Source organism: Planococcus citri, chromosome 4, assembly GCF_950023065.1.
Source record: "Planococcus citri chromosome 4, ihPlaCitr1.1, whole genome shotgun sequence".
Classification (NCBI taxonomy): domain Eukaryota; kingdom Metazoa; phylum Arthropoda; class Insecta; order Hemiptera; family Pseudococcidae; genus Planococcus; species Planococcus citri.
Window position 1 is genome coordinate 5,280,526 of NC_088680.1, and position 72,089 is coordinate 5,352,614.

Consider the following 72,089-nt stretch of genomic DNA (forward strand, 5'->3'; position numbering starts at 1 on the left):
ACCTTTTGAACATTTTTTTGCAAAGAAGTGATACTTCGGAGTAATTTCTGGGTTTCGAGTAATTTTTGGAAAAAAAGTTGAGATTTTCAGCAATTTAACAACAACTAGAAACTGAGAAAGTGAAAGTTCGAGCCAAAAATTGAGAGTTTGAAAATTGTAACAAAAGGTACATAGAAACTTTTGGGAATTGAAAAAATAGAACGGTTTTTTTTGGCAATTTGTAAAAACAAACGAAATTTTTGGTCTTTTTGGGCAACTTCTGCTTCAAAATCATGACTTTTACAATTATAGCAGATACCCTAACAATAACAGGACTCCAGGAAGTCAAGACTTCCTTTATTGGCATTGGCAATAAATAACAATTATTATTGGCAAAAAAGTTATAATTTTTCCGCAAATTTCCATTTCATTTCGTCGAAAAATCATATCTTTTTCTCGATTTATTATCATAAATGAGACGAATAAGACTATTGGATAATTTTTTGCCTTTATAAAAAAAATTGAGACTTATTTATTTAGTTGTTTAGAATTTTATTTTTTTGCGAAAAACTGAAAAAGAAAAATTGATTTTTTTTGTCAATTTTAGCAAAAAGCTAGACTTTTTACAAATTTTAAACATGGACAAAAAATTCAAAAATATCATTTTTTTTGACAATTTTGAATTTGGCAAAAAAAAAAACTAAAAAGCTCGTCAATTGCAACGCTATCTACCATCGAGATATTGAACCAAGTCAGTGTCACTTCATCGAACTGTCCTATCTCAACATGAACAGTCTTTGATTTGTAAACATAACAAAAACAAATTATTTTCTAGACTAGACTAGATAAAATTCGACCGAAAATTTCGCAAGTGTAACTAATTCAGTTAAAATTACCAGTACTTCTTCAGTAAACCAAGGTTGTGCATGATAAACCCAAATCTGCGATCAAATTCATGATAAAAAATGGATCAAAATTGCCAATCTGGTAAGTGCCTACTTCTACACCTTAGTCAAATAAAAACCCACCCAAATCTCCTCTCTGCATTTCGTCCTCACTCAACGTTTCAATATGTTAATTTACTCGATAATTGGTTCATTTAAGATGCAAATAAACTGCACCATACACAGAGCTGCTCGATAACTATTTCTATTGTGAAACCCTAACGTTGAAATTTTCCTCCCATTGTACATATTGTATATTATGTACACACATATTACGCCAGTTTCTAGCATCACGAGCCCATATTTCACCAATAATTATAATCAACCGAGTAAACATCGTTATGAATACAAGATTATGCTTTCGTATTTACAGGTGTCAGTGATAAGAGACCTGTCGAACCGTCCGAAGCTAACGGCGAACAAAGTAAGTACTCGAATGTCGAATGACGACGTATATAATTCTACAACAACCTTGCGTAGAACTCCACGATGATGGGAACTTTTCATTCTTTTCACAGATGGTGGTAAAGACAAACAAGCTAATCTGGCCGTCTCTCCGGTACCGAAAAATATTTCAGCAGGTAAATCGTTTCGTTTCGTGTTACTTTAAGCAATGTTTCGTCGTATACCTTCTAATCGAATCATTTCAGATGGCGAGAAAGCTGACGAAGAGCCGGGTGAAATCCTCATCAACGATGTAGACGCCGAAGTACGTATAATATTGTGTAATAATTTCCAATAACTTACCCGAAGAACAAACTCTGAACTGACGAATGAATTCGCAGGAACTCAACTTCAATCACTGCAGGATTACGAAGCTGGAAAATCTGAACGAGCTGAAAAACATCCAAAGATTATATTTTCGATGGAATTTAATCAAGAAGATAGAAAATCTAGATAGTTTGACTAATTTAGTTGAACTAGAGTTGTACGATAATCAGATCACGTCCATTGAGAATCTAGATCAATTGGTTAACTTGGAGTAAGCATAATCACACTTTTTACTGATGGTTCATTATCGAACGATATTTTATTGATGATATTGTCGTTTTTAGGATACTCGATTTAGCTTTCAACCGAATAACAGAAATAAAAGGTCTGGATAAATTGGTCAATTTGAAGAAACTGTTCCTAAGCGCTAATAAAATATCCAAGATTGAGAACCTGAACGGTTTGAAGAATTTGGAATTGCTTGAATTGGGTGATAATAAAATAAGAGTAAGTCTTTTCTATCGTTTTAGACTTTCATTCTTCGTGTTACTCTTGCTCTAAATCGATCACCGTTTGTTTCACGAATAGAAAATAGAAAATGTCGAAATGCTGACCAATCTAACGAAGCTTTACTTCGGTAAAAATAAAATCACCAAGATCGAAAACCTAGATACGTTGACCAATCTTGTAGTACTCAGTGTCCAAGTACGTATCAAAATACCTCACTCGATGATCTCGAATTAAAATCCAAACACTACAACAATTTTTGTAACTACCATTCCAGGCCAATCGAATCACAAAGATCGAGAATCTGTCATGTCTAAGTAATCTGGATGAACTTTACCTATCCGAAAATGGCATCACTTTGATCGAAGGATTTGAAAAGAACGCGAAACTAACAACGATTGATCTGGCTTACAATAAAATTACAACCATTCCTAGCTTGAGTCACCTGCCAGAGCTGCAAGATTTATGGGTAAATTCATCATGAATTTTCTTACCTCTTTAGTTACGAATAAAACTTTATTAACGATCAATATTCAATTTACAGTTGAACAATAACGAGATAACTTCGTGGAAAGATATTGACAACTTGAGTTCGAACAAGAAGCTAGAAACGTTGTACTTGGAACATAATCCTTTGGCTAACACAGCCGATTATCGAAGAAAAGTAAAGCTAGCTTTACCTCAATTAACTCAACTGGATGCTACTTTATTGAGGTTGTTTTAAAATCACCTTTGCTTTCTTTACCTTTAGCCAATGGTATGTTAACGGTGTTTGTGTGTATTGCAGATGAATTCGTCGACTCTCGAGTACGCCGCCGGAGACTTTATCATTATCGTCAGTTTCATTTACTATGTAACTCATTATCTAAATTATCACCTAGTAGTATAAATTTTTTTGAGAACGAACTGTGTATATTAAGCATTTACTAAAATTATTACATAGGTACGTTTATATTTCGGTACGTTGAATCGCCGTTCGTGTTTGTTTGTGATGAATAATATCGAATCATGTTTTTTCCTTCTGATTCTATTCTATTTTGATTTAATAAACTATTTATACGAGATGAAAGTTGTACTCTATGTTTAGATTAAATTTAACATATTCCTAGTTCGGTTCGGTGACCGAAGGACCGAGCCAGATACGTACTTTTTCAGCGATGAACGTTCGTTGAACTCTGGTTCCTCCAAAACACAACTATTACACGATTAATTAGTGTTAACGAAACTAATTTTAATTAAATAATACATGGAAATATTCGCGAAAACCCTCGAACAGAAAATTCGGCGCGAAATTATAGGAAAGTGTTTGGACAATTTTCGGATTTAGTAATGGACGATTCGGTGTTATACAATGACAAAGTATGGCTACCTATCGCGAAAATTAACGAATAAATACTCAATACGATACTATTCGACTTCCAAAATTAAACTTTTACTCAAAAAGCACGCACTTTTAATTAATTTTCAAAGTTTCACCGAAGAAACGAAAAACTTCAGTCATTACCGGCGCCATAGACTGTACAAAAATAGACGCGCACATCCAAAGTTATGAGTCATGACGTCATGAGCATGAGTCCTGTTGAATACAGACGTCTCAGGACAGTGAGTTCAAAACGATCCCAACATGGCAGACTCCCATATATGACGTCACTATCACTGTTTATGATAAGGACTTGTAAATTTTACGCGATTCGCACGAGTATTGCACGTATTGGTATTGGAATAATGCAATAAATCTGAATGTTTAGCCGTTTTACCAGATTATTGGGTATGCTATGCACCTGTTGAAGTTGAACTACAATTATAATAACTTCTCAGTTTTCTCACCAACTAAACCACTACTCAATGTAGTTTTTTGGTGAAAGTATAAAAATTGAAATTGTCCATTGTTTGAAAATTATTATATGTACTCGTAGAAGTCAAGTCAACATTTCGCAACTGATGAACATTTCGAACTTTTTTTCTGAGTTTCTAAGCATCTCATCTAATTAATTTAAATTCATTATGAGTACCTTCTAGTTCAGTAGTTCTCCACTACATGAAAAATCTTCATAACAAATAAAAATTGAGTAAGATGATTGATATTCATGTATATTTTGTATTCATAAGTTGAGTTGATGCGATCATCTGTTTTGATCCCACTGTCATACTTGATCAATCAAAGGATAGAAAACTGCGCAAAAATGAATAAAGAAAATAGAAATACGTACTGAAGAATATGGTTACTTTAGAGATGGTGGTGAAATCGAAGTGACAAATGGGATATTACATTGAAGTTTGAGATGATAGATTTAAAAAGTATGGAGTGTAATTATAGACTTTTGAAGTCTGTTGTCTGTAGTAGTATCTATCTACAGCTTACAGTTTCATAAATTCTTCATGAAAATAAATTAAATTCATACGCAGAAATTGAAATGTGTCTTGAAAGTTAAATCTCGATTCTCAAAGCAAAGTTGAAATCAGATTCAGAATGCGAATCGCATAAATTTTCAAGTCCTTATCATAAACAGTGATAGTGACGTCATATATGTGAGCCAACCATGTTGGGATCGTTTTGAACTCACTGTCCTGAGACGTCTGTATGTGACAGGTGAATTTTAAAAAATCAGTGTTGCCATTTAACAAAAATTGAAACGTTTTTTCGATTAATTTTTTTTTTCGTGAAAAATATTTTTTTTTTAGCAAAAACCCGAAAATAATAATTAAGTCTTGATTAAGTTGAGGAATTGAATTATTGTTTTAACTTCAGCAGAAATTTTCAGTTTTTTCACATTTGTTAGTCGATTTGGAGAAAATTACACCAATAATAAATATAATACAACAGAATCATTATGAAAATGAAATAAAATTCGCGTTGCGCGAGTGCAATCGCAAAAGAAAAAATTTGAGTAGACCCTGCAATGAGCCAACCTCCTCCTGAAGGAACCGCCTTAATGATCACGGTTAACCCTCGCGCCAAGTAAGTATGAATTTTTGGACAAAGGTCAGAACTGTTGGAAAAAAAATCAGAATGTTTTTCAAACTTTGATAAAAATTATCCTAAAATAACCCTATTTTTTTGTTTAATTTTTAGGAAAGAAAAAAAAACAGGTCAATTTCAGAATCGATACTTTTTTTTGAATTTCTGTAAGCAAAACTATGTAGGAATTTTTAAAAATTTTTAGCAAACATTGAAACTGTTTGGAATTTTTAGGGAAAAAATCGAAGTTTTGAATAAATGTCAGAAATTTTGTGGGAAAAAAGTCGAAATTTTCTTTAAATATTGATAAAAATTAGTCTAGATCAAGCCTATTTTTGCAAACTTCTGAAAAAAAAATCACGTCGCCATTTCAGAATTGAGACTGTTTTTGAATTTCTGTAAAAAAAATAAGGATTTTCTTTCAATTATTGCTAAAAAAAATCCATACTTTTTAAATTTCTAACAAAAATCATTTCTTCTTTAAAATTTTGAAAAAGTTTAAAACTTTTTTGAATTTCCGAAAAAAAACCTGAATAAAATTGTTGGTAAACAGTTTGGAATTTTTGTAAAAAGGTCAGAACTTTTAGAAATGAATCAGAATTTTTGCAAAAAATCAGGATTTTCGAATGAATCAAAACTTTTGGAAATAAATCAGAATTTTTGGGAAAAAAGTAGGAATTTTTGAGAAAAAAATCAGAATTTTCAGGGAAAGGTCAGAATTTTCGGAAATGAATCAGAATTTTTAGGGAAAAAATCCGAATTTTTGGGGAAACAATCCAAATTTTTGGAAAAAAGTCAGAATTTCTGGAAATGAATCAAAACTTTTGAAAAAAGGTCAAAATTTTTAAAATAAATCAGAATTTAAAAAAAAAATCAGGATTTTTGGAAATGAATCAGAATTTTTGGAAATAAATCAAAATTTTTAATCAGGATTTTTGAAAAAAAGGTCAGAATTTTCAAAAACGAATCAGAAGATCAACATTTTTTGAAATGAATCAGAATTTTTTTTTAAAAAATCAGGATTTCTGGAAATGAATCAGAACTTTTGAAAAAAAATCAGGATTTCTGGAAATGAATCAAAATTTTTGGAAATGAATCAGAATTTTTAGAAATAAATCAGAATTTTTGGAAATAAATCAGAATTTTTGAGGAAAAGGTCAGCATTTTTGGAAATGAATCAGAGAAATCAATCTGGATTTTTGGAAATAAATCAGTATTTTTGAAAAAAAGTCATAATTTTTAGAAAAAAATCAGAATTGTTTGGAAAAAGTCATAATTTTTGGAAAAAAGTCAGAAATTTTGGAAATGAACCAGAACTTTTGGAAAAAAATCGTTTGAAACTTTGATAAAAATTAGTCTAGGTCGAGCCACTTTTTTAAACTTCTGAAAAAAATAACGTCATTTCAGAACAAATTGATACTTTTTCTGAATTTCTGCAAAAAAAAATGAGGACTTTTCTCCAATTCTGGCTAAAAAATTTTCAAATTTCGGACAAAAATCATGTTTTTTCAATTATTTAATCCTGAAAAAAATCAAAATTCGATTAAATTTTTGAAAAAAACTCGGAATTTTTTTTATTTTTGGCAAAAAGTCAAGACTTTTTAGAATCTCTTGCTTCAACAGCGAAATTTTCAATTGGGATTTTTAAACACTTTTTTCTCGGTTAGAATCAGGACTTTTCTCAATTTTTGGCAAAAAATCAAGACTTTTCAAAATCTTTGATGAGAAAATCGAGACTTTTTCGCATTTCTAGCTTAGCAAAAATCGGGGCTTTTTTCGAACTCTGGCTGAAAAACCGAAAGTTTTTCTTTCTGACCAAAATTACGACTCTTGAAATCCTGATGGAAAACAATCAGGACTTTCTGACTCTGGCAAAAAACCATGTCTCTGGCACAACATCTCGACTTTTTTAAAAAAATCTACTAGAATCAGGATTTTGAGATTTTTGAAAAATCAGTGATGCCATTTACAGAAATTGAGCAGTTTTTTTCGTTAAATTTTTTTCTCAATGCGAATATTCGTAAAAAATGTTATTTTTCTGGTAAAAAAAAACGAAAATGATTATAATTAACTGGGTTGAGTAATTATCGTTGAAACTTTAGCAGAAATGTTCAGCTTTTTTCACATTTGCTAGTCGATTTTGAGAAAATCAGTCTAATTAAAATACAACAGAGCTATTCTAGAAATGGAATTATCAACTTTGAACAGGGAGAAAAAACGAATTTGAAAATAGAAATAAATGAATTTTGGAGATGAAAGTTTTTAAAAATCGCAATTAGAACAATAAAACGATAAATTAATCTGACGACCTACGAATTAGCTTCCATAAAGAAAAACAAAAAATAAATTTCGATTACAATTACAATTCATCGAAAGATGCTGAATGACTGATCACAAAACAATATAAAATTCCTAATGTAACTACGTCTCCAATTTATAAATTTATATATTTGTAACTTACACGAATGATTAAACGACGTATTCTATACGTACTAGACACCTATTATAGATTACTAATCACAGTTTTTTAATACGAAGTCACAAGAGCACCGCGAAAAATTCGCGTTACGCGAGTGCAATCGCAAAAGAAAAAAATATTTGAGTAGACCCTAATGCAATTTTTTAACGTATACCTGCAGACTGTAACTTTTGAATGCGATTGATTTGCAATTAAATTCAAATATCACACGAAGATCTTTCAATCTTCTTTGTAATCTTCGCGACGGAGCAGTTCTCCTTCATCCATTGGATTAATAACAGTTCCTAATTTAGTAACTACAGGAGGAGCGATTAGTTTCTGATGAGCTGTCTCTGGTAACCATGTGCGGCCAATTGGCGCTCTGACTGTAGCTTCGTAATCCTTCACCGAATTGAAGGGGAATGGGAGATCACTCACCTGTAAAAAAATATCCAAAGGGAATGAGAGTTGAATTAGTAAATTTTTCATTACTAGTTTTTGTTTTCATTTTTAAATAGATCGAAGTTTACCATGTGCTCCTTGATTTTATCATTTTTCGTTTCATTTATCACGACGTGACCTTTATTAGCGTCTTTACGAGGTGGAGCTTTAGGAACTCTGAATAACAATCGTTTATTGATTCGTTTACGTTTAGGTCTTTTGGCTTCTTTTTCTTGAATAGTGCCACTGGTCCAGGAACCCCATCCAGGCAACGTTAAATCAACTTCTTTCGGTAAAGATTCGTCGATCGCTTGTTGCTTTTCTTCTCTGAAATAAAATACGTAAATTAGCACCTCATTTACATCGATACCTCGTTATTCAATACAAACACTAACTCAAATTCAGCTACTACGTCATCGTCAGCGAAAGCTTCACCGATGGTCATCCTGTGTTGGAAATCTTCCTCCTCGTCGTCAATGCCTTCATCTCCTCCGGTGATTATTTCTGGCAACTCGGTCATTAAACGTTTGGCATTAACTTTGAGGTATTTATTAGGATCGATGTTCTCATCGGTGTCAGATTTCTTCGCAGGCTCCACTTTCTCTTTATTACCTCGTAAATCTGCACCAAGTTGGACAAAATCTTGATCAGTGATCAAAGGACGAGCTGAATCAAGATTTTCAACGTGTTTTCGGTTTTTGCGTTTTTCAGCTGATTTATCGGTCTTATTTTGAGGCTTAGATGGTTCATCTGGTTCAGGTTCAGATAAATCATCGTGTTCGGGTTCAGATTCGTTTTCCGTTACAGTCCACGAACCACTACGGTTGACAATTTGGGCCACTGTTTTTACTTTTTTACTCGTTTGTTTATTTTTCGGCGATCCTTTTCGTTTCTTGGTATTTTTTTCTTGCTCGACGAATTCGACTTTTTTAGATTTCTCTTCGTTATCATTTTTCAGCGATGATTTCCGTTTTTTACTAGTCTTTTTCTCTTGCTCGACGGATTGCTCGAGAGTGGATTCAATACCCGAAGATTTATCTTCGGTATCATTATTCGTAAAATTATCTTCGAACGTGTCTTCTTCAGGCTTCGGCTCGGTAGACGATTTCTCTTCCCAAAATTTTTTATAATTCGTTACAAATTGCGCATATTCGTTGCTATTGTCAGCGATCCAAGGATTATTAGGGTCTTTTTTCGTAGCAGGGGTAGATTCATCTTCAGTATCGGATTCGGAAGCGCTTTCTTCGATGTGTTTTTTCTCAGTTAGCTCTCGATTCTTTTGTAGCTGTTCGGATAACGCTACACGACTCTGAAAAACATACTCGATACATTAAAAAAACTAATTCACAACGATTAATTGACTCTTGACGAACGAAAAAATACCTCTTTATTATAAGTGGCTTTAATTATCTGATTTTTAGCCCATTTTCCGGTATTTCTGTGTCTTAGGGTGGCTCTCTCTTCTGCTCTGCTCTTCTCCAGTAGTTCTAATTGCTTCATGGCTGCTTCAGGATCGGTTTTTTGCAACTCTTCGAAATCTTTCATTTGTTGTTTGGTTTTTTCACGTCGCAGGATTCGATGATACCTTGAAAATAAACGTGGCATTGTGAACGAATACAAATTAGGGATGCTAAGGTTGAAAAATCAATCGAGACTCACTTTTTACTCTTGATTTTATTCTGACGCCATGCTTTGGCAATTTTATACGATGCTTGGGCTCTAACTTTGGCGAACATTTTACGTTTCTCGATCATTTCTTTCAGCGTTAGACGGAATTTACTTTTTTGCAACTGAAAAGTAAAACCAAACGTTGACTTGGTTGCATTTCCTACTTAGAAAAATCAGTAAAACTTGGTTATTACTTTTTCTTCGTGTTGTTTCGCAATTTTACTAGAATTCAATACTTGAGCCAATTCTTTCTCTAATGGAGTTGGATTCTAAACAACAAACCATAATCATTAAATAATTCAACGATCCCAAAATACCCAATCACAATGAAAGAATTACCGGCAACGAAGAAAATAAATCCTCAGCACTGTGATCGTAAACTTGAACTTTATTCTGATTCAAAGGAAATACCAACTGATCAGCTAAACGATTAGTTTTCACTACATCATCCCATCTATTCAATTGTTTCCTGACGTTTTCAAATCCTATTTCTCGTTGAATCTGAAAAAACCACTCGATTAAATACAATTCGAACCTCCCTCAATTGACCAGTGAACATAACCACGGTTACTTTTTTCTCGTGAACGCTTTCTAAAGGCTTCGCTAAAGTTCGAGAACTCTTCGCAGATTCCAATTCACGGGCAACTTTACGATTCTTTTTCTTGATAGCTTGTACTAGATCTTTTTCGAGATGTCTCTGACTATCTCCGGCATCATCCTTTCTAGACGAGAATGCGAATTCTGATACTTCTGCAGCCGGTTCACTTCGAGTAGCTGGTACGATTCTACATCATATAATCTCACGTTAGTCGAGAATTAAACCCATAATTAGGTAAAGATAGGATTAAAATATTACTTCGGTTTGCCATGGACTTGTTTAATGCTTTCTAGAAGTTTGCCATGAGCTTGATCCGATATTTCTTCGTCTGAATTCTCATCTTCTTGCAGCATTTTCACTTTGTCTTCATTTTTTCCTTTGTTCGGCTTGTTTTTCTTGCGACCCATTTCGATTTTTCAAGAATACAGTAATGTCTGAGGATTTTTAATTACACGGATATCATTAACAACATAATTTAAATGCAAAATATTATGAAAAAAATATTAATTTCACGCTTTTTTTTATCATTTTTATTCTCCACTCAGCTGCAAAAGCAAGACCGCAAGGTGGAAAATTACAAGGTTTAAAAATTAAAAACGTATTAAGGTTGCAATAATTTAGTTCCGAAAAAATCCGTAACCGTATGGAGCGCTAGTATCGACCAACTTTTGTACTCAACCTTGTTTTATTTTTCAAACAACCTTGGTACGATTCTAGTTGACGAAATTTTTTCGTAAATTTTTCATTCAATTTCGTGCCGAATAATCGTGGAAAAATATCGTTATCGGCGTAAATATTGCATGTACTATTTACGGGTCAGTGTATCAACACGAACGTGGTTCTATCGTTGGACAAATACGTGAGAATTTGGAATTCGGATCAATCACATGCGAACGCTCAACATCGTAAGACTAACACTTTTTAACCGTATTTATCGAATTTCGCGTTAAATATCATCACCGATCGCGAAACTCCCGCAATGGATACCATTTGCACAGTTCTAATAGCCTTAATTGGTATGGTGCTATTCACCAATCTCGGTATTCATAAAATAGAAGAAGGACACGTCGGTGTTTACTATAGGGTAAGTGAACTTGAAAATTCCAGGAGTCTGTTTGTACTTTGTAGCAAACTGAATTAATTTTTTGTTCCAGGGAGGTGCCCTTTTATCGGAAATCAGCCTACCAGGATTCCATATGATGATACCTTTGATTACTACTTTCAAACCTGTACAGGTAAACAATCACATTTATTGAAATGTCACTCCTTGGGAGGCTCGATGTTACCGGCTTTTTCTTGTTTAGGTCACATTACAAACGGATGAAGTGAAAAATGTACCTTGTGGAACTAGCGGAGGTGTTATGATTTATTTCGATCGTATCGAAGTTGTAAATATTCTCAGTGCTGACAGTGGTAAGAGCATCACTACTAAACCAAACCATAAATAAATAAGGTAAAGGTAACTGGCATGAATTGTTAATCACACGTCGAACTTTGTGTTTCAGTTCACGATATTGTGCGTAATTACACCGCCGATTACGATAAAACTTTGATCTTCAACAAAGTCCATCACGAACTGAATCAATTTTGTAGCGTGCATAATTTACAAGAGGTAACGTAGTATAGGCTAAATACCGAACGTTTCGTCGTAATCGACGACTTGGAAGCTAATTTATTCACGATGGAGTGTTTTTCCAGGTCTATATCGATTTATTCGACCAAATCGACGAGAACCTGAAGAACGCTTTGCAAAGAGATCTCAACGAAATGGCTCCAGGTTTGAAAATCCAAGCTGTTCGAGTTACTAAACCCAAGATACCGGAAACTATTCGAAAAAATTACGAAACTATGTAAGTTCGAGCTTCTCAAATAACTTCTAGAAATCGTGGATCATTTTACATGGTTTCTAATTCATCTGTTCTTATACAGGGAAGGTGAAAAGACTAAATTACTGATTGCTACCCAAAGACAAAAGGTAGTCGAAAAAGATGCCGAAACCGAACGCAAACGAGCTATTATTGAGGCCGAAAAAGAAGCCCAAATTGCCAAAATTCAGTACGAACAGAAACAAAGAATGGCTCAAATCGAAGGTATATTCTACTCCTTAATCTTCATTTCCTGCCTAGACGACTACTTGTTTCTGATCCACGTGTTTTTTTTTGTTGTTCAGACTCCATTCACGTAGCTGCAGAAAAAAGCAAAGCCGACGCCGAATTCTATCACGTTCAAAAACAAGCCGAAGCCAACGATCTGCTGTTGACTTCCAAGTACATGGAGTTCAAGAAATACGAATCGTTGAGCAATAACGCCAAAATTTACTACGGTCCGGATGTACCGAAAATGTTCGCATATGGAGGCTGTAACGATCACGTAATTCACGACCAAACCATCGAGAATAAGCCTAAATAAAACACGTTCCTTATTTCTACCTAGTCTTATGGTTTTTAAATCCAACATGTGATTTTTTTATTATATGTAATACCCGCACTAGTTTTTTTTCCTTTTGTTTTATTTTCGATGTGATGTACAATTTTAAGTTAACGCGTGTACAGAAGTAATTTAAGTAGTTTCGTTAAATAGTATTTTGTAATATTTAGATGCATTTTTTTTTTTTACATTAAATAATATTTGAGAGTAATGTTGCGTTATCTTTCGTGTTACAGAATTGACCAAAAGTACCAATCGACAGGGAAGGAGCAAGAATAATACAATTTTTTCGAGAAATGATGCTTTTTTTACGTCTTCAGTTCTTATATTGTTTTGTTTTGAACTGAAAATTGCTGATTTTAACAAAAAAAGAGTATATTGTTCAAGAAACCATATAATGAAAATTTTATTTTAGATGCAGAAATTATTGTTTTGGAATTATATGACATTTTTTTTTTTTAATTTAAAAAAGTTGGTAAAGTTGGTAACATCAAAAAATTTAAACTCTTTCGTATTTTTTTTTTTTTTTTTTTAATAAAACAAGAGGACCTGAAATTTTTATTTTTTTTTTTCTATAAATTTAAAATTACTCAGGAAAAGCCCAAATGAATTTCAGCAGAATTCTGAATCCTGTAGTCTATTTTTATGTTCTAATGCTTACTACGAAATTCCAAACGTGTCAGCTCGAAGTGAAATTTAGAATTAATAATTCCTACTTGAACACAAAAAATTTAATTTTTTGAAAGTAAAAATCCAATCAACATTCTAACAATAGAAAAAAAATCATTAAAATTTTGGGAAACCATAAAATTATTATTATTTTTTTTAATTTGAGAGAAATAATTCAAAATCAAAGTGATGTTTTTTTTTCAATTTTAATTACCCACTATTTTCCCCAACAATTGTCGAAATGAAGCTCCATCGATATTAGATTCAGGCAAGATAAATGAAAACAAATTTTTATATTCCTCTCCATAAATACTCGTACTACGATCAGAAATACTTCTCCACGTACACAAATGCATTAGAAAGGTGGGGAAACCAGTTCCATAAGTTGATCATTCGTTAACGTATCTCCATTCGATTCACTTCACGCTTACGAGAGCCAATGAGAGTGAAAAATTACAAAAGTAGAAGTGGTGCACTCAGTAGCCAGTAATGATGCGGCTTTGTCGCAATGTTTTTTTTTTTACGTGCAAGTTGGAATTAATTACACCTGATTGAAAGTTGTGCACTCCCTAATGGCGTTTCGTAACGATGCTATGCGAATGAAATTCAAGGCGGAGCTCATTGTCTCTGCGTATGGGACCTGTTTTAAACTTTGATTGGAGGACTGGAAAGTGGGTGAAACAGGTCATCAAAACACTTTGGAATTTTATGGAAATTAGATACAGGTTTCGGGGACTGGACTGGGCATTATTTTCCATTCTTAGGATTTCCAAACACTGAATTTCCATTTGCAGAGTGAGGTGAATCGTGAATCATTGAAAATTGAGTTTCTTGCGATGGACAAGGTATCCGAATACGTATATCTGAAATTACTGATGAACAGGAAGAGTGCATCAATTCTGTAAAATTGCTTCGTCACAAGTGTGCAACTTGGATAAAATAGATTTATTAGTGTATAGGTATTTGAATTAAGAGGTCAGCTTGAATTTGGATCTTGAGCCGAAAATTCAGCCATAGTTTTTGGTGTTTTTGAAAAAGCTGGCTCGCGACCTATCAAAATAGCTTCAAATTTCTCCAGAAATTCAAAATTTTTAAAACTTTTGAAGAATTTTAAAATTTTAACAAAAAATCAAAAATTTTTACTCATGCTTTTTTGAGCACTAAATTTCGACAGAAGGGCTAAAATTTCTACCAAAACCTTTTTTGAGCCCTTTTGCGGAATTTTCACTCGTTTGGTTACAATTTTCGACATTTTCGAAAAAAGAGGAATACCACCGATATAAGTTGGTTAAAATTTTGAAAGAAAAATTTATAAATTATTATATAAGATTTTCTGACATTTTTCGAATACGATTTTCGCATTTCTCGAAACAAGTGTCGTATGACCTATAAAAATAGATGGATTAAAAAACCAAATTTAAGCTGCCCAAGTTCATTTTTCGATTTTTGGCGAATTTTTGAAAATTCAAAATTGACTGTTTTTGGCGATTTATGCTTTTTTTAAAAAAAAGTACGTACTTGATGAATAAAAATGGTCGAAATAAGTCCCAAAACTAATATTAAGTACCCAAATCAAAATTTTTCAATTTCCAGCCGTTCTGGAGCCTCCAGCGTGATTTTTCAATTTCTCCAGAATTTTGAATTTGCTCCAGAAGGCGTGAATATGAAGTTAAGCAGCTAAAAATCGAGTTGTGTATTATACTCGACCTGTTTAACGAGTTTATCTACATTTGAGCCGATTTTGGAAGTGACACCTCATAAGTGGTTTTTTGACCAGCTTTTTTCAAAATTAAAAAATTAAAAAAATCAAGTTTTCCGTTTGTGTGGAAAATTTTGAAATTCACGCAAATCGCTGTATTTTGTCCAAAACTTACCCCCAAATCCAAAATTCACAATTTCCAGCCATTCTGGAGCCTCCAGCGCGATTTTGCAATTTCTCCAGAATTTTGAATGTGCTCCAGAAGGCGTGAATATGAAGTTGGGCAGCTATAAATCGAGTTGTACAGTATATTACACTCGACCTGTTTGACGAGTTTATCCACATTAGAGTCGATTTTGAGAGTGACACCTCAAAAGTGGCTTTTTGACCAGCTGTTTTCAAAATTAAAAAATCCAAAAAATCAAAAGTTTCCTGTTTGTGTCAAAATTTTTCAAATTCATCGAATCGCTGTATTTTGTCCAAAACTAACCCCCCCAAATCCAAATTTCACCATTTCCAGCGATTCTGGAGCCTCCAGCGCGATTTTTCAATTTCTCCAGAATTTTGAATTTGCTCCAGAAGGCGTGAATATGAAGTTATAAGCAGCTAAAAATCGAGTTGTGTATTATACTCGACCTGTTTAACGAGTTTATCTACATTTGAGCCGATTTTGGAAGTGACACCTCAAAAGTGGCTTTTTGACCAGCTTTTTTCAAAATTAAAAAATCAAAAAAATCAAGTTTCCCGTTTGTGAGGAAATTTTTTAAATTTACGCGAATCGCAGTATTTTGTCCAAAAATAACCCCCCAAATCAAAATTTTTCAATTTCCAGCCGTTCTGGAGCCTCCAGCGCGATTTTTGAATTTCTCCAGAATTTTGAATTTGCTCCAGAAGCCGTGAATATGAAGTTGGGCAGCTAAAAATCGAGTTGTGTGTTATACTCGACCTGTTTAACGAGTTTATCCACATTTGAGTCGATTCTGAGAGTGACACCTCAAAAGTGGTTTTTTGACCAGCTTTTTTCAAAATTAAAAAATCCAAAAAATCAAAAGTCTCCCGTTTGTGTCAAAATTTTTGAAATTCATCGAATCGCTGTATTTTGTCCAAAACTATTCCCCCCAAATCCAAATTTCACCATTTCCAGCCATTCTGGAGCCTCCAGCGCGATTTTCAATTTCTCCAGAATTTTGAATTTGCTCCAGAAGCCGTGAATATGAAGTTGGGCAGCTATAAATCGAGTTGTACAGTATATTACACTCGACCTGTTTGACGAGTTTATCCACATTAGAGTCGATTTTGAGAGTGACACCTCAAAAGTGGCTTTTTGACCAGCTGTTTTCAAAATTAAAAAATCCAAAAAATCATGTAAAGGTATATAAAGCTTATGCACCCCTGATGAGATGTATTGACTTACCCCGGCTTGAGTAATTATATCACCTTTATATAAATAAGACGCGAACGCGTTGTAGTTTGAATTATTTATTCGTTACGTTACGAACACGAATGTAATATTACAATTAACACAGATTAATTATAAAACACAATAAACTCATTACACAGTACATAATATAAAACACATGAGAAAATATAGAAATAAACTCAATACACATGAGCGACACCACGACGCTCTAAACTCATTACACCAAATTATAATAAACTCACTACACTGACCATGCTCTACACAATAGTACGAACATAATGACGGCCGCAGCGCCGATCTCCGAACACGTAGGTCCGAGGATCGACGCCTGTCAGTGTTACCACCACAAGGGTAGTAACTTGTCCCTAATATCCCTTACAGGAACGGCATATATCCCTCTCACATATGCCCCTTCGTGTGTTTACCTGTGAGGGTAGTCACTGATGAACATACGGATCATCGAGAGAAAATATGTCGGACCTGATAAGGTACTTGATCCCATCTAGGATCAGTCCTCTGCCCCCCGTGTGTTCAACTGTGCGAACATAGGAGCAGAGTAAATACTTTGAACCCTTTTTCGAAATGAATGCACCCATCCAGTACCCTGAGTTTGGCTCACTGCACTGCCCATCAGCGATTTCGAAAAATCGAAGATGAACACAAGCAGTTCACACAAACCAGAAGTACCAGGTATGCACATTTCATTTACGAGACAAATCCAAAGGTAGACGTTTCCCTAATCTATGTTAATTTTTGTTTCAGCGCATTGGCTAATAATACCTTCCAAAGACAAGAAGACAAAAAAACCAAAAGCAGCGAACCGTCATTGGAATCACAGTGGATTCTGTCGAGGTCAGCGTCTCTACGCAGTGGTAGGTATCAGTAACGTCTGGTGTACAATAATTGAAACATAAAAATAAATTTTTTTTTTTTTTTTTTTTTCAAATTTCCTCGCGACCCCTGCCACATTGGGCATCCATCGTCGGCTTTGACTAAAATCACCAGGTCCGGCTGAGAGCGCCCATCGACGATTCCACCGCAGCTCAACTGTTCTGATTCCTCAGTTGATTCTCCTTGCTGGGAGGTCTGACGGCTTGAATCTCTTCAGCCTGCGTGTATCCATGTAAAAAAAAATGTCAAAAAACAGAATAAAAATTAGAAAACAAAATACTGGACTTTCTTTACTTGTATAGTCGATGCTTTTGAAAAATAAGAATTCTCTTTAAAAAATAAAAAACAAACCAAAATAGGGCACATCGATGGGAAAAAATTTAGAAAAAATAACATAAATCTTGTAAAAAAAAAAAAAAAAACTAAATATAATCAGTCCACGTATTTGAAAAAACAAATTGATAAAAAATAGAAAACATTAAAAAATAAAGAATGAAAAAATAAAAGCGGTAACGTAACTGCAAACTAATTGCTAAAAATACACAAACATGTACAGACAAGTGTGAAAACGTTTACATCAACAATAACATCTTATACTCGATAACATAGTCATACAAAAATGGCTATCAGGTACAGCGAACCATTTACATTTATTTAAAAATTAATCGAATACTGGAACCGTCGGCTGGAGAATAGGTGATAGATCGTGAAGATATGACGACGAGATGACACGTTATAATCGTTGAGGCGGAACAGTCCCTCGCCTTTATTACGCCGCTTCCTCTGGCGGAAAAATCCCTCGCCAGGCTCAACTATGATGACCGATGATAAGTACTAAGGTGACGAAAACCCATAGCAATTAGTACAAAAATTAAAATCAATGCGCCGATGTAGGCGTTGTATAAATTGACTCATTGAATTTTTTTGAAAATTTACGTTATTTCACTCGATTGAAATTGAAAATTTAAGGTTCGAAACAACGAAATTATTGGGCGACTTCGAGTGAAAGATGATTAATACTGGTGAAATTCTGTCCCTAGGTATGAAACCTTGTTTGAATTTTTCAGTACCTCCTTTTTGAATTTGGTAGGTACCTACAATTTTGACTTTTTATATTTTTTTAGAAATATGTAATTTCATGACAACGCCAAAATTTATTTTTTTGCAAGTCTGTTTTCCTGTGGAAAATTTTTCAAAAAATTAAAATTTCACCAGAGTTTTTAATAAATTAGATTTGTAATCTAGATTTCAACTTACGAGTTGATATTAGTCACTGTCATTTTCCATGTAGAAAAATTTTGACAAATGTCATCAGATTTTGAATTTAGATTGTAATTTAAATTTTACAAAAAAAAAATTTTTGAGATCAATTTCATTACTGGAATTACTGTTTTCCATTTCTGTAAATGATTATTTCAAATTTTATTCTGATTTTTTAAAACAGAATTAAAAAGCACTGAAGTACGTGATCAGTTTAGCATGATGTAATTACGTGAACATATTTCATCGCACAATTCGAGTGGATTAGGCGCGTTTTGCCGCGTTTAGAGCTCCGTTTGGTACACTCCCTTTCCTCCTCAGCTGATGTAAACCAGTAGCTGTATGTTGGCTGTGTTGCCAAGTAGTAGAGGTCAACCTGATGGCTAGGACTGCAATGAGTTGCCCCAGGAGTAGTATGTTTGTTCACTGTGTTGGTGAGAGAGAGATAGCTAGTATATTTTTCCTAGAATTTTACAGACAATGAAATCTTTTTGTTGCTTGCTGGTAACTACTCTTTGTTAGAGTTTTACACGAATGATTGTTAATTTCAAACTGTTGATCAGATAATTTATATCAAGTATACATGTCAAGCTGTTTTCAACGTGTTATTTGCTTTGTATTTTTCAGCTTGGCTACTATATTGTAGAATAGGAGTGATTTTCGTCTTTATAAGTATCTGGAATTTTTCAGGTAGAATTTGTATTCCTGTAGGGTGGGTGCTTTTGCCCCAATTGATAATTTTAGAAATTTATTCAGTGAAATTGCAAGTCAAATTTTTCTCAAAATATAAGCAGTTCGTGATGAACTTTTTCCTCAGTTTGTTTCTGAATTTTTCATAATAGGAACTACTTTGGTTCGCAAGAGAAAAACAAAATATTTGAACTTGATTTTTATTTGTATAGTTTGGGTACTTTTAGTCCTAGTTTGAAATTTTTGTGCTTAAGCTTCTTTTCAATATTGTTAGCTGATAGACTAGGCCTACTTGTTTTCTTGAGTTGTGTCAATTATTCAAGCTCCATTTGTTAATGGGGTGATTTAATGTTCTAATGGCCTAAGTTTTCCTAACTGGAAAAATTCTTTTTTCTCAGATTCATGTAAAAATATTTTTCTTGCCTTGTCATTGTAGACAAATCTGTTTTGGCTAATTTTTTCAATTTGAATATGGTATTAGATGTATAATTTTTATGAGACATGTTCTCATATTTTGAGTCAGGCTTTGATTGAGTTTGAAACCAAATGTGTCTCGATCATTGTTGATCTCATTTCTGATTAATTCAATGTAATTGTACCAATTTTCATGGATTGTGAAAGTGTAGGTTTCTTATTAACCTGTGTACGGAGTTTCCTCTCCATGTTGGAACTTTTAAATATCACATAAGTTTGGAAGTAAGTTTAGAACATGTTTCTCCAAAAAATTGATATCAAATATTGCAATTTGTGTTTGGAATTTTTTAATTTCCGATTCTAGAGCTATTCACATGTAGATAGGAATGGAATTTTAAATTCTGGCACAATTGTGCCCCTCGCGACGTGTAAGGGTTATTTATATAAATCTCATGGTCAGGTAACTAGTCAAAATTGATTTTCCAGTAGTATCACAAATCGAAAATGGCATGTGTGTCAAATTAGTGCCAATATAGGCACAAATTTCAACAGTGTAAGTGATTTTGCCTATCAATGAGTTATATACCATTTTTAATTTGACTGGGTATTTTCACATTACCATATTTGATCCATTGAGGACGTTCCCTTATGATAGAATTGATGAGTTGTTTCATCATTAAATTTGATTGCTCAAAAATTAGGTAGATTTGTACCTTGATCAATAAATTTTACCTCAACTTTTTCAAGGTCATGTAACAATTGAATTGTTTGTAAATTTTTAATCAATGATTGATTATTTTCTTCAGATTATTCTGAATGTTTTCAGAGATAATTACTCCTTTTTCAGTTTCTTTTGAATTTTTGATTTTAAATGATGACTTGTAGCCAAAATATTTGTAATCTCCTTTGTCTGGAGCATCCAGCTCTTCTTGCGCCTTAGATTTCAGTTTTATTTCAGGAGGCTTGTTGCCTTGTCTTTAGCAATTGTGTGTTTTTTTATCACCATTTTCTAGTATATGTTTATAACTAAGAAGCAAGTTGTAATTTGTAGAATTTTGGGATTTTTCCAGCTTCAACCAGTAGATCATAAGTAATTTTCTCGAATGAACCTTTGTGGCTATTAGGAATGTATTCCCTTCTCTTGTATGTATTTGCCAGTAGCTGAGCTACTCTCAATTTTTGTGCTAGTAAAGCAACCAGTGTTTGTTGAAAAGCATAGACATTATGGTATATAATTGGTCTTTTGTGTCTTCAAATTGTTCATTGAAAAAGTGTAATTCTGCTTGGCAAGCAGATAATACAATTGTAGCATTTTGTGGCAATTTTGAATTACATACATTTTTGATTAAATTGCCCTTGGATGCAAAGTGATAATTGGCGTGATTGTTTCACTTTATTGAGAACTGTAGTTCGTTTTTTATCACAGTTTTATTTATTTTTTGTACCCTAAAGGTTAGGTATTTGAGTGGAATTTCAAAATTTTCCAGCTTTAGCAGGTGTAATGTATGTATTTTTCATTTAAAAAAATTTAGAAGGTCCTTTGTATTGACCCTGAGGAGTGGGAGTTCTCAACTAGTCTCCAGTTGTAGGAATTTATTCAATTTTCAGGGCTAATGGAGCCACTAGGTTTCTTATTACATTTCAATTGAGGTAGGTAACCTCTAACCTCTGGAGCAATGGGATTTTGATCCCAATTTTCTGAATAAAAATTCATTAGTGGTCCTTTGTAAGGTAAATAATCACGTAATTTAAACGTTTTGAATTTTTTTATTTTTCAAGTTTAATAAAGGTTGGTACAGTAGGTCCAATATGATCGCATTTATGGCGAGTTCAGAATAGTATCTGTCAAAATCTGTATAATAGTCCAGTAATTGTGGTGATTTTCTCACTGTTCTCCTTCCTAGGAAATGTAAGAGTTATTTTTAACCGGAATGTAATGAACAAGTGTGATTTGGTAGATATTGTAACTTAATTTTCCCAACAGGGAGGGTGGGAGGGAATATTTCCCTATTTCGTGACGATTTTTGATCATCAGTATTGAAAATAGTTACCATCAAATTGTCTTTGATTACAATAAACAGATATTGTTCAATTGGCAATTTTTTTATTTGGATTAGGAAGATGTTTTCCTTGTTGAGAAAATTTTATCCATTTTACATGATTAATTTCGGAACTGTACCCTGTGGTATAAATATCACTTTTATTAACTAAATTTATATTCACGAAGAATAATTTTATTTAAATAAAATTAAAGAAGGATCGGAGAAAATATGTAGCTGGAGCAGCAGTGGCAACAACGTTCTTGTTTGAATAGAGCAGCGGCAGTGGCAGCGACATCTTCAAATGTTATGGCTCAGTGCATACGCAACTGTGTTTTCAACATATCTTTTTGAATTCTTTGCCATTTGATTGGCATTTATCATTTTTTCAACTAATTGTTGTTGAGTTTTAAAAATCAATTTGAAGTGATTTTCTTCAAATAACCAGGTCTGTTGTGAAGACCCAGTTTATAGTTGAAAACATTTCTTGGAGCAAGATTGTCCATGTTTTTGATCAGATATTGTGTGATCAAGTTTAATGCTGGTTTAATTGCTATCATTCTATTTCTAGTACTACCTAGGCATCTGCCTTGTAGTGCCGTTTTGTTGTGATTACTATGTAGTAACTTTCATGTATTTTTACAAATATTTTGAGACATGTACATCAGTAGATAATACTCTGTGGTATGAAAAATTATTTTAGTGGGTTAAAGTTGAAATGACCTCAATTCGTAATTGTATACAAAAAAAAATATTTCCCCTGAATCACACGTTCGTTTCACTATTTATCTAATTGATTTTGTTGTTTTTTATTCAATTTTTCATCGAAAAAAATTTCAAGCTAAATTTTAGGAAAAAACGCGCAAAACTGGAATAAAACTACATTGATTGTAGGAGAGGTGGCATTGTTGCACACGTATGGTAGAATCAGGAATCAGCAGCAGCAGCAGCTGCTGTTCTAGCTCGCACCAGCAGCAGCAACAGCAACTATACAACACAACACCACGTTGATCATATTTCCAATTGATATGGATTCGTTGGAGAATAGGATTCCTGTTAATTTCACTGAAGTAGTGAATTTTAAACTTTACAATTCCCTTTGGGAAGGTAGGCGGGGTTATTTTCCATGAAATGGATTATTCTGACCTGTGGCAGATATATCTAGGATTGAATCCCTTCAATCATTATTAGTCAAGGTTACTAACAAGAGGTACAATTTGACAATTTTATTGTATAAAATTGAAGTACACAGCAGTGTGTGTATTAAATAAAATACATCCGAGTATTTAAACACGAGGCGAGCGTCTTCAATAGCGCGCAAAATTCTACAGAAATCCGTTGATCGGAGTAGTGGAGGAGGCGGCAATGTTCTCGTTCATTGAAAACCGCAGCAGCAGCTGCAACGACATGCGCAGTGGCAGCAGCAGCAACCATACAACACCACGTATCACCGGACACCACGTTGAGTGAATTTTCAAGTAGAATGAGTTTGTTTGAAACTCTGTTAATTCCAGGTATTTTGTTGATTTTTTAATTTTCTGTTCTCCATGTAGGAAGCTGGGTGGGGCCTTATTATAAAGGTTATTAGGATCTGAACTATCCATGTTGGTAATTAATTCTTCAACGATCTGGTTGAAATTTGGTTGATTGATGTTTAATCAGTTCTTATTGCTATGGTGAGAAGTTTCACCCTGCCATGCTTATGTATTATAATTTACTCACAGAGTATTTTTTTACTTCAATATGTTCAGTGACATACGTAGATGAATAATATACAGTGTAGTATAAGTGAATGATTTTATTGAGTAAAATTATAATACATAGACGTAATGTTTCATCAAATACACTGAGGTATTATACACATGAGGCACAAAAGTGCGCAAACATCTACAAAAATACGTTGGCTCTAGCAACAGTAGACAATGTGCTCCTATGATGAAACGCAGCAACGTCAGCAACAACACACACACAGCAGCGGCTCGGCCGCGCTCACTGCAACGATAGTGACGTCAGCACAGAAGCACATTTTCATAATTTGGTGCTTTTCTTCGCCTCTTCTTGGCACTTTTTCGAAAAAATACCTAAGGATAGCAAGAAAAAAACGCCTACTACTTATATTTAACACAGAATAAAAGCAGAATTTTAAGGGAGGATCGGATCCTCAGTAAAAATTTAAGCAACGTGGGTGGTACACGTAGTTTTGTTTCTAGTGAAACAATAAGCACTAAGTTGCACTAGTTAGGCGCCAATGTAAAGGTATATAAAGCTTAAGCACCCCTGATGAGATGTATTGACTTACCCCGGCTTGAGTAATTATATCACCTTTATATAAATAAGACGCGAACGCGTTGTAGTTTGAATTATTTATTCGTTACGTTACGAACACGAATGTAATATTACAATTAACACAGATTAATTATAAAACACAATAAACTCATTACACAGTACATAATATAAAACACATGAGAAAATATAGAAATAAACTCAATACACATGAGCGACACCACGACGCTCTAAACTCATTACACCAAATTATAATAAACTCACTACACTGACCATGCTCTACACAATAGTACGAACATAATGACGGCCGCAGCGCCGATCTCCGAACACGTAGGTCCGAGGATCGACGCCTGTCAGTGTTACCACCACAAGGGTAGTAACTTGTCCCTAATATCCCTTACAGGAACGGCATATATCCCTCTCACAATCAAAAGTTTCCTGTTTGTGTCAAAATTTTTCAAATTCATCGAATCGCTGTATTTTGTCCAAAACTAACCCCCCAAATCCAAATTTCACCATTTCCAGCGATTCTGGAGCCTCCAGCGCGATTTTTCAATTTCTCCAGAATTTTGAATTTGCTCCAGAAGGCGTGAATATGAAGTTATAAGCAGCTAAAAATCGAGTTGTGTATTATACTCGACCTGTTTAACGAGTTTATCTACATTTGAGCCGATTTTGGAAGTGACACCTCAAAAGTGGCTTTTTGACCAGCTTTTTTCAAAATAAAAAAATCAAAAAAATCAAGTTTCCCGTTTGTGAGGAAATTTTTTAAATTTACGCGAATCGCAGTATTTTGTCCAAAAATAACCCCCCAAATCAAAATTTTTCAATTTCCAGCCGTTCTGGAGCCTCCAGCGCGATTTTTCAATTTCTCCAGAATTTTGAATTTGCTCCAGAAGCCGTGAATATGAAGTTGGGCAGCTAAAAATCGAGTTGTGTGTTATACTCGACCTGTTTAACGAGTTTATCCACATTTGAGTCGATTCTGAGAGTGACACCTCAAAAGTGGTTTTTTGACCAGCTTTTTTCAAAATTAAAAAATCCAAAAAATCAAAAGTCTCCCGTTTGTGTCAAAATTTTTGAAATTCATCGAATCGCTGTATTTTGTCCAAAACTATTCCCCCCAAATCCAAATTTCACCATTTCCAGCCATTCCGGAGCCTCCAGCGCGATTTTCAATTTCTCCAGAATTTTGAATTTGCTCCAGAAGCCGTGAATATGAAGTTGGGCAGCTATAAATCGAGTTGTACAGTATATTACACTCGACCTGTTTGACGAGTTTATCCACATTAGAGTCGATTTTGAGAGTGACACCTCAAAAGTGGCTTTTTGACCAGCTGTTTTCAAAATTAAAAAATCCAAAAAATCAAAAGTTTCCTGTTTTTGTCAAAATTTTTCAAATTCATCGAATCGCTGTATTTTGTCCAAAACTAACCCCCCAAATCCAAATTTCACCATTTCCAGCGATTCTGGAGCCTCCAGCGCGATTTTTCAATTTCTCCAGAATTTTGAATTTGCTCCAGAAGGCGTGAATATGAAGTTATAAGCAACTAAAAATCGAGTTGTGTATTATACTCGACCTGTTTAACGAGTTTATCTACATTTGAGCCGATTTTGGAAGTGACACCTCAAAAGTGGCTTTTTGACCAGCTTTTTTCAAAATAAAAAAATCAAAAAAATCAAGTTTCCCGTTTGTGAGGAAATTTTTTAAATTTACGCGAATCGCAGTATTTTGTCCAAAAATAACCCCCCAAATCAAAATTTTTCAATTTCCAGCCGTTCTGGAGCCTCCAGCGCGATTTTTCAATTTCTCCAGAATTTTGAATTTGCTCCAGAAGCCGTGAATATGAAGTTGGGCAGCTAAAAATCGAGTTGTGTGTTATACTCGACCTGTTTAACGAGTTTATCCACATTTGAGTCGATTCTGAGAGTGACACCTCAAAAGTGGTTTTTTGACCAGCTTTTTTCAAAATTAAAAAATCCAAAAAATCAAAAGTCTCCCGTTTGTGTCAAAATTTTTGAAATTCATCGAATCGCTGTATTTTGTCCAAAACTATTCCCCCCAAATCCAAATTTCACCATTTCCAGCCATTCCGGAGCCTCCAGCGCGATTTTCAATTTCTCCAGAATTTTGAATTTGCTCCAGAAGGCGTGAATATGAAGTTGGGCAGCTATAAATCGAGTTGTACAGTATATTACACTCGACCTGTTTGACGAGTTTATCCACATTAGAGTCGATTTTGAGAGTGACACCTCAAAAGTGGCTTTTTGACCAGCTGTTTTCAAAATTAAAAAATCCAAAAAATCAAAAGTTTCCTGTTTTTGTCAAAATTTTTCAAATTCATCGAATCGCTGTATTTTGTCCAAAACTAACCCCCCAAATCCAAATTTCACCATTTCCAGCGATTCTGGAGCCTCCAGCGCGATTTTTCAATTTCTCCAGAATTTTGAATTTGCTCCAGAAGGCGTGAATATGAAGTTATAAGCAGCTAAAAATCGAGTTGTGTATTATACTCGACCTGTTTAACGAGTTTATCTACATTTGAGCCGATTTTGGAAGTGACACCTCAAAAGTGGCTTTTTGACCAGCTTTTTTCAAAATAAAAAAATCAAAAAAATCAAGTTTCCCGTTTGTGAGGAAATTTTTTAAATTTACGCGAATCGCAGTATTTTGTCCAAAAATAACCCCCCAAATCAAAATTTTTCAATTTCCAGCCGTTCTGGAGCCTCCAGCGCGATTTTTCAATTTCTCCAGAATTTTGAATTTGCTCCAGAAGCCGTGAATATGAAGTTGGGCAGCTAAAAATCGAGTTGTGTGTTATACTCGACCTGTTTAACGAGTTTATCCACATTTGAGTCGATTCTGAGAGTGACACCTCAAAAGTGGTTTTTTGACCAGCTTTTTTCAAAATTAAAAAATCCAAAAAATCAAAAGTCTCCCGTTTGTGTCAAAATTTTTGAAATTCATCGAATCGCTGTATTTTGTCCAAAACTATTCCCCCCAAATCCAAATTTCACCATTTCCAGCCATTCCGGAGCCTCCAGCGCGATTTTCAATTTCTCCAGAATTTTGAATTTGCTCCAGAAGCCGTGAATATGAAGTTGGGCAGCTATAAATCGAGTTGTACAGTATATTACACTCGACCTGTTTGACGAGTTTATCCACATTAGAGTCGATTTTGAGAGTGACACCTCAAAAGTGGCTTTTTGACCAGCTGTTTTCAAAATTAAAAAATCCAAAAAATCAAAAGTTTCCTGTTTTTGTCAAAATTTTTCAAATTCATCGAATCGCTGTATTTTGTCCAAAACTAACCCCCCAAATCCAAATTTCACCATTTCCAGCGATTCTGGAGCCTCCAGCGCGATTTTTCAATTTCTCCAGAATTTTGAATTTGCTCCAGAAGGCGTGAATATGAAGTTATAAGCAGCTAAAAATCGAGTTGTGTATTATACTCGACCTGTTTAACGAGTTTATCTACATTTGAGCCGATTTTGGAAGTGACACCTCAAAAGTGGCTTTTTGACCAGCTTTTTTCAAAATAAAAAAATCAAAAAAATCAAGTTTCCCGTTTGTGAGGAAATTTTTTAAATTTACGCGAATCGCAGTATTTTGTCCAAAAATAACCCCCCAAATCAAAATTTTTCAATTTCCAGCCGTTCTGGAGCCTCCAGCGCGATTTTTCAATTTCTCCAGAATTTTGAATTTGCTCCAGAAGCCGTGAATATGAAGTTGGGCAGCTAAAAATCGAGTTGTGTGTTATACTCGACCTGTTTAACGAGTTTATCCACATTTGAGTCGATTCTGAGAGTGACACCTCAAAAGTGGTTTTTTGACCAGCTTTTTTCAAAATTAAAAAATCCAAAAAATCAAAAGTCTCCCGTTTGTGTCAAAATTTTTGAAATTCATCGAATCGCTGTATTTTGTCCAAAACTATTCCCCCCAAATCCAAATTTCACCATTTCCAGCCATTCCGGAGCCTCCAGCGCGATTTTCAATTTCTCCAGAATTTTGAATTTGCTCCAGAAGCCGTGAATATGAAGTTGGGCAGCTATAAATCGAGTTGTACAGTATATTACACTCGACCTGTTTGACGAGTTTATCCACATTAGAGTCGATTTTGAGAGTGACACCTCAAAAGTGGCTTTTTGACCAGCTGTTTTCAAAATTAAAAAATCCAAAAAATCAAAAGTTTCCTGTTTTTGTCAAAATTTTTCAAATTCATCGAATCGCTGTATTTTGTCCAAAACTAACCCCCCAAATCCAAATTTCACCATTTCCAGCGATTCTGGAGCCTCCAGCGCGATTTTTCAATTTCTCCAGAATTTTGAATTTGCTCCAGAAGGCGTGAATATGAAGTTATAAGCAACTAAAAATCGAGTTGTGTATTATACTCGACCTGTTTAACGAGTTTATCTACATTTGAGCCGATTTTGGAAGTGACACCTCAAAAGTGGCTTTTTGACCAGCTTTTTTCAAAATAAAAAAATCAAAAAAATCAAGTTTCCCGTTTGTGAGGAAATTTTTTAAATTTACGCGAATCGCAGTATTTTGTCCAAAAATAACCCCCCAAATCAAAATTTTTCAATTTCCAGCCGTTCTGGAGCCTCCAGCGCGATTTTTCAATTTCTCCAGAATTTTGAATTTGCTCCAGAAGCCGTGAATATGAAGTTGGGCAGCTAAAAATCGAGTTGTGTGTTATACTCGACCTGTTTAACGAGTTTATCCACATTTGAGTCGATTCTGAGAGTGACACCTCAAAAGTGGTTTTTTGACCAGCTTTTTTCAAAATTAAAAAATCCAAAAAATCAAAAGTCTCCCGTTTGTGTCAAAATTTTTGAAATTCATCGAATCGCTGTATTTTGTCCAAAACTATTCCCCCCAAATCCAAATTTCACCATTTCCAGCCATTCCGGAGCCTCCAGCGCGATTTTCAATTTCTCCAGAATTTTGAATTTGCTCCAGAAGGCGTGAATATGAAGTTGGGCAGCTATAAATCGAGTTGTACAGTATATTACACTCGACCTGTTTGACGAGTTTATCCACATTAGAGTCGATTTTGAGAGTGACACCTCAAAAGTGGCTTTTTGACCAGCTGTTTTCAAAATTAAAAAATCCAAAAAATCAAAAGTTTCCTGTTTTTGTCAAAATTTTTCAAATTCATCGAATCGCTGTATTTTGTCCAAAACTAACCCCCCAAATCCAAATTTCACCATTTCCAGCGATTCTGGAGCCTCCAGCGCGATTTTTCAATTTCTCCAGAATTTTGAATTTGCTCCAGAAGGCGTGAATATGAAGTTATAAGCAGCTAAAAATCGAGTTGTGTATTATACTCGACCTGTTTAACGAGTTTATCTACATTTGAGCCGATTTTGGAAGTGACACCTCAAAAGTGGCTTTTTGACCAGCTTTTTTCAAAATAAAAAAATCAAAAAAATCAAGTTTCCCGTTTGTGAGGAAATTTTTTAAATTTACGCGAATCGCAGTATTTTGTCCAAAAATAACCCCCCAAATCAAAATTTTTCAATTTCCAGCCGTTCTGGAGCCTCCAGCGCGATTTTTCAATTTCTCCAGAATTTTGAATTTGCTCCAGAAGCCGTGAATATGAAGTTGGGCAGCTAAAAATCGAGTTGTGTGTTATACTCGACCTGTTTAACGAGTTTATCCACATTTGAGTCGATTCTGAGAGTGACACCTCAAAAGTGGTTTTTTGACCAGCTTTTTTCAAAATTAAAAAATCCAAAAAATCAAAAGTCTCCCGTTTGTGTCAAAATTTTTGAAATTCATCGAATCGCTGTATTTTGTCCAAAACTATTCCCCCCAAATCCAAATTTCACCATTTCCAGCCATTCCGGAGCCTCCAGCGCGATTTTCAATTTCTCCAGAATTTTGAATTTGCTCCAGAAGCCGTGAATATGAAGTTGGGCAGCTATAAATCGAGTTGTACAGTATATTACACTCGACCTGTTTGACGAGTTTATCCACATTAGAGTCGATTTTGAGAGTGACACCTCAAAAGTGGCTTTTTGACCAGCTGTTTTCAAAATTAAAAAATCCAAAAAATCAAAAGTTTCCTGTTTTTGTCAAAATTTTTCAAATTCATCGAATCGCTGTATTTTGTCCAAAACTAACCCCCCAAATCCAAATTTCACCATTTCCAGCGATTCTGGAGCCTCCAGCGCGATTTTTCAATTTCTCCAGAATTTTGAATTTGCTCCAGAAGGCGTGAATATGAAGTTATAAGCAGCTAAAAATCGAGTTGTGTATTATACTCGACCTGTTTAACGAGTTTATCTACATTTGAGCCGATTTTGGAAGTGACACCTCAAAAGTGGCTTTTTGACCAGCTTTTTTCAAAATAAAAAAATCAAAAAAATCAAGTTTCCCGTTTGTGAGGAAATTTTTTAAATTTACGCGAATCGCAGTATTTTGTCCAAAAATAACCCCCCAAATCAAAATTTTTCAATTTCCAGCCGTTCTGGAGCCTCCAGCGCGATTTTTCAATTTCTCCAGAATTTTGAATTTGCTCCAGAAGCCGTGAATATGAAGTTGGGCAGCTAAAAATCGAGTTGTGTGTTATACTCGACCTGTTTAACGAGTTTATCCACATTTGAGTCGATTCTGAGAGTGACACCTCAAAAGTGGTTTTTTGACCAGCTTTTTTCAAAATTAAAAAATCCAAAAAATCAAAAGTCTCCCGTTTGTGTCAAAATTTTTGAAATTCATCGAATCGCTGTATTTTGTCCAAAACTATTCCCCCCAAATCCAAATTTCACCATTTCCAGCCATTCCGGAGCCTCCAGCGCGATTTTCAATTTCTCCAGAATTTTGAATTTGCTCCAGAAGCCGTGAATATGAAGTTGGGCAGCTATAAATCGAGTTGTACAGTATATTACACTCGACCTGTTTGACGAGTTTATCCACATTAGAGTCGATTTTGAGAGTGACACCTCAAAAGTGGCTTTTTGACCAGCTGTTTTCAAAATTAAAAAATCCAAAAAATCAAAAGTTTCCTGTTTTTGTCAAAATTTTTCAAATTCATCGAATCGCTGTATTTTGTCCAAAACTAACCCCCCAAATCCAAATTTCACCATTTCCAGCGATTCTGGAGCCTCCAGCGCGATTTTTCAATTTCTCCAGAATTTTGAATTTGCTCCAGAAGGCGTGAATATGAAGTTATAAGCAGCTAAAAATCGAGTTGTGTATTATACTCGACCTGTTTAACGAGTTTATCTACATTTGAGCCGATTTTGGAAGTGACACCTCAAAAGTGGCTTTTTGACCAGCTTTTTTCAAAATAAAAAAATCAAAAAAATCAAGTTTCCCGTTTGTGAGGAAATTTTTTAAATTTACGCGAATCGCAGTATTTTGTCCAAAAATAACCCCCCAAATCAAAATTTTTCAATTTCCAGCCGTTCTGGAGCCTCCAGCGCGATTTTTCAATTTCTCCAGAATTTTGAATTTGCTCCAGAAGCCGTGAATATGAAGTTGGGCAGCTAAAAATCGAGTTGTGTGTTATACTCGACCTGTTTAACGAGTTTATCCACATTTGAGTCGATTCTGAGAGTGACACCTCAAAAGTGGTTTTTTGACCAGCTTTTTTCAAAATTAAAAAATCCAAAAAATCAAAAGTCTCCCGTTTGTGTCAAAATTTTTGAAATTCATCGAATCGCTGTATTTTGTCCAAAACTATTCCCCCCAAATCCAAATTTCACCATTTCCAGCCATTCCGGAGCCTCCAGCGCGATTTTCAATTTCTCCAGAATTTTGAATTTGCTCCAGAAGCCGTGAATATGAAGTTGGGCAGCTATAAATCGAGTTGTACAGTATATTACACTCGACCTGTTTGACGAGTTTATCCACATTAGAGTCGATTTTGAGAGTGACACCTCAAAAGTGGCTTTTTGACCAGCTGTTTTCAAAATTAAAAAATCCAAAAAATCAAAAGTTTCCTGTTTTTGTCAAAATTTTTCAAATTCATCGAATCGCTGTATTTTGTCCAAAACTAACCCCCCAAATCCAAATTTCACCATTTCCAGCGATTCTGGAGCCTCCAGCGCGATTTTTCAATTTCTCCAGAATTTTGAATTTGCTCCAGAAGGCGTGAATATGAAGTTATAAGCAGCTAAAAATCGAGTTGTGTATTATACTCGACCTGTTTAACGAGTTTATCTACATTTGAGCCGATTTTGGAAGTGACACCTCAAAAGTGGCTTTTTGACCAGCTTTTTTCAAAATAAAAAAATCAAAAAAATCAAGTTTCCCGTTTGTGAGGAAATTTTTTAAATTTACGCGAATCGCAGTATTTTGTCCAAAAATAACCCCCCAAATCAAAATTTTTCAATTTCCAGCCGTTCTGGAGCCTCCAGCGCGATTTTTCAATTTCTCCAGAATTTTGAATTTGCTCCAGAAGCCGTGAATATGAAGTTGGGCAGCTAAAAATCGAGTTGTGTGTTATACTCGACCTGTTTAACGAGTTTATCCACATTTGAGTCGATTCTGAGAGTGACACCTCAAAAGTGGTTTTTTGACCAGCTTTTTTCAAAATTAAAAAATCCAAAAAATCAAAAGTCTCCCGTTTGTGTCAAAATTTTTGAAATTCATCGAATCGCTGTATTTTGTCCAAAACTATTCCCCCCAAATCCAAATTTCACCATTTCCAGCCATTCCGGAGCCTCCAGCGCGATTTTCAATTTCTCCAGAATTTTGAATTTGCTCCAGAAGCCGTGAATATGAAGTTGGGCAGCTAAAAATCGAGTTGTGTGTTATACTCGACCTGTTTAACGAGTTTATCCACATTTCGGTCGATTCTGAGAGTGACACCTCAAAAGTGGTTTTTTGACCAGCTTTTTTCAAAATTGTGACGCGGCCAGCGATACCATACCATATGTCGGCAAAAATTTTTTTCGTTTTATTGTGGTTTCTGGTAGTGTTTTTCTTCCTCTTTTCAATGGTGCAAACAGATTTTCAAAATATTAAAATCTGACAAATTTTCAAAATTTCAAAGTTGCGTATTTTTTGAAATTCAAAAACCAAAATTCTGAGAAAAACGTGTTTGAAAGTTTGGGTTATTTTTGTAACATTTTTGAAATTTTTTTTTTTTTTTTTTTGATTTTCTTCATCTTTTTTTAATGGTTCTTACATCATAATATTTTTTTTTTTTTTTGACATTTTTTTATGAAAAGCACTTTTGTAAAACCGGTTTTTCACCACTAAAACGACGTGTTTGAGATCGGTGGGTACACCCATTCCAAAGTATAGGCTTCATAGTATATGAATCGGCAAAATAAAATTTTTTGATATTTTCTGACTTTTTCCATGAAAACGCGATTATCTCAAAAAAAAGTTTTCCGACATATGGTATGGTATCGCTGGCCGCGTCACAATTAAAAAATCCAAAAAATCAAAAGTTTCCCGTTTGTGTCAAAAATTTTGAAATTCATCGAATCGCTGTATTTTGTCCAAAACTAACCCCCCCAAATCCAAATTTCACCATTTCCAGCGATTCTGGAGCCTCCAGCGCGAATTTTTCAATTTCTCCAGAATTTTGAATTTGCTCCAGAAGCCGTTAATATGCAGTTGGGCAGCTAAAAATCGAGTTGTGTATTACACTCGACTTGTTTAACAAATTTATCTACATTTCAGCCGATTTTGGGAGTGACACCTCAAAAGTGGTTTTTTGACCAGCTTTTTTCAAAATTAAAAAATCCAAAAAATCAAAAGACGACCGTTTGTGAGGAAATTTTCGAAATTCACGCGAATCGCTGTATTATGTCCAATACTAACCCCCCAAATCCAAATTTCACCATTTTCTGCCATTCTGGAGCCTCCAGCGCGATTTTTCAATTTCTCCAGAATTTTGAATTTGCTCCAGAAGGCGTGAATATGCAGTTGGGCAGCTAAAAATCGAGTTGTGTATTATACTCGACCTGTTTAACGAGTTTATCTACATTTGAGCCGATTTTGGAAGTGACATCTCAAAAGTGGTTTTTTGACCAGCTTTTTTCAAAATTAAAAAATCCAAAAAATCAAAAGACGACCGTTTGTGAGGAAATTTTCGAAATTTGCGCGAATCGCTCTATTTGGTCCGTAACTAACCCTCCAAATCAAAATTTTACAATTTCCAGCCATTCTGGAGCCTCCAGCGCGATTTTCAATTTCTCCAGAATTTTGAATTTGCTCCAGAAGGCGTGAATATGAAGTTAGACAGCTAAAAATCGAGTTGTATATTACACTCGACCTGTTTAACGAATTTATCCACGTTTGAGCCGATTTTGAGAGTGACACCTCAAGAGTGGTTTTTTGAGGTGTCACTCTCGCTCCAAAACTGCTGGAAATGGTAGAATTTGCGCTCCCGGGGGGGGTGGGGGTGTTAATTTTTTGAAAAAATACAGCAAGTCGCACAAATTTCAAAAAAAATTTCAAAAAAGGTTATCTTTTGATTTTTTGGATTTTCTAATTTTGAAAGAAGCTGATCATAAAACCACTCTTGTTGTGTCACTTCCAAAATCGGCTCAAATGTAGATAAACTCGTTAAACAGGTCGAGTATAATACACAACTCGATTTTTATAGCTGCCCAACTGCATATTCACGCCTTCTGGAGCAAGTTCAAAGTTCTGGAGAAATTGAAAAATCGCGCTGTGGGCTCCAGAATGGCTGGAAATGGTGAAATTTGGATTTCGGTAATTAATATTAGTTTTGGGACTTATTTTGACCATTTTTATTGATCAAGTACGTACTTTTTTAAAAATGAAGCATAAATCGCCAAAAACAGTCAATTTTGAATTTTCAAAAATTCGCCAAAAATCGAAAAATGGACTTGGGCAGCTGGAAATTTGGTTTTGGGGGTTTTAAACAATGCTCTTTCCAAATATTACGGTCCCGTTCAAATCGAAGTGTGACATCTCAAGAGATTCCCTTGTAAGTACTTAAACTTTTTTTGAGCACTTTTGACGAATTTTAAACCCTAAAAAATGGCTACAATTTTCGAGGTTTTTTGAAAAATGTGGCACGCAACCAAACCAAAACAAGTTAAAATTTCGACCAAAAAAATAATAAATTTCGATCTAGACTGTTTTTTTGAGCACGTTCTAAGAACATGGAACTCAATATTGAGTCACGATTTTTGAATTTCTTGAGGAGAAATGTATGCATCATGCAACCTATCAAATTGGGTTAAAGTTTTGATGAACTAAAACACAAAAAAATTCAAATCATTCGTCGAAAATGTTTTATCGGCTGTTTTGATGAAATTTCGTGAGAAATTCAGATGTTTCGCGACCTATCAAAACAAGCTAAAATTTCGCGAGCATAGGTAATTCGAATTATTCGACGAAAATGTTTTTTTGAGCATTTCTGAAGAATTTTGAGCCGAAAATTGTAAAATTTTAAAATAAAGTTTCATGCTGTTAAGTTGTGGTTACATTTACATTCTTTTCATTTCAATCATAAATGAATAATTATACGTATTTTTCGACTTTACGACTTTCAGATCGTTTGACGACTTACACCCTACCCTGTCACACACACAAGTACATAGCTACTGTATACATAAGTGCGTGTTTGTGTATGTTATAAAAAACACCCGTGTGTGTATATGTGTCAGTGTGTGTAGAGTGTCCCTTCTCTCCTTGTTGTGTCATTGTAGTTGATGATTTGTACAGTGTTATACACGCACAATACGAACACCCCACTAAAATAGCAACAAGCGATTTTACGACTTCTTTATGCCTTATTCCTTTTTCCATGTAATATCGAGAGAAGATAATTTTCAATATTATCATATAATACCTAATCCCTTTTCAAAGAACTCACAGCGCACTGTCTACCGGAAAACTTACACTCTAGTTAGCTTCGCTTCTTTCTTTTTAATGTGCAACTTTAACTCGCCTCGAATTAATGCTTGGTGGATTCATTTCTATAAATTCGTGAATCTTTGTAACTTCTTTTCAATTTCTATTGCACTACCGTTTTCATCTTGTAAAATCGTAATATTTCATCGCGAGGAAAACTTTTGCGGATTTCAAAGAATTTAATATTACCTTTTGAAAGAGGATAAAGTTCTCTATAAAATGGCAACATGAAATAATACAGTCCTCGAGGTGGTTCAAAAATTGTGGAGTGTTAAAGTCCAATGTTGACAAAAAAAAAGTGATCTAAATTGCGCTACCTTTTTCTGCTGATAAAATTGTAATTTTCTCAGCCAAGATTTTCGCGGATTTCAAAATATTTAATATCTTTAGAAAGAGGATAAAATTCTCTATAAAATGGCACCATAAAATAATGCAGTCCTCGAGGTGGTTCAATAGTTGTGGGGTGTCAATGGGCAATGTTGACAAAAACAGTGACCTAAGATCACGCTACCTTTTTCATTTTGTAAATGTAAAAATCAAACTTTTCCTATTGAGAAACATTTCTAATAATTCAGATTAGGTATCTCATTAAATAAAATTGGAGGTATTCTACTCCACCAGTGCTCAATGTGCAGGCTGATGGTGATTTCATTTGGTAGGGAAACATCATATCCAAATTTTGGAGCTTTTCCCCCTATAAATACTGAGAATGGCTGCTGTCCTAACTAAATTGCAAATGCAAATGAAATACTCTGGTTATGTCAATTTCAGATGATTTTCACAATTTCTAAAATTTTGATTGGATGAACAAGAAGTGTGTGTAAGACAAGACTAGACGACAAGAGCAAACATGGTAAGACCAATAGAATGTGAACTTTATAAACTTTGTATACACCAATGAATGATATGGTTTACCTCAAATAATGAACATACAGGTGAACAAAATACTATTTTTGGTGGAGTAAAGGAGGCTGATTATGATTTTGTTTTTTAGGGAATCATCATACCCATATTTTAGAGCTTTTTCCACCTGGTAAAATACTACCTAAATATCGTTTGCAAAATCTTATCATAATGTGTTCAAATCTTATACAGTCCACTATTAAAAGTTATATTTTTTATTCCTTGTGTAGTTAACAAATTGGTGTTTTGGGCCAGATGTCTTTACCACCACCATCTGAAAATGGAGATCATCTCCAATCAAATGAAATCACCGACGATAGTGACGACAATACAAATAGGTACCAGTTTGAGGAGGAGTTCAGATGATAATTGACGCCACTGTAATTTCTTTTGAGTTGAAATATAACCATTTAAAAATACCCTCAGATGATGCTAATTTTGCAATGACGGTAAAATTGTTAATACAAAAGAAGTCGAAAAATGGGCAACATCAACTTGTTAGGAATACTTTCAACTATAACATATAAAAATTTCAGCAAATTTCATTCAGTAGTGTTGGAGAAATCCTGTGTCAACGACATGAACTACTCTCGTGATTTCGATAACTTTCTAAAATGGCAAGTATGTACTTTGATACTAATGTTTGTTTGCGGTGTTGAATGGTTTCATTCACTAAAACAAACTTCAAATTAATATATTGTCCACAAAAAATGTCATTAAATACACAATAAGGCTTTTGACATATTGCGTGTTACGTATCGGTTTGCCTGAACTTTATTGGTTTGGTGGGCATTCTTATCAGTGAGAATCAAAATTTCATATTTTGAGCAATTTTCACAAAGTGTTGATATAGTGTAATATGCCTTCACCCTCTAGGTGGACATTCTCGGAAAGATTACCTGGTTAGGGGAATCGTCGTAATGTGGGAACTATTTGTGCATAAATCATTATGCACATAAATCACTTGGTACGTGTATCTTTACACAATACACCCGTTTTATACATAAATCTGTCAATCATGTATAAAAGGGGTGAGCTCAGATCTTCTGGATTGTGGCTTCTCTGTATAAGACTTTGGCCACGAGCCTCACTTGTTTTCTATTGTCTGCAGTATAAGGTATCAAGTGGCATTGTGTCTTCATAGTGTCGAATTAAATGTATAATCTCTCGATGAGATATTTAACTCGTGTTTAACCCACTTATAATGTGGTAATTCTATATTGATTTACTCATTCGTTGGTAGAGTAATTAACGTAATTGTAATTATGACCTATCGCGAATACCTATTTATCTCTTCTTGCGACTACTTGAGATGATTCCGGATATCATCAAGTAGGGCGTGCTTTACGTGTGTCTCTTTGTAAAGCATCCACCAACAGCCACTATTATTGGGGTAGGCTAAGGGAAAGAGGTGGAGTGACAACGGGCAGTGTTTGGTAAGAAGGTACTTACATGGTGGTGTCTCCACTGGTTAATTATAAGTTTAGCATAATTAGTTAATATTATCGTGTGTCCACGGGCCTAGGGCAAGGATCCTGGCTCATAAATAGGTATATTAACTAATACCTATTCGCTTACCTATATCATCTCATGATGGTATAGATGTCGTAATGAACTACATGATTGGCAACAATCTTATGGCAAGGATCATAGATTGGTATATTGGGACGAATGTCTAGTACTTATATTAGATATACAGTGGAGTCTCGATAACTCAAACTCTGTTAACTCGAAAACTCCGATAACTCGAGGCAGAGTCTATTTCCCTTCAACTCTCCATAAGACTCAATGTAAAATTCACTTCTTTACCTCGAAGTAAAAAGTCCAAAAACTCCGATAACTCGAAGTAAAATTTTTGAAAAAGACAAGAAAAACCTCTGTAAGTAAAACGTTGCCAACGTTTTGCCTCTATAACTCGAATTTCTAGTTGAAAACACTTGTAAATTCGAATCACATTGATACAAAACTGTTTCACAATCACATATCAGTTATCTTTAATGGTACCTATTGTACAATATCATTCCATACTCCATACTTTTAATCTTTTTGACCAGGTATAATACGTGTTTCCATTTCATTCTAGTAAAAAAAAAAACACTCATCTAATTCAAAACTTTGCTAACTCGAAATATACCAAAATTAACCTCTATAACTCGAACTCCGATAACTCGAAGTCAACTCCTTCTCCCTTCAGCATCGAGTTATCGAGACTCCACTGTAATTAAACACATTAATTATAATAGAATTGAATATGTATTCTAGTACAATAAACAGTATTATCGGAATAATGATGTTAGGTGTTCATTTCATTATTATTCTAACCTTTGGTTGTTTTCATTAATATCGGATCGGATACCCTTGTCTAGTGACATTAGAAGACATAGGCTAAATTCAACCCCCTTAGGTAGTTTCTCATGTAACCCCCCTTTTAAGTAATCACTCATATCTGAATTATCCCTTCCCAGTAATTCCAACTTTAACGATAACAGTGTTTTTGAAATTTATAGCTTTTATTTAGTTTTTCCTTCAATTTTAAACACTGTTAAATCATATGATGGAAAAAGATTCGCTCTTTGTCAAGGTTCAAAGATGTTTTGTCAAGTTCTTTAAAACTCAACGAAGAGAGGATCTTTTCCCATTACAGGGTTCAACAGTGTTTAAAATTTAAGAAAATACTAAATAAAAGCTATACATTTCAAAAACACCTTGCAAAAATTGCTCAAAATATGAAATATTGATATTCACTGATAAGAATGCCCACCAAACTGATAAAGTTCAGGCAAACTGATATGCAACCCACAATATGTCAAAAGCCAATGCATCGCCTCTAATCAGTACTCTGCCTTGCATGTTTTGGTTATATGCTACATTTAAAAAACGCAATATGTAGAGCACCCTCTTAAAAATGATAAAAACTGATGACGAACCTCTCTCTCAACTACCTGAAATTATTGACAAAGAATTGAAAGAACTGCAGAATTTAAAAGAAAAGTACCAAGCTGTGAATTGGATAACAATGTTGACCTGGAAGAACAAAATGAATTTCTGCAAATATATAAAATTTCTAAGAAATGAAAGAAACAAAACAAAACAATTATTTTCAGGAATGTTGAAACGAAACGAAACAAAACAAATAAAAAAATTGAACGAAACGTAACGTTAAACAAAACGAATCATTTCAAACTTCTTTAATTTGTGGCTTTTTGTGGCAATTTTTTTTGTAAATTTTGACCAAATTTTATAAAATTCACTCAAATTTCACCCATCTAGAGCTTATTGATGAAAATGTCAGTTTTTCTCACTTTTTTGCCTTTTTTTTCCTGGAAACAAAATGAAACGAAACAAAACAAAACAATATGATATGATACAACTTTTACTGAATGGAACGAAACGGTATAACAAAACAGCTTGGTTGAAAGAACAAAACAAAACAAAACGTTTTTGTTTTGTTGCAAACAGCGGCAGGCTGTGCCAAAGTTCAATGGTGCATTAGGCCCATGGATTAACTTCCAAAACATCTTCACGACAATGGTTCATAAAAATGAAAATATGACCAATCTTAAGAAGAATATTTCTCTGCATAATTGCCTTGAAGATGATGTGAAAGATCTTATAAAGAACATAGATATTGCTGAAAACAACTACCTCAGTACCTGGCTCATCATCAATAAGCATTACATCATTCCATTTCAACAATTGGCTTCTCACTTGTACATAGATACTACATAATCAACCTTCGATGGAATGTAAAGCTACTCTTTGCCAATTATTGATCTCAGTCTTCCAGTAGAGTTTAGTGTTCCAAAGTATCCTACAAGAAAATAAACTCGACCCAGTTTCACAAGTTATGATATCCCTATTCCTTACAAAAACATCAAAAGAAGTAAGAACCAACTTTCTTGGGGTATATGAGAGCTCAAGCAAATGCACTCAAACGAGCAAATCCTCAATCATCTGGACAGTTTCCAAAAAGAGGCATCAGTATGTCAGCCCTCCTATTGAAATGCACTGAAATTGCCAATGAATAATATGGATTACCCCAAATAATGAACATGCAAGTGATTAAAATATTTTTGGTTGGGTAAAGGAGGCTGATGATGATTTTGTTTCCTAAGGAATCATCATACCCAATTTTTGAGCTTTTCCTCCCATCAATACTGACTGTAGTTTCCCTTTTACATACAAAAGTTGTGAATAAAATATTTTGATTACCTACCTCAAATTTGGGAAAACAATAATATTAAAATGAAGCATTTCATGAGATAATCTGGTTGATTAGAAATGTTTGACGATAGGATGAAGGGGGTGGAGCTGGAGTCAATTAAATATAGGACATTTTTAAATATGAGTCATGATACTTAGGTATGAAATAGTGTGTGGGGGGTGGTTCGGCGGGCACCCCCACTCCAATAATTTGAGGTCATATTTCATTTTACCTATACCTTTGTACCCCATCAGATTATTTATATGGCCCAGGAGAAATTAATTAAATAGAGTAGCTCTACCATTTAGATAAATTAAATAAGTAGCGCATGTACAATATTTTATATCAGATACACAATGATTGCGTGTGGGGAAACAATAGGGAACATTTACTTACTCGCCAGCTCGAACGAATTAATTATTTTTCTGGCGTCTGAATGACGTCTGAATCTCCCTTCCTTTCCATACCCTGGATAGACTTATTATGGAATTACAGCCACGCCCACAGGTGGCTGCTGTCGGCTGTCGCTCAAGTTCCCCTTTCATCAGCATCAGCAGGCAGCAAGAATTCCCAGATCCCCAGGGAGCAAAATGCAAAATACGAGGTGAAATACCAACCATGCAGATACAGAAGTTACTCGTATGCGGAATTATCGATTTAAATAACAGGTGTATTTCCGTTTTTCAATTCGTTACACCAGCAGGTCGACTTCGCTAATACCTTTCATCATCCTAGAAATCGATCTTTCATCAAAATTAATTATTTTCTACTCTCGGTGGTTCAAATAATCAAAGTCGAGAACTGAAGCCTTTCAAAATCTACAAAATTTTGAACCGGATTAACAAAAAATCGAGAATCAATCTCAAAATTTTTTTTGACTACTTCTGAGAAATTGAGTTATGATTTCATGATTTTTGAAAAAAATACCATGCGATAAAACCAAGAATTTTTACTCGACCTTTTTTGAGCATTTTTCAAGAATTTTGAGCTGAAAATTGACCATTGAATTAGGGGTAACGATTCTGAGATTTCTTGACAAAGGTGTCATGCGACCGATCTTAGGGCATATTCTAAGGAAAATTTGAAACTGCGCACATAACTTGAAAAAATCCTCACTTTCCCTGTAAATCATCACCCTCCATCTGACCCTTTATAATTAGGTAAGTATCTAAGTGTCCTAGAATACCTAAACTTTGGGTGTTGGTGACCAAAATTAGCTTCCTATCTTGCCCCCTCCCACCCCTCCCCTCCCCTCCCAAAAAAGTTACAACTGCCATTCTCGGAATTTCCACTTGCAAAGTGGGGTAAATCACTGAAAATTGATGATTTATTTGAATTAGGAGGTCAGCTTGTATATTTGGATCTTGAGCCGAAAATTCAGCTATATTTTTTGATCTTTTCGAAAAACCTGGCTTGCAACCTATCAAAATAAGTTAATTGCCCAGAAATTGAAACATTTTTATGTTTTTTAGTATTTTATTTGAAAAATTTTAAACCTGAAAGTTGAATCATGATTTTTGGGATTATGAAAAAAATTTTACTCAACCTTTTTTGAGCACTTTTCAAGAATTTTGAGATGAAAAAGTGAAAATTAACAATTGAATTGGTAACGATTCTCGAACTTCTTAAAAATGTGACAGGCGACCTATCAAAATGGGTAAAAATTTCGGCAAAAAATCTATCAAAACTTTTTTGAGCATTTTAAAAGAATTTTAAGCTCAAAATTTGGGTCCAGATTTTCGAATCTCTCGAAAAAAGTGTCGTGTAACCTACCAAAATGAGTAAAAATTTCGACATAAAATCTAAAATTTCTACCGAGACTTTTTTTCAACACTTTTAATAAATTTTCAACTCAAAATTTGTGTAAGTAATGATTTTTGGATTTTTTGAAAAAGGTGTCACGCGACCGATCCAAATACTCTAAAATTTCAACAGAAAATCTAAAATTTCTATTAAAAACTTTTTTCATCATTTTTAAAGAATTTAAACCTAAGAAACACTCACGCATTTAGCGTGAGAAGACCGACTCTTCTTTAAATAAACATTTTTTACGAACGATTTGATTCACTTTTTTTGAAACATTTTTACAGCAATTGATCTGTTTACAATCGAATCGAATCATTTACGAACAATTGGCGTTTTAGAAAATAAATTGATTGATTTCTTGGCGAATTATTCGATTGATTTGTAGGTGAATCATTCGCGAACGAATTGATTCGTACAAGTACAAGTGACTCGTTCGCGAACGAATTGATTCGTACAAGTGACTCGTTCGCGAACGAATTGATTCGTACAAGTGACTCGTTCGCGAACGAATTGATTCGTACAAGTGACTCGTTCGCGAACGAATTGATTCGTACAAGTGACTCGTTCGCGAACGAATTGATTCGTACAAGTGACTCGTTCGCGAACGAATTGATTCGTACAAGTGACTCGTTCGCGGACGAATTGATTCGTACAAGTGACTCGTTCGCGAACGAATTGATTCGTATAAGTGACTCGTTCGCGAACAAATTGATTCATACAAGTGACTCGTTCGCGAACGAATTGATTCGTACAAGTGATTCGTTCGCGAACGAATCGATTGGTATGACCATATGAGTGATTCGTTCGCGAACGAATCGATTGGTATGAGTTAGGATCATGGTGAAAGACTAACATCATAGGAATGGTGATGGAATTTTTGGTAAATCATTCACGAACGAATTGATCAATTGCTAGTGAATCATTCGCGAACGAATTGATTCGTACAAGTGACTGGTTCACGAACGAATCGATTGGTATAAGTGACTCGTTCGCGAACGAATCGATTGGTATGAGTTAGGATCATGGTGAAAGACCAACATCATAGGAATGGTGATGGAGTTTTTGGTAAATCATTCACGAACGAATTGATCAATTGCTAGTGAATCATTCGCGAACGAATTGATTCGTACAAGTGACTCGTTCGCGAACGGATCGATTGGTATAAGTGACTCGTTCGCGAACGAATTGATTCATACAAGTGACTCGTTCGCGAACGAATTGATTCGTACAAGTGACTCGTTCGCGAACGAATCGATTGGTATGACCATATGAGTGATTCGTTCGCGAACGAATCGATTGGTATGAGTTAGGATCATGGTGAAAGACTGACATCATAGGAATGGTGATGGAATTTTTGGTAAATCATTCACGAACGAATTGATCAATTGCTAGTGAATCATTCGCGAACGAATTGATACGTACAAGTGACTCGTTCGCGATAGGATCGATTGGTATAAGTCACTCGTTCGCGAACGAATTGATTCGTACAAGTGACTCGTTCGCGAATGAATTGATTCGTACAAGTGACTCGTTCGCGAACGAATCGATTGGTATGAGTTTGAATCATGGTGAAAGTTCAACATAATAGGAATGGTGATGGAATTTTTGGTAAATCATTCACGAACGAATTGATCAATTGCTAGTGAATCATTCGCGAACGAATATTGTTGGTGAATCATTCACACATGGCTCGATTCATTGAATTAATTTTTCGTGAATCATTCGTGAACGACTCGTGATTTTCGGAATTGAAAAAAAAAAGTATCACGTGACCGATCAAAATAGGTTAAAATTTTATAAGAAATTCGAATCGTTCGACGACAACTCATCAAAATGGTTTAAAATTCCGCCAGAAGATCAAAAAATTCAATCTGTTTTTTTCAAGTTCTTTTCAAATAATTTTGAGCTAAAAAAATTGAGTTGAGTAATGATTTTCAGATTTTTTGAATAAGCGTGTGTCATGCGACTGATCAAAATACCTTCAAATTTCAACAGATAGGCTAATCTAAAATTTTGATTAAATTATTTTTTTTAGCAAGAATTCGCGAACGTAAAACTAGGCCATGATTTTCGGAATTTCTCATAAAAGTGTCACACGACCGATTAAAATTAGTTGAACTTTCAACAGAAAATCTAAAATTTTTATAAAAAACTTTTTTTGGGCAGTTTTGAAAAATTTGACCCTAAAATTTGCTCATGTCATGATTTTCAGCCCAGGGTTTTTGAAAAAAAGTAAGAGAAATGACAAAAACAGACGAAAGAGAGAGAGAGAAAAAAGAGAGTACCGGAAAAAAATATGTACGTATACTTAGATAAAAAGAGACAGAAAAGAAGTGCATCGCAGCATGCGAATTCCGAGCCAAGGGCGCCCACATACGTGATGGCTGAATGAATGAATAGATACTCTTTATATCTTCACCCATCAACACACTATTTACTGCTAATAACTTACACGCGAATGTACCAAATTAATGTAAACGAAATGCATGCATTGCATACATTGTCTTACCGTGCAATGTTATTATTGGCGACGTTGCCACTCTTCAATTCAGCATCCCGGCGTTCTCTTTCTGAACTCTGAAGATCACGTAGGTAATTGAAAACAACAATTTGATAAGACCGACGAACCTGCTTCCCATATTCGTATCTAGGTAATGCATTCAAATCGCCAATTTTTGTAAAACCTGAAATCATACAATAAAAAAATATCCATCGTTGAATACATTTACTCATCATAATAATTATTATGAAGCTATAAAAATAATTAATAACCAATTATCAAGGCGTTAAGGGTGTAGTTTAGTAGGTAAAATGAGTATGTAAAAACCTTCAATTTTCATTACAAAACTACGAAAAAACTACTGTTCGGATAACTTTCATTTTTGGATATGTTGTTTAGACGAATGAAATCTTGGGTGCTACGAAGCCCTTTTTGAGAAATTTACTTTGATACATTAATTATGATGATTTTAAATATTGTAAAAATGAGCTATTTTCACTTGAAAATATAACGCTTGGAAACGAAAACTTCGAAAAAACGGCTTCGTAGCACCCATCATTGTAATCTTGAGAAGTTATGTTCCGAATTCTAAATAGATCGGTTCATTATTCGTTGCGTAGTTTTGTAACGAAATTATTCAATTTTATTAGTTGATATTAACAATGGCGGACCTAAAAATTGATTGTTTACAAATTTTAGTTGAAGCATTTCAAATGTAGGGTGCGTATCAATAGTTTTCGTTGATACCTGTACTTAAGAATGAGAAAATTCGTTCTTTTCATCATAAACCTCTCTGGCCACTTTCATTTATCATTCAAATCTTCAAAAGCAAAAACAATTTCAAAAAAGTTATCAATTATCATTTTGAAGTGGAAAAAATTGCTTTTGTTCTCGATATAATTAATAATTCTCATCAATGTGTAACAAAATACATCTCATAGGTACTCTCACAACAACTAATAAACCATGTACCCACTTACATTTTATTCTTTCAAAGTTTCAAGTTCGTAATGCGGGGTTCTAAGTTATCAACTTTTATTTATTCAGAGTAAGTGAGTAAATTTACGAATTTTGACCAAACTAAAATCTCAAAATGAAGTATTCCTACTTGAAATAGTATTATGGTTTTGAAAATTTACTATTTTTTGAACTTTCCCTGGTTTTAATTGATTTTGTTTGCATTTTGTCGAACTTGACTGAAATTTCATTTAATTTTTACAATTCTTAATGATTGGGTAGGTACCTACCTACTGATTTTAATGCTTTTTCGAGTGTTTTCATATAATTTTGTCAACAAATCTTCACACATTTTTGTCAAATTTTGATGAATATTCGACATTTTTTGGTCATTTTAATGTCTTTAGGTAATTTTTGGTGATGATTTACAGAATTTTTGCTGCATTTCATCGTTTACTTACAAGGGAACCCCCCCATGATAATCTCCAATTTGAGTGAAACTCGGACTGCTGGAAAGAGGACCTCAAAAAACACCCATCCCCCCAATTTTCAGCTGCTCAAGTTGATTTTTACATTTCTGGCGAGCGTTTGAAATTTTGTGTACACAGCTAAAGCTGTTTAATAACTCAGAAAACGGAAAAAAATTACAAATATCCATTTCTCCCGCGTATCAACTCGCGTATCAACTTCCGGAGCTCAAATTTTGACCACATGCAATTTTCTAGATTAGCCGGATCCGGCCTTCCAGTCAGAAAACAGTTTTTTTTTACTGTTTTTTCTCTTATTTTTGGTGAATTCGAAAAATAACTGTTTCTCCCCACCACGTGAACTTGAGTAGCTGAAATTTTGGCCAAAGGATCCATGCTTGATACCTACATAATTGACTGATACAACCGCCGGCCAGATCCGGAATCATCATCAGAAATCAAATTTTCTGTCCATCCGGTGGTTTATAAATGCTATTGAAAAATTTGAAAATTCAGTAAAATCAGCTCTTGTAATGAATTCAGGAGCTCAAAACTTTGGTTGAAAAGTCTGTGGTAGATACCAAATCGACCCATACACCATTAGCCGGATTCGGCTTTCTGGTCAGAAAACCGGATTTTTTACTTGTTTTCTCGTATTTTCGGTGAATTTGAAAAACGACCGTTTCTCCCCCCCCCCCAAATATAAAAATTTCAACTGCTCAAGTTCATGTGGTGGGGAGAAACGGTAATTTTTCAAATTCAACGAAAATATGAGAAAAAAAGTAAAAAATTCTGTTTTCTGAGCAGAAGGCCGAATACGGCCAAGGGTGGTATGGGTCGATTTGGTATCTAGCACAGACTGTTTAGCCGACATTTGAGCACTGGAAGTGCATAAGATGAGTTGGTTCAACTGGTTTTTCAATTTTTTCAATGACAGGCATAAAAAACCAGATGGACAAAAAATATTATTTCTGATTATAATTCCTGATTCGGCCGACGATAGTGTTGAATGTTTTTCCAATTTTCAATATTTCAATTTTGGATTCAGTTTTTGTGAAATACGCACCGTATCTCCATACAATTTTGAGTAAAAATGAACTGTTGTACTTGGTTGTACATTTAGCCGAAAATGTTTTTGTACATTTAAAAAAAGTTTAGAGGCAGACAGGTTTTGATTTTTGGGATTTTTGATAAAATGTCATGTGACCTATCAAAATGAAATAAAATTTCACGAGAAATTCTAATACTCTGACAACAAATTTTTTGAGCATTTTTGAAAGACTCTATTTGAGCTCATAATCGAGTCATGAATGTCATGATTTCCGAAGTTTCTGAAAAAGGCATCATGCAACGCGCAGAAATGGGTTAAAATAGGTATGGGGAAAAATTACAAACAAAACTTTTTTTGAAAATTTCAGAAGAATTTTGACCCAAAAACTTGATCATGTTTTTCAGAGTGCTCGAAAAATGTGACATGTGATCTATCAAAATGGGTTTTACCTCCCCACTTTTTTGAAATTCCTCTGTTTATTTCACAATTTGCCAATCAGAAGTCCTGTTTTTGGCAAACTTACTTATAAGGTTCTATTTTTTTGTTACCAAATTTACCTAAGTCATGGTGTCATGTTTTTGGAAAAGTTGTCAAAAAGCAACAATTTTTGGTAAAATAATCAAAAAGTATCCATTTTCGTCGAAATTGTCAAAAAGTAAATATTCTTGGTAAAATTGTCAAAAAGGGATAATTGTTGCCAAAATTGTCAAACTTTCCTGTTCTTGTCAAAATTCACCAAAAAAATGCTGTTTTAGCCAAATTTGTCAACAAATTCTCGTTTTTTTACAAAATTGTCAGAGAGTGTTAATTTTTTGCGAATTTAGCTTTTCGATGAAGTATAATCAAAATGGTCATAATTTTTGCCATAATTGCTAAGGGACTTGTGCTTTTATGCTTTGTTGGCCAAGACATCCAAAAAGCAATCATTTTTTTTGCCAGCCTAAAAAGTCCTCTTTTTGTTTTAATGTTTTCCGAACAACTAACAAGTCCTGTTTTCTCAGAAAATTGCTCGAAAGCTTATTTATTTCCCCTCTCCCCAATTTCATTTCTATCAATTTTTATGACAAAGTTTTGATACTTTTTACTTTAGAGGAACTGCGGGCCCCCATAAAAAAATTTTTCCATAAAAAATCATGTCAGAAAATTAAATTTTTAAAAATTGAAAAAAATATCCTCGTATTCAGTGTACTGAAAATTTTGAAAAATCATTCTGAAAATTAAACAAATCCGCCATTCGTTAAAAATACTTCGTGAACCCAGACATCAAATATTATAGCACATTAAAAATGCAGTAAATGAAAATTAAAATATAATTCTCCGGCTGAGCGCGTCAATTACAACTTTCCACGACAACGTCGTGGAGAAAAAGTGGTGACGCGCTTAGCCAGGGAAATTCTGTTATTCGATGGTTATTCGTGACAATCGAAAGTCAGAATTATTTTGGAAAATTATTCGAAATTAAACGAAAAATTTGATTTGGCAACGCTTCCAACGTATTTAATAACAATGTGTGCGAGTGTGAGTGCAACAATTAATGCTGAAATGCGCACGCACAATTTTTAATAATTCGTTCAAAATAAATTCACAAAAATTATTCATTTTTCGTTCGCGAACAAATCGGTAATTTGTTTACTGATAAAATTAAAAAGTATAATTTTACACTCTCGATTTGGCAGCCAAATATTTTTCAATAAAAGTTACTCATTACCTATTTTCTCGGGAAATCGGAAGCTAAAGTACACCCTTAAGGAGTTAGAGTTACCTAACTATAGTTGTTATAATGAGAAATTTTATTAGTATAGGAAACTAAAGCAATGAACGGAGCATAAGAAATTTTCAGCAGTACAGAATTTTTCGTTAAGAGAGAGCAGAGTGGGAGGTGGAGGGGGGGGCAAAGGGACAGTTCGTCTCACATCCGCATTTTCTGGAGGACCTGGCAAAATGAAGATCTGCAACGAAAGAAAAATATTCAAGTGTTTTCAACTTCTCAGAACATGAATTTACAAAAGCCTTCACTTGCGCTTCGCTCAGACTTGTTTTCTTTTCTGTTTCAAGATCAAGATAGAAATGTCTAAAAAAAATCAAGTTCAAGCCAAAAAATTAAAGTTCTCACAAGGGAACCTCTTGAGGTGTCACACTCCGATTTGAGCGGGACCGCGTTTTTTGCAAAGAGCATAGTCTGAAACCCCCAAAACCAAATTTTCAGTTGCCCAAGCTCATTTTTCGATTTTTGGCGAATTTTTGAAAATTCAAAATTAACTGCATTTTGGCGATTTATGCTTTTTTTTTCAAGTACGTACTTGATCAATAAAAATGGCCAAAATAAGTCACAAAACTAATATTAATTACCTGAATCCAAATTTCACCATTTCCAGCCATTCTGGAGCCTCCAGCACGATTTTTCAATTTCTCCAGAATTTTGAATTCGCTCCAGAAGGCGTGAATATGAAGTTAGGCAGCTAAAAATCGAGTTGTGTATTATACTCGACCTGTTTAACGAGTTTATCTACATTTGAGCCCATTTTGGGAGTGACACTTCAAGAGTGGATTTTTGACCAGCTTTTTTCAAAATTAAAAAATCAAAAAAATCAGAAATTTCCCGCTTGTGTGGAAATTTTTGAAATTCACGCGAATCGCTGTATTTCTTCAAGAACTAACCCCCGGAGCGCAAATTCTACCATTTCCAGCCATTTTGGAGCGAGAGTGGCACCTCAAAAAACCACTCTTGAGGTGTCCCTCTCAAAATGTATAGCTCGATTTTTAGCTGCCCAACTGCATATTCACGCCTTCTGGAGCAAATTCAAAATTCTGGAGAAATTGAAAATCCCGCTGGAGGCTCCAGAATGACGGGAAATTGTGAAATTTTGATTTGGGTGTTTAGTTACGGACAAAATACAGCGATTCGCGTAAATTTCAAAAATTTCCTCACAAACGGTTATCATTTGATTTTTTGGGTTTTTTAATTTTGAAAAAAGCTGGTCAAAAAACCACTCTTGAGGTGTCACTCCCAAACTCGACTCAAATGTAGATAAACTCGTTACTTAAACAGGTCGAGTATAATACACACCTCGATTTTTAGCTGCCCAACTGCATATTCAGGCCTTCTGGAGCAAATTCAAAATCCTGGAGAAATTGAAAAAACGCGCTGGAGGCTCCGGTGAAATTTGGATTTGGGGGATTAATTTTGAACAAATTACAGCGATTCGCGTGAATTTTAAAAATTTCCACACAAACGTGAATCATTTGATTTTCTGGATTTTTTAATTTTGAAAAAAGCTGGTCAAGAGCCACTTTTGAGGTGTCACTCTCAAAATCGGCTCAAATGTGGATAAACTCGTTAAACAGGTCGAGTGTAATATACAACTCTAGTTTTAGCTGTCTAACTTCATATTCATGCCTTGTGGAGCAAATTCAAAATTCTGGAGAAATTGAAAAATCGTGCTGGAGGCTCCAGAATCGCTGGAAATGGTGAAATTTGGATTTGGGGGGTTAGTTTTGGACATAATGCAGCGATTCGCGTGAATTTCAAAAATTTCCACACAAACGGGAAACTTTTGATTTTTTTGGATTTTTTAATTTTGAAAAAAGCTGGTCAAAAAGCCACTTTTGAGGTGTCACTCTCAAAATCGGCTCAAATGGGGATAAACTCGTTAAACAGGTCGAGTATAATACACAACTCGATTTTTAGCTGCCCAACTTCATATTCAGGCCTTCTGGAGCAAATTCAAAATTCTGGAGAAATTGAAAAATCGCGCTGGAGGCTCCAGAATGGCTGGAAATAGCGAAATTTGGATTTGGGGGGTTAATTTTGGACAAAATACAGCGATTCGCGTAAATTTCAAAAATTTCCACAAAAACGGGAAACTTTTGATTTTTTTGATTTTTTAATTTTGGAAAAAGCTGGTCAAAAAGCCACTTTTGAGGTGTCACTCCCAAAATCGGCTCGAATGTAGATAAACTCGTTACTTAAACAGGTCGAGTATAATACACAACTCGATTTTTAGCTGTCCAACTTCATATTCACGCCTTCTGGAGCAAATTCAAAAATTCTGGAGAAATTGAAAAATCGCGCTGGAGGCTCCAGAATTGCTGGAAATGGTGAAATTTGGATTTGGGTAGTTAATATTAGTTTTGGGACTTATTTTGGCCATTTTTATTGATCGAGTACGTACTTTTTTAAAAAAAAGCATAAATCGCCAAAAATAGTCAATTTTGAATTTTCAAAAATTCGCCAAAAATCGAAAAATGAACTTGGGCAGCTAAAAATTTGGTTTTGGGGGTTTCAGACTATGCTCTTTCCAAAAATCGCGGTCCCGTTCAAATCGGAGTGTGACACCTCAACAGGTTCCCTTGTCAGAAAAAAATAGTTTTTATGGATTTTAAAATACGATAAAGGGTACTACCGGGTAAAATAGGTGAAATACCCCTGTCCTCGAGTTTTTGAAATTTCGATGAAACATTATTTGGGTACCTTTGAAAAACAAGCGAGGTCCTCGGGACCTGGCAACAGGGTTCCCCATTTTTGGATAAAGAATTTCTCTTTTTTAATTTTCATATGATCAAACAAAAGTAATTATTTGGGAATTACATTCATGTAAGCTTGGGAATTGGATTATGTTTGTTCTACTTTCATACTTATAGTAATGAAATGACGATCTGGTGATTCTTTTTTATATTACACATAGACATTATATTAGGTTCATTCAAGCACTCTAAATTTTCAGCAAAACTGAAAAACAAATTTTTGGTAACAACAGGGCGTCAACAGCGGACCTACTAATTTTGAAAAGCTGTTAGTTTGAAAATGCCATTCATCATCTACAACTTAAATTTCCATTTAGGTATTTACAAATTTTTGAAATCCTTCATTGTAAACACTTTCATCTTTCAATATTTAATTTGAAATTAAAAAAAAAAAAATTTAAAGTAGAATTGGAATGTGCGGCTAATAGAAAAATTTATTGCATAAACAGTAATAATTGTTGGCTGATAAAAACGAAGTTGAAAATGCGTAGCAACGAGTGTTGTTGAAGAAACTGAAAAACACTAAGCACGTAAAAAGGTGTCTTATGGGTAGCGTAATACGCATCACATCAGACACCTTTCTAAATAACGCGGGGCGCTGAATTCTCCATAGCGATTTTAATAGGGTTCCCCATGGTGGGGGAACCCTAAAAATGTTGGATTAAAAAAATTAATAAATAGCCAATCATCGAATTGCAGTTTAAAATGATTGAAAAATTGTTGGCTGTTTTCGTTTTGCTTCGTTTAAATTGCATTTCAAACTCGAACCTCAGCCATATGCCATAAATAGGTTGAAAAATACTTAGTTTGGTGTACGTAAAAATCACAAATTGTTGAATTTTTTATTTAAGTAAATTATTAATTATGACAGCAGAACTATTCGTGTCAACACAATATAATGTGCGGTCCTGATACTCCAATTGCTACAAAGATTAAAGCAGATTTTTATTCATAGATAAAAAAGGTAAATAAATAGTTTAAATTCAGATTTTTTTAAATTGATAATTTTTTAACAAATTTTAGAATAATTAACCAATATGGTGAGGTGAAAGCAAATCAAAAACTATTTTGCAATCAGCGATTATAGCTTATGGCTTGTTTAGAAATATTTTCAAGTGAAAATTATTATCGGAATATGAATGCTAAAATTGACACGAGCGACCCAAAAAAAACGTATATTTCAATACCCATCACGAATTTTTCAAAATTTCATGTTTTGCTCCACCCTCTTCCCCTTTAAGGGCTCGTTTTCAGGTTAAGGATAAAATAAATGCCAAAATCGACTTCAGCGAACTAAAAAAAAACCACTATCCAAAATGTGTACGGATTTTGCACCACCCCCTTCCCCCCTTTGAGGGCTCATTTTGAGGTTAGGGGTAAAATGAATGCCAAAATCGACTTTGAGCGCTACGATGAAGCATTTTTCAAAAAAATTCAATTTTTGGACACCCGACGCCTCGAATGCGGCATACAGAAAGGTTCAACTGTAAATATAACTTCACATTCGTGTGGCGATTTTTCTCGATTTTTTGAAATCCAAAATATTGGCACTACTGCGTATCAAAAATCAAAATATTTCCTCAGTTTTATAAGAATGATATCTTTAAATATTTTATCGTCGTTAATGCGAAACATTTGCAAAGAAAAATTCTCAAAACACCAACTAACCCAAAAATAAACAATTAGGAAATTTTCAATCGTTCAGTTAGAACCCATTTTTCTCAAAACAAATTGGCTGGAACTACAGCGAAAAAAATAAACAGGATTCTTTCCAATTTTACGACATTTTCTGAAATATGTTCGAATCCGAACTACTTACCTAAAACTCGAGCTAGGCAGTGTATTACTAATTCTATAACAAGCGAACTGAAACGGATATAAGAACTACATGATTTTACCCTGTATCTGGTCGGGCATATACAATTTGGGCACATTCTCACTCCTGGCATACAAACTGGGCACACTGCTAGAAATCGCCCTCTAATGACACATGCAAATTGGGCACATACAAACTGGGCACACAGGAAAGAATGAACCTCGCATTTAAAACTTTTATTTAAAAACTTGAATGTAAAAAATGTAGGAACCATTCAAACAAGAGGATGGTTGTGCTCATTTTTGGCTGTTCGGTAATTACACACGTGGTCCCCATAGTTTTCAGATTCGAAGAGCACTTCCTGTTCGCACACCACCAATGCTGTTCTCCAGTCAATTTCAGCAATCGTCCCTTGGTAAATTTAAAATTACCATACCACAAAACGTCTTTTTCACGCACTGATTTCGATAAAACCACACGTTCACTCATTTTAAAAGAATTTTCGAATAAGAATAAATACAGAACACACTTCGAAGCTCTTGTAATTGATACTGACATACTGACAATAGGTAAATATGGTGATGAATACGAAAAATGTAATGCAGATGAGCATTTGTTATCAAAATTTCAGCTGAAACTTGATTTACCTAGGTAGTGAGTTCATTGTCGCAACTAACCTACGCATAAAAACGCAAGTAGGTACCTAGTTCAGGTAGGTACTTACTCTAATACAGATAATATGGATGGATGTGAGTTTAATTCTGCGTATGTAAGTACATGAATTACCAGAGTACCTACCTACTTTTTTGATAAGTACATATCTGCTTTGGATGAAATCTATTGAGAACATAATGTGTGAATACATGTCCTATCTATTTTACCTATTTGATTATTTTCTAGTGTGTCGAAATAGTATGGCTTCTTTTCGATTTCGTTCATTTTTTCTAATGTGCCCAATTTGTATGCGTTCCTTTCGTTCTTTTTTTCTTATGTGCCCAGTTTGTATGTATCATTACTGACCCCCTGGTGTGCTTGCTTATCTTGTGCCCAAATTGTATATGCCCATCTGGTCTGACTGTCTGTTCACTCCTAAGTATTTTCGACCCATCGGATAATTATGTTTACCCACCCTTTCAAGTTTCAACCTGCATTGTGCATTGTGCATTGATCATCACGACGATTTCTTCGTCACACATGTTTTAATTTTACAAACCAGATGAGACCCCCATGGTTTGTGTAATTCGTTATGAGCCTAAAAGCGAGAAATCTTATTACCTAAGTATACATGAAGGATACCAAAAAAAAAAAGGAAAAAAAAGAAGAAAACATAGATATGTACATAGATAGATTTATAAGTGTTCATTGCGGACCAGGACAGAAGGAAGCAATAAAACACAACCTTTCCCTTCGAATTTCCAGAATCCATCGGTATTTCACATTGAAAGGTAAAACGAGGGACAGCTGCGAAACGAGATAAAAAACAGACAAGTTGTCTGATTTTAAAATTACCAGCTCCTCCCGCAAGCCACAACATTATACATGATTCTCATCTCATTGATTTCAGGTACCATATTACTCGAAATGTCTGGTTAATTTTTCTCAACTGACACATCCCCCTTCCCCTATCGATACGTCCCCGTCAACAATTTAATAAACTCGCTTAGGTAAATGACTGAGATTCAGATTCTCGTTTGAATCGTCAAAATTAAAGGCGATTCTCGAATACATAACAATTCGAATCAATTTTTACGCGATTTCGTCCACTCCTGTTTTAGAATAAACAAATTTCAATATAAATTTACGTGTTTATTGTAAAAATACTTTCTGCTTAGGAGAGAACGATAAGGGGTAAATTGAAACTATTCTTATAATGGAATAAATTTGAAATGGCCTTGAAATATTATGCAAATATAAAGTACGTGAGTTTTATCTTTACATACGTATGTACAATGTACAACACCGTCAATTGTTGTTTATACTTTTTATTTCAATTAAATATTGAGCGATGGTGAGAGAAATGCGGCGTTGACGATGCGTTGATGTGGTCGTAGGAGGTGGTGCTATACCGGAAGTGGGAAACGATAACCAATGGTCAATGGTCATGGGAACGATGATATTCGCACACACGTGTAATGTTGACCAAGTTGTTATTGAAAATTGCGATAAAGCAAAGTGTAATATGTGGGAAAGATTTTAATTCGACTGAAAATATGATTTTGCTATATCTAATCGATATATTCTAATGGATAATAAGTGAGTACATACATACCTACAATGAAAATAAAATCGTATCGTTAAAAAGAGCCCCTCACGAAAAAGGTGATCGTATATATCGAAAACATTTTCTCGTCGAAAATTTATCGACACCCAAAGTTCATAATATTCTCTATCAATGATTAGGTATCTGGTAACTAAGGGAGGGGGAGGAGGTCTCAATATTTTTTACATCTGAAAACTAAAATTTATTTACTAGACGAAAACGATTTTTTGCAAGCTTTTTATTACCTGCGGAAAAATCTTATTCGGTGAACATTTTCGAAAATTTTCTCTCCGAACATAGTCCGGCATATATGACAATAGGAGTAATTGCAGCCCCCCCCGATCCTCCGGGACAACTTTTTTCTTAAAGGGGACATCGCAAGGAACATTCTGAAGCAAACTTACCCAAAAAAAAGTTGGCCTTACTTACAAAATGGCGGTCATTTTGATTGACAGGTCAGCCGAAATCGCAGATTTTGCGTTTCAACATTTAAACTTTACAAAAGTAGATTGAAAGATCATGCAAAAATTTATCACCTGTCAAAATTTCAGGTGCTAAAGTGCGTTTTTCGATTTTTGGTGAATTTTTGAAAATTGAATTCAGGCCAAAAATGAGGGAAAAAATCAAAATTTTACCAAATTGACCAAGAAAGATGAAATTTGGGATATACCCTATTTTCGACATTCCAAATCGATTGGAAACGGTTTCAACCCGTTTTGAGCAGTTCTGGAGCCTCCAGCAGATTTTTGAAACTCGAAATTGGGTCATTCCATGTCAACTCAACCAACGTTTTTGGGTCATGTCCTTCGATTTTGCTCAAATTTTTTTTACAATGTCTACCCACCCAGTAAGTAAGAAAGCCGCAATCAGTTTGCTCCCAGCCCCCTCAGGGGGCGGGTGGGGGGGCTTCCATTATTTTCACATTGTCTCGAGGTACTCAACTTCAGCCGCCCATTGCTCCAAAACTATGCTACTTTGATCAAAACTGATTTCACAGTTCGAAAGGGCATTGAATTTTGAACTTTTTAAGCATTTTGAAATTTTCAAAAGTTGAAAGTTGAACTTTCAATTTGAAAGTTCAAATTTCAAAATGGCGCTGTAAGTGGGAGCTACCATTTAAAATTTTGAAAAAATTTCCATAGATGTACATTTTGATACTTTTTCGAAATATTTAGGTTTCGAGTTGGGTCTCTTTGACGGAGGGGGAGCACCCCCACCCCCAAATTTGGGTGAAACTTTCAAAAGAAAATCTGGGGCATGTGATATATCGAATTGTATGTTTTCGGCGACGCTGAACACGAATATGATGTCCGATTTTTGATTGGACCCCATCCACGCTCCCCGGCACCTACCCACAGGGGGTAAAAGTTCAAAAAAGTGTTTTGTTCGTGCGACACATGAAATAGTATGTTTTTTGTAACGCTGAATACGAATATGACTTCATATTTTCGATTGGACCTCATCCAGGGCCCCCAGCACCTCCCCAAGGGGGGTTAAAGTCAAAAAAAATGGTTTGATTCGTGTGACACATGAAATAGTATGTTTTCGATATCGCTGAACACTAATATGGCCTTAGTTTTTCCAACTGACCTCACCCATGGCCCCCAGCACCTCCCCAAAGGGGTAAAAGTGAAAAAAATGATGGGTGAGGTCAATATGAAAAACAAAGGCTATATTCGTGTTCAGCGATATCGAAAACATACTATTCCATGTGTCACACGAATCAAACCATTTTTTTCACTTTTACCCCTTTGGGGAGGTGCTGGGGGCCATGGGTGAGGTCAGTTGGAAAAACTAAGGCCATATTCGTGTTCAGCGATATCGAAAACACACTATTTCATGTGTCACACGAATCAAACCATTTTTTTGACTTTAACCCCCCTTGGGGAGGTGCTGGGGGCCGTGGATGGGGTCCAATCGAAAATATGAAGTCATATTCGTATTCAGCGTTACAAAAAACATACTATTTCATGTGTCGCACGAACAAAACACTTTTTTGAATTTTTACCCCCTGTGGGTAGGTGCCGGGGAGCGTGGATGGGGTCCAATCAAAAATCTGACATCATATTCGTGTTCAGCGTCGCCGAAAACATACAATTCGATATATCACATGCCCCAGATTTTCTTTTGAAAGTTTCACCCAAATTTGGGGGTGGGGGTGCTCCCCCTCCGTCAAAGAGACCCAACTCGAAACCTAAATATTTCGAAAAAGTATCAAAATGTACATCTATGGAAATTTTTTCAAAATTTTAAATGGTAGCTCCCACTTACAGCGCCATTTTGAAATTTGAACTTTCAAATTGAAAGTTCAACTTTCAACTTTTGAAAATTTCAAAATGCTTAAAAAGTTCAAAATTCAATGCCCTTTCGAACTGTGAAATCAGTTTTGATCAAAGTAGCATAGTTTTGGAGCAATGGGCGGCTGAAGTTGAGTACCTCGAGACAATGTGAAAATAATGGAAGCCCCCCCACCCGCCCCCTGAGGGGGCTGGGAGCAAACTGATTGCGGCTTTCTTACTTACTGGGTGGGTAGATATTGTAAAAAAAATTTGAGCGAAATCGAAAGACATGACTTTCAAAATCGCCTTTTTTTGGTTGAGTTGACATGGAATGACCCAATTCCCACAAAATTCCATCAAGTTGGAGTTGTAAAGCTGAAATTTATTCTAAAAACTAATTTCAATACGCTACGAAGTACTGCAGGTAAATTTCAAGTCGTTTTGGAGCCTCCAGCGACTTTTTGAAAATTCCTGACGCCTCCTGCAGATTTTTGAAACTTTAAATTTTTACAAAATTTCATCAAATGGAGATGGAAAGCTGATACTCTACACTCCAATTTTAACACCCTCTAAAAACGACTTCAGGTGGGTTCAAGTCATTTTGGAGCCTCCAGCGACTTTTTTGAAAATTACTGGAGCCTCCAGTAGATTTTTAAAACATGAAATTTCCCCAAAATTTCGTCAAACTGAGGTGGAGAGTCGAAATTCATTTCGCAAACTAATTTCAATACGCTACGAAGTGGACTGCTGGTGGATTTCTAGTCGTTTTGGAGCCTCCAGCGACTTTTTAAAAGGTTGTATGAAATTTTTTTGGAAAATTGAAATTTCTTAAAAGTAGCTGGAAGCTTCAAAACCATTTGAAACCACCATGTAGTCTGCGAAGTAAATTTCAGCTTGCCAACTCCATTTGATCAATTAATGTTGGGGACATTTCAAGTTTCAAAAATCTACTAGAGGCTCCAGTAATTTTCAAAAAAGTAGCTGGAGGCTCTAAAATGACTTGAACCCAGCTGAAGTCGTCTTCAGAGGGTGTTAAAATTGGAGTGTAGAGTAAATTTCAGCTTTCCATCTCCATTATTGATGAAATTTTGTGAAAATTTAAAGTTTCAAAAATCTGCTGGAGGCTCCAGTAATTTTCAAAATAATCGCTGCAGGCTCTAAAATGACTTGAACCTACCTGAAATCGTCACCAGAGGGTGTTAAAATTAGTTTGCAGAATGAATTTCGACTCTCCATCTCAGTTTGATGAAATTTTGTAAAAATTTAAAGTTTCAAAAATCTGCTGGAGGCTTCAGGAGTTTTCAAAAAGTCGCTGGAGGCTCCAAAACGACTTGAAATTCACCTGCAGTACTTCGTATCGTATTGAAATTAGTTTTTAGAATAAATTTCAGCTTTACAACTCCAATTTGATGGAATTTTGTGGGAATTTCGAGTTTCAAAAATCTGCTGGAGGCTCCAGAACTGCTCAAAACGGGTTGAAGCCGTTTCCAATCGATTTGGCATGTCGAAAACAGGGTATATCCCAAATTTCAGCTTTCTTGGTCAATTTGGTAAAATTTTGATTTTTTCCCTCATTTTTGGCCTAAATTGAAGTTTCAAAAATTCACCAAAAATCGAAAAACGCACTTTAGCACCTGACATTTTGACAGGTGCTGAATTTTTGTCTGATCTTTCTATCTACCTATGTACGGTTTGAAAAATCTCGTCCAAGTCCTATGTTAGAACGCAAAATCTGCGATTTCTGCTGACCTGTCAATCGTCAAAATGGCCGCCACTTTATAAGTAGAGGGTCACTTGTTTTTTTGAGTACAAGGGCTAGAAATGTTCCGTAGGACTCCCCCTTTAAGAAAAAAGTTGTCCCGGGGAATATACGGGGGGGCAATTTATCCTTAAGTGGGCTCCCCGACTATAGGTACTTAGACATACCATCGAAATAAAATTTTCTCAATATAGGATTTAGAAAATTTTTTGAATTTTTGTCTAAGAAACTGACAATAAGAGAAGTTGAGATTCAACCACAAACCACAATTAAAATTTTCATCTTTTTGCCACTTATGCCATTAATGGTATTCCCGCTTAAAACAAGTAAAATGTCTGTGTGCTCGGATTTCTGAAATTGTGATAAAACATTGTTGGGTAATGCGTACCTTTTAAAAAAAATTTGGAGCAAAAAAATCCCCCCTCCCACCATGCTCATGTCCTCGGATTTTTGAAATTGTAATGAAACATTAGTGGGTACCTTTAGAAAACAATTTTTGAGCCAAAAAATCCTCCCCTCCCACCACCGTTGATCACAATGACGAAAAATACTGTTTTGAATAAAAAATGTTGAATTCCTCAAAAATATGTGAAGGAGACACGAGTCTAGCAACCTGACTTTGTTCAAAATTGTTTGCCCCCCCCCCCGGCGGAGATATTGACAAAAGAAACTTCAAAATTCAAGCACATGAAATTTTCTTTCTTTCAAAATATGTCTGCATGAGTAGATACCATAATATTGATATTTTTTTTCAAATCTTTCCTCCAGGTTGTTCATCTTAAAAAACTCAAAAAACACTCAAAATTGTGTTTTTAGTGTTACGGCAACACCAAAAAAAGCGATCTGTAATTTTGCATGCGAGTCTCCAAAAACAATAGAAAATCAAACAACTTCTGGAAAGCCAAATTTTAGGGTCATAGGCAAGGCACCCCCTCCCCTATTTTAGGACGAAAGAAGATTGACAATATGGGTATCGTTATCGTATGAATCGAACTCGCTGGTGCATGTACATGTAAACAAAATTCTGCATAATTATACCTTCATTTTGAGTTGAAAAATGCTACCTCCAGAAGTGTTCCTAAAGTAGAAATACGGGTCCTCAAAAACGGCGCGTTTTCGAAATAAACCCCGTGTCATTTTGGAGCCTCCAGCGCGATTTTCGATTTCTGCAGGATTTTGTAATTTTTTCAGAATGCGTGGAAATTATTTCAAGTAGTTAAAAATCGAGTTGCTGCTCTTTCTGGGCCTATTCAACGAAATTTACCAATTTTTGGTCAGTTTTCTAGTAGGGCATTTTTACAACTTAATTTTCGGATGCGATGAGAAAAAAATTCTTTAATCGAGGAAAATTTTTTGAAATTTGTGAGAATGGCGTTGTCTTGTCTGAAACGAACCCACCCCTTTTCACTATACGAATTTTATCGTTTCGAGTCATTCTGGAGCCTCCAGAGCAATTTTCGATTTTTGCAGAATTTTGGAATTTTTCTAAATGACGTGAAAATTGATTTGATAAGCCAAAAATTGAATTATGGTAACTTATTTTATAATCAAAAGGCTGATATATAAAAAATTCACTGGAGCCGTTGGTTTATTTTTTCCATCCGTACGTTGTGTGAAATGCAATTTTCAAGTGATTATGGAGGTCTAAGTTGTGATGGGAGGGGGGGGGGTTAAGGTGGTGGATAGTGACTACGTGCATCCGGAATTATTCAAAGTTTATCTCGGAAAGTCAACAATTCAACAACATAACTTCATAAACGAGTAGGACGTAGGTAGTAGGTAGGTACATTAGTGAAGCGAAGATCGGTTGTACAATTCGCAGTTTCAAAAAAAAAAAAACGTGAGTTTTCCGCATTTGCAAATCGTTTATTTTTGGGTTAGTTGGTGATTTGAAAATTTTGTCTTCGCATATTTTCTTTTGAGGCTGAATTTCGCATTAATGACTATACAAAATATTGAAAGATATCATTCCTGAAACTGAGGAAATATTTTGAAACGCAGTAATTGATATTTTTCTGCCACATCAATCAGTCGACACTCCTCTCAGAAACCTCAATATAGCTTCTGCTACTTCAGAAATAGGGCCCAACATAATATCTACCCCGGACCCGCATCGGCTCTCGATGGCCCTGCACCCTGCATAAGCGAGAAAAAATACGCCATCGCATTTCGCCATTTTCACTGGATAACGTTTCAGGTCACTGAGAGTCCAACAACATCAACATAGACTAATTAGTCTTCTGGCGAGAAATACAAAAACATAATAATGCACGTGTCAAGGTGACATTGATGAACGCCCGTTAAAACGAGAATGCTATAACTACTTGAATCATTTAAAGGAAAAAGTAATACACTGAAATTCATATTCTACAAAAATAAAATTCGCAGAAAAAGTTAAACAATAGAACCATAAAAATTATGATAACAAAACAGCGACGACGCTGTAATGCACATGTTGAAGAAGATGTTTGTGCAATGAATAAAGAAAACACTACTGTATTGGAAAGGTTGGAATGCGATTGACAGGAATTGAATACTACCGAGTTGATATTTCAATTTCTTACGTCGCTCTACAAATATGTATGTACATTGTACAATGCAATAAAATCGTCTCCTTAAAAAGGGCCCCTTTTTATCAACTTTCGAGTAACATGACAATCGTTGTGGAATCACGAAAAAAGTTATCCTAAATATCGAACAATTTTCTCGTTGATAATTAAAATTATCAATACCTACTCGAAGTCCATATTCCCTTTCCCTATCGATGATCATCATTTATGAATAATTTTTCTGGTGGCGGGGGAGGGGAGTGTGTTGGATTTTTACAAATTTTTGGCAAAAAAATGAAAATTCCAACTTTAAAAAATCTGCTCCTGCAGGTTCCAAAACAGCTCAAAACTGTTGGACACCGTTTCCAATCGATTTGGAAGATCGAAAATAAGGCAGGGAAATTAAACTCGCTGTATTTTCGAGCCCCGTGAATTTTTTCACATTTCCCAACTACCACCACTCGTCAATAAAAACTTAGGGCATGTGACATATTGAATTGTACGTTTTTGGTGACGTTGAACACGAATATGACGTCAGACTTTTGATTGGACCCCTTCCACGGCCCCCAGCACCAAGTTTGAAGCAAAAAAACATATCCATGACTTAAACTTGAAAGTGAAACTATCTTTGCAGAGAAGACTTCACCTCCATTCCAAAAAAAAATTCAACTTTGTGGATCTCTATCATCTATGTATAGGTGGTGAGCATTGTAAAGGGGACTGAGAAAAAGGGTTTTCTGGAAAAAAAAAATTATCTAGAAGCATTCTGCACAGATACGAAAAGTTTTCACCTAATTACGAATACCTAGACATCAATTTTCAACTTTCTTTCTCAATATTCTTCAATTTTGAGGGTCTCATATAAGAGGACCGCCATCATTTGGAGGACAAAAGGGTGCTTTTCTTGAAAAAGTGATTATCTAAAAGTACTCTGCTTAGAAATGAAACATCATCAAAAAATTTGTATAGAAATGAATTTTTCATTTTTTTGTTGATTTTTTTCAACGTTTTGAGGGGCTTTATAGGTACTTAACATGATTTGAGAGACCGGGGAGGGGGGAGGTTTTTATAGAAAAAGGTGTTTATTCAGAAAGATTCTGCACATAAATAAAAAAATTTCAAAAAATTTCTACAGACATCAATTTTTAATATTTTTTCTATTTTTCCCAAATTTGAGGGGCTCCATGCAAGAGAGCCAAAATCATTTGGGGGTCCAACAATGGTTTTTTCTTGAAAAGGGGGCTATGTAGAACAATTCTAATGTGGAAATGAGATATTTTCATCAAATTTTCCATAACTTTGATTTTTTATCATTTTTTGTGATTTTGTCAACTTTGAGGGGCTCCTTACTAGGGGGCCAATATGGTTTGAAGGGTCGGGGAAATTATTTTTTTCTTAAAAAGGGGATTATTTAGAAACATTCTGGCGCAGAAACAAAGAATAATTTTCATGAATAGAACTTTTTTTTGATTTTTTCCCCACTTAGGGGACTACCGACACCACTTTTTTTACAGATGGGGGAAAAATAAAAAATAGGGAATTATTTTCTCACCTGAGGTCATGTTTTTGGGGGGTGGGAGCTACAAAATTCGAACTTTTCAAAATAAGGTACACCCTAGTATAGAGTCTAATCAAAAATCTGACGTCATATTCGAGTTCAGCGTCACAAAAAACATACCATTTCATGTGTCGCGCGAATAAAACACTTTTTTGAGCTTTTACCCCATCTGGGGAGGTGCTGGGGGCCGTGGATGAGGTCCAATTAAAAAGCGGACGTCATATTCGTGTTCAGCGTCGCCAAAAACATACAATTCGACATATGTACATGCCCCAGACTTTGTTTTGTAAGTTTGCCCAACTTTGGGGGAGGGGGTGCTCTCCTTCCATTAAAAGATCCCATCTCGAAAATTGAATATTTCGAAAAAGCATTAAAAGGTACATCTACGGAAATTTTTTCAGAATTTTAAGTGGTAGCTCCCACTCACAGCGCTATTTTGAAATTTAAACTTTCAATTTGAAAGTTCAACTTTCAACTTTTGAAAATTTCAAAATACTTTAAAAGTTCAAAATGCAACGTCCTTTCGAACTGTGAAATCAGTTTTGACCAAATTATCATAGCTTTTGAGGCATGCGCTGCTAAAGTTGAGTACCTCGAAACAATGTGAAAATAAACGAAGCCCGCCACCCGCCTCTTGAGGGGGCTGGGATCAAACTGATTGCAGGTTTCTTACTTACTGGATGGGTAGACATTGTAAAAAAAATTTGAGAGAAATCGAAGAACGTGGAATGACCCAAAAAGCAGCACTTTTTGAAAAAGTGATACTTTTTCATAACTTTTTGCTAACACGAGATTTTTAGATGGAATATGTAGGCGGAAAAAATATGAGAATTTTTTGGAATTTTTCTCCAAAAAGATGACAATTTTTCAACAATTTTGGGGCAACAGACGAACTTTTTGGGGAAATTTGAGGAAAGGCAAGACGTTTTGCAATTTTTGGCAGGAAGGAAGTCCTTGAGAAATTAAAGTTTTGATCATCTTTTGCCCCCCCCCCAAATGTAACTTCGAAAACCAAAAATTTACATCCTCAACCGAGTACGAGCTCTGCAGAGCGAAAAAACGATGAGAACTCTTCACTCATTTTTACCTCTTTTCTCATGGACCACCTCAGGAGCTACGAATTTGTTCTGAGTACCTTTCAATTCAAAATGAAGGTCTCTACTGAATTTGGTCAATATTCTCTAACATTTTTTGTTCTTTATATACTATCAGCTAACAGTAGGCTACATATTTCAATAAATGACCAATCAACGAATAGCTGTTTAAAATGATTGAAAAATTGTTGGCTGTTTTCGTGTTGTTTTGTTTACATTGCCTTTCAAACTCGAACCGAACAGTGTATTCGTAAAAATCACAAATTGTTGAATTTTTCATTTAAATTTAATTATGACAGCAGAATTATTCGTGTCACCAAATGTGTATTGTGCAGCCCTAATACTCATTGGTCATTGCTACAACGATAAAACCAAATATTGGTAACTGGTACTGGAATAATAAACGAGACATTTTATCAATAGGTACCTGCATAAAAAAGGTGAATAGATCGTTAAAATTCCAGATTTTTTTTTTTTAATTCATAGTTTTATCGACCAATATGATAAAAGCAAATGCAAAAACTATTTTGCAATCAGCGATTAGCTGATGGATTGTTTTTAGTAATCCATCGGATTAATCGAAAACATTCACAGTAAGGTGCACCGGGGGAAGTCAGAACGTTTTTTCACAATTTCAACTTTGATCAGCTGTTACTCTCGTACTAATGAACCAATATGGCTGAAATTTGGTATGTAGGTTTCCATAAGGGTTCTTAACCTATGGTAAAAATTTGAGCGCGATTGTCGCAGTAGCTTTCGCACAATCGAATAAAATGTAACTTGTTCTGACTTACCCCACTTTGGGGTAAGTCAGAAAATCTACAAAATTAATTGGTATTATTAGGATTCGACCCTGATCGATGCGCAATATGTCGAATAACATGTTTTCGAGGTCGTAGAATCCAAATCTGGAGTTATTTTTTTTGTAGGAGTGGGGGGGTGAGGCGTGGGGAGGGGGCAATTCCAAATTTTTGGTACATTATTGTGTAATATGTCGATTGATATGTTTTCAAGGTCGTAGAATCCGAATCTGCAGTTATTTTTTTTGTAGGAGTGGGGAGTGAGGCGTGGGGAGAGGGAAAATTTCGAATTTTTCCTACATTATTGTGTAATATGTCGAATAATATGTTTTCGAAATCGTAGAATCCGAATTTGGAGTAATTTTTTTTGTAGGAGTGGGGGGTGAGGCGTGGGGAAAGGGAAAATTTCAAATTTCTCCTACATTATCGTGTTATATGTCGAATAATATATTTTCTAGGTCGTAGAATTCGAATCTGGAGTTATTTTTTTTGTAGGAGAAGGAAGTGAGGCGTGGGGAGAGGTAATATATCAAATTTTTCCTACACTATCGTGTAATATGTTGAATAATATGTTGAATAATATGTTTTCGAGGTCGTAGAATTCGAATCTGGAGATATTTTTTTTGTAGGGGTGGGAGGTGAGTCAAGGGGAGAGAGAGTAAATTACAAATTTTGCCTATAATAATGTGTAATATGTCGATTGATATGTTTTTCAGGTCGTATAATTCGAATCTGGGGTTATTTTTTCGCAGGGATATGAGGCGAGGCAAGAGGAGAGGAGAAATTTCAAATTTTGCCCATAATATTGTGTAATATGTTGGTTGATATGTGTTCAAGGTCGCAGAATTCGAATCTTGAGCTAGTTTTTAGGGTCGAGTGCTATTCAAGTATCACCGTTTGGGGAGAGGGCCCCACCCATGCGAACCTACGACTCACCTTCCACCTTCACCATAAAAAATGACTCCGGATTCGAATTCTACGACCTCGAAAATATATTATTCGACATATAACACGATAATGTAGGAGAAATTTGAAATTTTCCCTTTCCCCACGCCTCAGCCTCCACTCCTGCAAAAAAAATTACTCCAAATTCGGATTCTACGATTTCGAAAACATATTATTCGACATATTACACAATAATGTACGAAAAATTTAGAATTGCCCCCTTCCCACGCCTCACCCCCCACTCCTACAAAAAAAATAACTCCAGATTTGGATTCTACGACCTCGAAAACATATTATTCTACGCATTACACATCGATGAAGTCGAATCCTAATTATCAATGTTCACATTTCTGACTTACCCCATAGCACTAATTTAGGGGGTAAGTCAGAAAAAGCGATATAAATAATGAATAATTGAGAATTAACAAAAATTGAATACTTGGGGTTTTACATTATTGTTTTAGGAATACTTTCACTTATAATATCACTTTTACTGATCATTTCTTCTGAGGTAAAAAGCAGTTTGAAAAACACTGATTACAATTTGAAATCAAATTCAAAACAGCAACTAAAAATGAACCAATGAAAAGCCTGTAAAATGAAACTGGGTCGCGAAATTTTTTATGCTGTGATGAAGTAGGGGTAGTACCCTCAAGTTACCCCTGGGTAGCGCTTCGGCAGATATAAGCCTCTAAGAGCTAGAGCAGTTTTTCTGACTTACCCCGAATTCGGACTTCCCCCGGTGCACCTTACTTTTTCGATGCTTGGGAAACACATATAACTCGTAAAATTATTTAGTATGTACGTTACTATTTTCCCCGCATAAAATCATTATTCATCGCGAAATAAATACTCGAAAACTCTGAATTTTAAATAGGTCAGTCTCACTTCAACGCTCACCTCTTGGATCATGGGGAACGGGAACGCTCATAGTATTTTATGTAAATTAGGATGTAAGCATTCCCCCATAATCATCAAATCGAAAACAGTTCCGATGAAAATTTTCCCTATAGGTACCTCTGCATCAAGTAATACGAGTAGATACGGATTTCTATATTCCAGTAAACAAGTGGGACAGCCGCGGATGCCACATTTACGAGTAATTAATTATGATACCTACAGATCACCGGTAATTTTGACACCTTATATCCAACTTTATAAAAATTGTAGATATGTTGAAACATTTTCAAAAAACAATACTCGTCTTTATCCTACCACCTTCCACGCAATTCTAAGATATGTTCGTAATCTTTCTTTTCACACCCTCCTTTGGAATCCTATACAATCGACCGAATCCTACTATACAAAGAGTGTAGACGAAGAATCACGCATCACCGGAAATGAATCACGACGATTTCTCTTTCCATACAATAGTCTACAATCCACGAACGTAAAAGTGTTACCCTACTGAACTTTTTTGCTTACCAAAAAAATTATCCGGCAAAATGTAGAAGGGACCCGCGAAAACCCAAAACACATGATTTCAATATTTCAAAATTGCACAATAGGGGGCTGGAGCCTCAAAGGGGTGTATTTATGAACGTGGGCGCTACCAAAAAAATGAAACGTAGTCGTGAAGGGTATCACCGCCAGATACCAAATATGTGTTTTGTTCTGTTGGAAATTAGCACAAACGGATTTTATTGCACTTTGAATGCAGTTTTTATGCATTTTTATGCATTTTTGATGGTTAAATCGTTCTGCAGTCATAAGTATGCGCGGCTACCGAAAATTTTTTGTGAAACTGATTCGAAAAGAGTATTTCCAACCGAACTGAAAAAAAACGGCTGAAAAATACGTGCACAATGCCGAGTAATGGCGCAGAGAAGTGGTTGAGAGGTTACCCCCACCCCAAAATTTAGTTTGACATTTTTTCCGCCGAAGTACTCGTGCGACCTATCAAAATGTATTAAAATTTCGCGTAGAATACGATTATACCATTAATTTTTAATTTCAACCCTTCTGTGCCTCTCTCCCCCGCCCTAAATTGTAGTTCGACAATTTTTTTCATGAATAATCCCATGCGACCTATCAAAATGCATCAAAATTTTGCACAAAATCTGAATATACCACTAATTTTGAATTTTAACCCTTGTGTGCCCCTCCCCCACCGTAAAGTGTACTTTGACAACTTTTTTGCGAATACTCACGTGCGGCCCATCAAAATACACTAAAATTTTGCGTAGAATCCGAATATGACATCAGTTTTGAATTTTAACCCTTGTGTGCCCCCCACACCCTACAGTGTACTTTGACAAATTTTTTGTGAATACTCACGTGTGACCCATCAAAATGCACTAAAATTTCGCATAGAATCCGAATATGTCATTAATATTTCAATTTCTACTTTTTTATGCCTCTCTTCTCATCCAATGTTTTTTTTAAGATGATAAATACAATTTTAAAAGTTTATGACAAAATGAAAATAAAAATTGTACAACCAAATACTTATTCTTACTAATTATTGTGCAACCAAATATTCTTACTATCTAGAAACTAAAACTTACAAGGGAACCTCTTGAGGTGTCACACTCCGATTTGAACGGGATCGCGATTTTTGGAAAGAGCATAGTCTAAAACCCCCAAAACCAAATTTTCAGCTGCCCAAGTTCATTTTTCGATTACCCCTCTTGGGGTGTCACTCCCAAAATTGGCTCAAATGTAGATAAACTTATTAAACAGGTTGAGTATAATACACAACTCGATTTTTAGCTGCCCAACTGCATATTCACGCCTTCTGGAGCAAATTCAAAATTCTGGAGAAATTGAAAAATCGCGCTGGAGGCTCCAGCATGGCTGGAAATTGTGAAATTTTGATTTGGAGGATTAGTTACGGACAAAATACAGCGATTCGCGTGAATTACAAAAATTTCTACACAAACGGGAAACTTTTTATTTTTAGGATTTTTCAATTTTGAAAAAATCTGGTCAAAAAGCCACTTTTGAGGTGTTACTCTCAAAATTGGCTCAAATGTGGATAAACTCGTTAAACAGGTCGAGTGTTATATACAACTCGATTTTTAGCTGCCCAACTTTAATTCACGCCATCTGGAGCAAATTCAAAATTCTGGAGAAATTGAAAAATCGCGCTGGAGGCTCCAGAATGGCTGGAAATGGTGAAATTTCGGTTTGGGTAATTAATATTAGTTTTGGGACTTATTTTGACCATTTTTATTGATCAAGTACGTACTTTTAAAAAAATCATAAGTCGCCAAAAACAGCAAATTTTGAATTTTCAAAAATCGAAAAATGAACTTGGGCAGCTGAAAATTTGGTTTTGGGGGTTTTAGACTATGCTCTTTCCAAAAATCGCGGTCCCGTTCAAATCGGTGTGTGACACCTCAAGAGGTTCCCTTGTTAGTTGAAATCACTGTCTGTGTAATCGTCTGAATCGCTCATGGATTTTGTGTTTAAACATGACGTGCAATTACATAGAATACATTAATTGTTGTGATTTTTTTTACAAGAACAGCAATGGTTTCACGTTGAAGTAAGAATTGAAAAAGAAATACCTACAATTGATGGGATGTTTGGATTCCACGCAAAATTTTAGTGTATTTTGATGGGTCGCACGTGAGTATTCGCAAAAAAGTTGTCAAAGTACACTTTACGGTGGGGGAGGGGCACACAAGGGTTAAAATTCAAAATTAGTGGTATATTCAGATTTTGTGCAAAATTTTGATGCATTTTGATAGGTCGCATGGGATTATATTCATGAAAAAAATTGTCGAACTACAATTTAGGGCGGGGGAGAGAGGCACAGAAGGGTTGAAATTAAAAATTAATGGTATAATCGTATTCTACGCGAAATTTTAATACATTTTGATAGGTCGCACGAGTACTTCGGCGGAAAAAATGTCAAACTAAATTTTGGGGTGGGGGTAACCTCTCAACCACTTCTCTGCGCCATTACTCGGCATTGTGCACGTATTTTTCAGCCGTTTTTTTTCAGTTCGGTTGGAAATACTCTTTTCGAATCAGTTTCACAAAAAATTTTCGGTAGCCGCGCATACTTATGACTGCAGAACGATTTAACCATCAAAAATGCATAAAAATGCATAAAAACTGCATTCAAAGTGCAATAAAATCCGTTTGTGCTAATTTCCAACAGAACAAAACACATATTTGGTATCTGGCGGTGATACCCTTCACGACTACGTTTCATTTTTTTGGTAGCGCCCACGTTCATAAATACACCCCTTTGAGGCTCCAGCCCCCTATTGTGCAATTTTGAAATATTGAAATCATGTGTTTTGGGTTTTCGCGGGTCGCTTCTACATTATGCCGGATAATTTTTTTAGTAAGCAAAAAATTTCAGTAAAATCGATTTCTAACGTACTTTTTGCTCCGTGGATTGTAGACTACAAGTAAATATGGTAAGAGAAACTAACACATATGTGTTAATTTTACAAACCCGGTCCACCCTCACGTGTCAAGTAATTCGTCACGAGCCAAATGTAGGAAGAAATCGTCCTATACATACAAAGGATATTTTTTTAAAAAAATCGTCTTTTTTTGGGGACTAAGTGGTCAGTTGGTGTACAAAATGAGCGGAAATGATTATGTTTTTACGAGTAAAATACTCGAATGATCCTAAACTCTTCATTGAAATATTAGGGTCATTAAAACACTTTTTAAGAAACTGGGAATATATTTTAAAAAAAAAGGTAATAAAATCAGAGCGCACCACTTACTAAGTTGGTAGTATC

At 35.0% G+C, this 72,089-nt stretch overlaps 3 protein-coding genes across 3 annotated transcripts; 2 read left to right on the top strand and 1 right to left on the bottom strand.

Annotated features, from left to right (window-relative positions):
• Positions 1 to 776: 776 nt before the first annotated feature.
• Positions 777 to 3,203, top strand: LOC135845695 (protein phosphatase 1 regulatory subunit 7-like). The gene is made up of 10 exons (XM_065364472.1): positions 777 to 966; positions 1,297 to 1,347; positions 1,442 to 1,504; positions 1,574 to 1,632; positions 1,709 to 1,905; positions 1,979 to 2,141; positions 2,223 to 2,339; positions 2,419 to 2,610; positions 2,686 to 2,855; positions 2,929 to 3,203. The coding sequence occupies exons 1-10, from the start codon at positions 945 to 947 to the stop codon at positions 2,930 to 2,932; spliced, it is 1,038 nt and encodes a 345-aa protein (XP_065220544.1). The 5' UTR covers positions 777 to 944; the 3' UTR covers positions 2,933 to 3,203.
• Positions 3,204 to 7,528: 4,325 nt separating this feature from the next.
• LOC135845694 (U3 small nucleolar RNA-associated protein 14 homolog A) lies at positions 7,529 to 10,841 on the bottom strand. The gene is made up of 9 exons (XM_065364471.1): positions 10,524 to 10,841; positions 10,239 to 10,452; positions 10,007 to 10,168; positions 9,862 to 9,936; positions 9,659 to 9,789; positions 9,383 to 9,584; positions 8,395 to 9,308; positions 8,089 to 8,326; positions 7,529 to 7,996 (listed from the first exon to the last, which is right to left on the bottom strand). Exons 1-9 carry the CDS (start codon positions 10,670 to 10,672, stop codon positions 7,799 to 7,801), a joined length of 2,283 nt encoding a protein of 760 aa, XP_065220543.1. The 5' UTR covers positions 10,673 to 10,841; the 3' UTR covers positions 7,529 to 7,798.
• A 150-nt stretch (positions 10,842 to 10,991) lies between these two features.
• LOC135845697 (erlin-2-like) lies at positions 10,992 to 12,903 on the top strand. The gene is made up of 7 exons (XM_065364473.1): positions 10,992 to 11,349; positions 11,420 to 11,500; positions 11,570 to 11,678; positions 11,771 to 11,877; positions 11,964 to 12,115; positions 12,195 to 12,355; positions 12,436 to 12,903. Exons 1-7 carry the CDS (start codon positions 11,245 to 11,247, stop codon positions 12,672 to 12,674), a joined length of 954 nt encoding a protein of 317 aa, XP_065220545.1. The 5' UTR covers positions 10,992 to 11,244; the 3' UTR covers positions 12,675 to 12,903.
• The last annotated feature ends 59,186 nt before the right edge of the window (positions 12,904 to 72,089 follow it).

What these genes read in the sequence shown, in the direction of transcription:
- LOC135845697 (XM_065364473.1), top strand. Translation starts at nt 11,245, where the DNA reads ATGGATACCATTTGCACAGTTCTAATAGCCTTAATTGGTATGGTGCTA. An exon ending in ACGTCGGTGTTTACTATAGG is followed by an intron (nt 11,350 to 11,419) that starts GTAAGTGAACTT and finishes TTTTTGTTCCAG; the next exon opens with GGAGGTGCCCTTTTATCGGA. An exon ending in AAGAATGGCTCAAATCGAAG is followed by an intron (nt 12,356 to 12,435) that starts GTATATTCTACT and finishes TTTGTTGTTCAG; the next exon opens with ACTCCATTCACGTAGCTGCA.
- LOC135845694 (XM_065364471.1), bottom strand. Translation starts at nt 10,672, where the DNA reads ATGGGTCGCAAGAAAAACAAGCCGAACAAAGGAAAAAATGAAGACAAA. An exon ending in CGAAACAACACGAAGAAAAA is followed by an intron (nt 9,790 to 9,861) that starts GTAATAACCAAG and finishes TTTACTTTTCAG; the next exon opens with TTGCAAAAAAGTAAATTCCG. An exon ending in GACGTAGTAGCTGAATTTGA is followed by an intron (nt 8,327 to 8,394) that starts GTTAGTGTTTGT and finishes ATTTTATTTCAG; the next exon opens with AGAAGAAAAGCAACAAGCGA.
- LOC135845695 (XM_065364472.1), top strand. Translation starts at nt 945, where the DNA reads ATGGATCAAAATTGCCAATCTG. An exon ending in GGATCAAAATTGCCAATCTG is followed by an intron (nt 967 to 1,296) that starts GTAAGTGCCTAC and finishes TCGTATTTACAG; the next exon opens with GTGTCAGTGATAAGAGACCT. An exon ending in CGAAGCTAACGGCGAACAAA is followed by an intron (nt 1,348 to 1,441) that starts GTAAGTACTCGA and finishes TTCTTTTCACAG; the next exon opens with ATGGTGGTAAAGACAAACAA.